Here is a 72,089-nt window from a genome sequence, read left to right on the forward strand (position 1 = left end):
CTATTGTCTTAGGAATTCCATGCAGTCTTACTATTTCTTGAACATAAATGTCTGTGTATTGATCTGTTGTATAAGAAGTCTTGACAGGCGGGAAATGAGCTGACTTGGTTAATCTATCTATTACTACCCAAGCCGAGTCGTGCTGCATATTCGTTCGTGGCAAACCCGTCACAAAATCCATGGCGATGTCATCCCATTTCCATTCTGGAATGCTAAGTGGCTTCAATAAGCCTGCAGGCTGCTGATGTTCTGCTTTCACTTGCTGGCATACTAAACATTTAGACACATATTCCGCTATATCTTTCTTCATTCCTGGCCACCAATACATTGCCTTAATGTCATGAGTCATCTCGGTCGACCCTGGGTGAACTGAGTATGGGGGTATTGTATGCTTCTTCTAAAATCTTCATCTTAATCCCTTGATCATTCGGCACACATACCCAATCCTTCTATCTCAATAACCCCTGTTCTGATATTGAGAAATTTTTGGCCTTGCCTTCTTTAACTGCATCCATATGTACTACTAATGTGTCATCATGCCCTTGCCCAATCCGTATTTCTTCTAATAGACTTGACTGGATAGACAAGTTAGCCAGCTTATCGATGACTACTTCTATTCCAGCACTGATCAACTCCTGTTGTAGGGGCTTTTCTAATCCTGCTAATGCCGCTAGACTTCCATAGATGTTCCTACTTAGCGCATCAGCAACTACGTTTGCTTTTCCCGGGTAGTATAGGATTTCGCAGTCATAATCCTTCACTAGTTCTAACCACCTGCGCTGCCTCATGTTGAGCTCCTTTTGCGTGAAGAAATACTTTAAGCTTTTGTGGTCCGTATAAATCTCACACCGTTCTCCATAAAGATAATGGCGCCAGATTTTCAACGCAAAGACCACTGCTGCCAACTCCATATCGTGTGTTGGATAGTGTTGCTCGTACTCCTTCAGCTGCCTTAAGGCGTAGGCTATCGCCTTGTCATTTTGCATCAGAACATAACTCAAACCTTGCTTCGACGCATCGCAGTAGACTACAAACTTGTCGTTGTGTGTTGGTACACAAAGTACTGGTGTTGAGCACAGCTTATCTTTAAGCAACTGGAAGCTCTCTTCACACTTATCAGTCCAGTTGAACCTCTGTTGTTTCTGGGTTAGGTTGGTAAGTGGAGTGGCTATCTTAGAAAAACCCTCTACAAACCTCTGATAATAGCCTGCTAGTCCCAGAAAACTTCTTACCTCTGACGCGTTCTTTGGTCTTGGCCAATCCTTCACAGCCTCTACTTTAGTTGGGTCTACAGCAAGTCCTTCCTTGGATACTATGTGGCCGAGGAATGCTACTTGTGAAAGCCAAAATTCGCACTTTTTGAACTTGGCGTAAAGTTGATGCTCTTTTAGTCACAACAAGATCAATCTTAAATGTTCCTCGTGCTAGTCTTCATCCTTTGAGTACACCAAAATATCATCGACGAACCCTACGACGAATTTGTCCAAGTAATCCTTGAAGACCTTGTTCATTAAATCCATGAATGCGGCTGGTGCGTTGGTAAGACTGAAAGACATAACTAGAAACTCGTAATGCCCATAACGAGTTCTAAAAGCTGTCTTAGGAATATCCTCTTCCCGTACCTTGAGCTGATGATACCCGGACCGTAGATCGGTCTTTGAAAACATGGTTGCTCCTCGAAGTTGATCAAACAAGTCGTTAATCTGGGGTAGCGGGTACTTATTCTTAATCGTCACTTTATTTAGCTCGCGATAATCTATGCACATCTGCATACTTTCGTCCTTCTTCTTCACAAACAGAACCGATGCTCCCCATGGAAAATGGCTCGGTCTAATGAATCCCAAGTCTAAGAGTTCTTGTAGCTGCGTTTTTAACTCCTTGAGTTCGGTAGGTGCCATCTGGTATGGTGCCTTGGAGATAAGCTCAGTGCCCGGTACTAGTTCAATTGTAAAGTCAATTTCCCAAGTCGGCGGTAATCCTGATAAGTCATCAGGAAATACTTCTGGAAATTCTGTTACAATGTGGACGTCTTCAACCTTTAGTGGTGTTTCCTTTACCACATCTGTGACGCTGGCTAATAATGAGTGACGTCCTTTTTCTATCATCCTCTGAGCTTTGAGAGATGAAATAAGCGATGTGTGTTGCCCTGAAACCTTTCCCATAAAGCATAGTCTCTGACCGTCAGGAGTCTCGAACATTACTTGCTTACATCTGCAGCCGATGGTTGCACCATGCCTTGCTAGCCAGTCCATTCCCAGTATCACGTCAAAGTCTTTGATCTCCAGTTCTATCAGATCTGCGTCTATTTATACGTCCTCAATTTTGATCGGTACACCTCGTACTATCCGTGATGATAGGACTATTTCACCCGAAGGCAATTCTGTTACAAACCTAGTTCTAAATCTTTAACAAGGTTTGCCTAATTTTTCTATCATTCCTAACGAGATATACGAGTGAGTGGCTCCCGAATCAAATAATACAGAACATACATTATTGAGGATAGGAATCTGACCTGTTACCACTTTATTGCTAGTGTCAGCTTCTCCTTGGGTTAAGGCAAAGACCCTGGTAGGAACCATCTTGTTGTCCATTTTCTCCTGTGTCTTGAGCTGGGGACATTCTCTCTTCCGGTGTCCTTCCTGACCACAATTGTAGCATCCCTTGGTATTTGCATGGCACTCACTAGGATGTTTCTTTTGGCACTTAGCACATTGCTGGTATTCTACATAACTCGACCTATTACCTCCATTGTTCGTCCGTGCCCTTTTATCGTTATCGGACTGCTTATTGTCAGGATGTCGTCTCTTCTGACCATTATTGTTACTGGACTGATGGTTGTTGTTTCAACCATTCTGAGGTTGACTTTGCTGTTTAGGCTTAGGCTTACTGGCCTCCTCTTTACTAACATTCGCCTGAAGCCTTTCTACTTCTATAGCCGTTGCTAGAACATCGGCATAAGTAGTATTTCCCGAGTTCGCTAGCTTAACCCCTAACTCAATCTTTGGTCTAAGTCCTCTGACGAACTTGGTAGCCCTCAAAAAGTTAGTTGGAACCATCTCTAGTGCAAATTTGGCTAGTCGGTCGAATTGCCGAGCATACTCTGCTACTGATAAGTTCCCTTGCTTCAGACCAGCAAACTCCTCAACTTTTGTAGCGATGATAGCTAAGTTGTAGTACTTTTTGTGGAACAGTTCCAAAAATCTGTTCCAAGTCATGGTGGCGACATCGTGAGTCTGCTGAACTAAGTCCCACCATATTCTAGCATCCTTCTTGAGCAAAGACAAAACTCAGGATATGCGGTCCGCGTTTCCGAGATTCATGTGCGCTAGGATCGGCTCTACATTTCTGAGCCATTCTTCTGCCTCGAAGGGGTTTGTTGTCCCTTCAAAGTTTAGAGTGTGTTGCTTATAAAACCGCTCGTAGATTGGCTCCATGTGCTGAGTTGGGTGTGGCGCATAGTTCGCCATTGGCCATCCCCCATAAGTACCTACTTGATGGGGTGCTGTAGCCATTTGCTGAGGCTATGGTTGCGGCTGAGGCTGAGCCTGTTGTCGCTGTTGCTGCAGTAATTCCTCAACTTGTTGTCGTAGCTTGGCAATTTCTGCAGTGTTGTCAACCGGCGGCGGCAGCGCACTTCGGTTAGCAGTAGTATTGGTAGCACGCTCTCCCCTTCTGTGAACTGGAGGGGCTTCATTGCTCTCAAGAGCGGCGTTGGAGGCATTGGCATTGTTGCGAGCAGACCTTCTGAGCGACATCTTCAGCAGAGTTCTAACAGTCGAGAAAAACATGTTCGAACTTACCCTAATAGGCTTTAAGGCAAAAACTGAATCTAAGCAAACATAACTCAAACCTATTAATTATGATTTCTTATGAAAAGGTTATATAAGTCTTCTTTATATTTAGGGTGTATTTCTATACTTAGAAAAATAAGCCATCTTTATTATTTTCTAAGTGTGTTTCTAATCATCCTATATGACTTAATTCTCAGGCTCGAAACTCGTTGTTGTTCCAAAGTTAACCATATTAAAGGAGGGCTAGGATCAGTAAAATCGTTCCCACTACTATGGCCCCCTAACTCTTAATATGGAACCCGGTCCATTGATTTGTATCCACCCTCACCGAACTTGGTCATTATTTATTGAATTTATTATTTATTATGATTGTAAAAAAAAAAATCAAACTCATACATGTCATCAAAATAACAATAATATTTATTTGGAAAAAGGTTTTCACTAAATACAATCATAAAAGCAAATAAAATAAATAAGAAACTAATCTATTCTAAAAATCGGGGTCTTCTACATCTGATCCTTCATCTAACATATCATCATCTATCTCCTCATAATCATCATTTTCGTGAGCCTCAAAATTTCCTCTAGGAAGATTCGTAAAGATTCTATTTTTTTGTTCTTTTGTGAATTGGAATTCCATCTTAGAGGTAAATCTAAGTATGAGAAAATAATATCTCATAGCTACTGGTAATTCATCTTCATCATCTATTGTCTCCAATATTTCTTCTAAAGTTGCAATGACGAAAGGGAAAATCTTTAAAAAGTCTAATCACTAAAACATATTGCTCCGTTGCTCTCATCATGATTTGTTTAGTTGTTTGGAGGTGACCTATCTCATTGTGGAATAAAAGTAATCTCTGAGTGATTCTTTCTAGCACTCCTACTGTATTTCTTGGTTCTCTAATTCTTTTCAAGGCCTTAATTGGACACCTTAGGTCCAGCCACACTTACCCCTTTATTGTATCTGAAATGTTAGGTCATACAAAACATAAACTAGGTCATAAACTAAACTACCTAATTTTCCTTACCGAATTCGGGATATTGGAAACAAGTGCGGGATCGGGAACTCCTAAAACCATAAGTTCTCTAGAGAAAAGAAGATGAAAAGAAGATGAAGATAAGATTTAAACCATTAGAATAAAGACTTACCAAAAACCTTAAGTTTCAAAGAAATTGAGCACCTAACCAAAAGTCATTATAACGAGTTAGGATTGAACTAAAAGAAAAGAATAAGAAGAATGGAAATGGATTAAACCTGAAGATTAAGAGTTCCTTCGATAGCTTAGAGCTTCGATCTATACCTCAAACACAAAAATCACACAATAGCTTACTTCCCAAGTGTTTAGAAAATCATAGATTTGAAAGCTTAAACCCCAAAACCCTAGTGTTTCTCTCTAGAACGAAAATAGCAGCTTGGAGGCTCTGAAAAGTGTTTGAAAGATGATGAAAATGGCTGACTGAAATGTCCTATTTATAGAGTTAAAGGAGTGAAACTAACTCCCATTAATTTGAATTAATAAATGAATAAAATATGGAATTTTCTGCTCAACAAATGCCCAGAACTCAGTCAAAATCGTTTAAGAACAAGTCCAAGTTGTTGAGGGTTGTTTCTAGCTTCGAATTCCACAGAGTTTAAAAAATGACCACAAGAGTTGATATATCGCCCCCTATAGGCGATATATCGCCTGTACTATATTGCTGAGGGTCCATGATTTCATTCATGCAAAGTCGACGTGTTTTTCTGTAAAAGCATAGACGATATATCGACCCCTATAGCTGCGGTAAACCAGCTTATGCTAATGTACTAAACCACATTTTTGCACACTTAAAAGTTGTTTAAACCACTTTAACTGAGAAATACGAGATTCTAGCATTTGAGGGAAGGTTCTAGACTTCCTAGGTTTATCCTTGATTATTTTTATTCATCTAAAATCCTTAGTAAACACACATGTGACAAATGTCACATTCCTAATTATTCTATCTAAACCTTAGGTTATAATAAATAATATTTCTAGAACCATCTACCATTAATCAAACCTTATGATAAAATTAATATTTCTAAACTATAGGCTAAACTTTATAAAATTCATAACTATCTCTACGAGTTTCCAACAACTTCCCGACTTTGAACCAATATCCACGAAAACTAAAATACTACAACGTAAGCCAATACTATCTAACTAAGTAAAATTATGAGGTGCTACAGAAAGCATGGCATATAGTACGTTGGCATAGCTTGGATTACCACTTTAAGAATAATTTCCTTTCCTCCATGAGGAATGTACTTAATTAAACATATTCAAAAAATGTTGATTAATAAAAGTAAATTAGCTAATCTTTAAACTATCTTTACCTGCATGAGAAAAAAGCTTAGATTTCCAAGCATGTAAATGCATCCATATTTTATCTTTTATTGGGTTGAACAAAGCTCTCTTGTTTCTACCTCCCATCATAGGTAGACCCAAATAAGTCTCTATGGCTTTTGTCCTTTGCATTTTTAGAGAGGACATATAGAGATTTATAATCTCTACTGAGGTATTTGGGGATAAATATACTAAGGACTTGTTATAATTGATCATTTGTAAAAATTAAATGCCTTTTATGTAGACTCATTGCGACCTTTAAAATTTTGATATTATATAATAATTAAAATTAGATATCATTAGAAGTTAAATTTTATGAAAGAAAATAGAATACATGTCCTGAACATCCTGAGTAAAGAGAAAAAAACATTCTAAATAGCTTGTAAGGATCTTTCAGATACCTGAACAATGATGAGACTGTCATCCACAAAAAAATAAAAGATGAGTAATGGATGGAGCATTGTTAGCAATTTTCAGTCCCACAATATCCTGCCTTCTTTTTGCTTATCTAATCAAAGCTGAAAAGCCTTCTGTACAGATCAAAAATAGATATGGTGAAAGAGGATCTCCTTGTCTCAATCCTCTAGATGGAATAACTTCCCCAAACATTGAACCATTAATCTGAAATGAATATCGAACTGAAGTAACGCATTTCATTAAATTTTTTACCCATTGAATCATGAATCCCAACTTAAGTAACATTTTCTCAACAAAGTTCCATTCAACCCGGTCATAAGCCTTGCTCATATCAAGCTTCATCGCTGCATAGCATTTTCTCCCCATCTTCTTTAGTTTTAAGTTGTGGATACATTAATAAGCAATAATTGCATTATTTTATAAGTCTTCCTAGGACAAAAACACTTTTGGTAATACTTATGATTGATGTGAGAAAAGGATTTAATCTATCGATTAAGGTATTTGAGATGAATTTATAGATGACGTTACATAGAATAATTGGTCAAAAATCACTTATAGATACAAGTTCTTTCACTTTTGGGATCAGGGCGACGATAGTGGAATTAATGATGGACCAATCCTCCTTTCACTCACACAATCCATAATTGTTTTTTATACCAACATACCTACAATATCCCAGTGTTCTTGGTATAATAAATCACCCATACCATCTGGACCTAGACTTTTGTAAGTAGGCGTAGGGAAAACAACTTATGTAATTTCTTCAAACGAATAAGGCTTTTCTAATGCCTCATTCAGTTCTTCAGTAACTTGTGATTCAACCCCCAACAATAATTCATCACTATGTATTTTTGAAGGGGATGAATAGGTGAATAGAGAGTTATAAAATTTTAATGTAACTTCACTAATATCTTTATCACTTGTGCACCACGCCTTATCATCATTAAAGGGACCTATATTATTCATTTGTAAGAAATCAGTACAAATTATATATCTTACACTCACCAAGATGAACTTTATAGTTTGATTATGCTATTCTTTCTTAAAAAATTCTATGATTTAACATATTATGCATTATTCTTCACTATGTTAATACTTTTCAAACTTCTGAGTATAAATTCATTTTTATATATACCTTTAGTTTTATATTTATTCAAAATAAGATCTATATTTATAATATATTTTAGTCGATTATACTTGCTCTTTTAATACCCCTAGCCTTCAAAGTCTGTTAAATGTGCACTTGTAAGTGTACATGTAGAATCTAGTATATTTAGACAATTTTACATATATCACACCATCTTTTTTATAGAATTAGATTTTATGCCTTATAAAACTTTTTTATAATTTGGCCTAGTAATATGTTTATTTTATGGCTATTTTTATTAAAAAAACTGTATTTTATAACTAAGAAAATTAAAAGTCAATTACCAAGTTGAAAAAATTGTTTCAAACTAAAAATTAGAGGTTAAAGTAAAAAAAAAAAAAAAAAACCTTTTATAGCATTGTTCCTATGTCGTTGCTTTGCCCTTTGATGAAAGAATTTTGTGTTTCTATCCCCTGCTTGTAACCATTGAATTCTACATCGTTGTTGCCAAAAGACTTCCTCTTTACAAAGTAGATCATCTAGCTTCCTTTCCAATTGTCGTATCATCGAATGATCATTTATATGATCTTGTGAATTATGAAGATAAATAACTTGAGAATGTGTTTCTTTTATTTTCCTAGCTAAAGATCCAAAAAAGTTTTGATGCCACGAGAAAAGATTAGTGGCACATATTTGAATATTATTGATATTTAAAAGAAGGGAAGACGAGGAAGTAGACTGCCACCCGTTTTTTATGATCTCCTTACATTCTGGATCTTTGGCCCAGATATTTTCACACTTGAATCGAGGTCTTTTTCTATATTTTGAACTCTCATTTTCTATATTGTTTTGGAGAGTTATGAGGAGAGCTCTATGGTTCGATTGGTAAAAGTCTAGGTGTGTAAGAGTTTCAATAGGAAATATACTTATCCTTTCTTCATTGACCATGGCCCAATCCAGTCTCTTTTGTATAGTACCTTTAGTTGTATTTTTACTCCAAGTAAATTGATTACCATAGTGACTTAATGGTTTCAATGCACATACCTCTAGGGCACTTCAGAAAGCCTCGATTTGTGCTTCACTTCGTATTCTTCCACCCTTTTTATCTGTTTGACTTAAGATTCTATTGAAATATCCCATACTAACCAAGGTCCACTTGCCACAATTCTCAAATGTTGTAGTAGTTCCCACGTAAGATGTCTGTTAGACACTTCAGGTTCGCCATAAAAACCACAAAAGTGCCAAGAAAATGGATGATTATCGAATTGAATGAAACAACTGATATGATTTGATGACCATGATTGTATCTAAACTATTACTTTATCCTTCCAAAATAGCATAAGCTATCCTCCCAATCCATTCCTAGGATCCTCGAAATTGTTTGTGTAGACAAGATATTTACCTAAGGTTTCTGCCTTATCATTTGTAAGTTCTGTCTCATTAAAAATAAAACACCAAGTCGTTGATTTTTTGTGAGGAATCTTACTAAAGTGTAGTATTTTGAAAACATAGAATATATGAGTTCCTTAGTGTTCTGGGGTTGGTACTTTCCTACTGCAGTTATAGAATGAACACATTGAATCTTCTCAATATACAAAACCTTGCACGCATAACTCTTTAACCTTAAATTTACTATCGCATCAAATTCTCCACACATCACATTGTAATCATTCTTATTTAATTGGAGTGTTATCAACAAACCGATTTCATCCCTCTTTTTCGTAAGATTTCCTCTCCTGTAGGTGTCAATGGTGTTGTCACTGCATATGCTTCCCGACGACGAGTAAAGAACCACTGTCCCATTGTGCTTAGGATAAAATCGATCATAGCAATAATTGGATACTTTCTTGCCTTTCGCATCAAATTATTCACTCCCAACTATGTTAACAGTCATAACTTCATACCGGTTACCACCAAAGTGCGCCTAGACCAACTTATATAACTTGGCTTCATATTCAAGATACTTAGCGATACGTGGATATGTTTTGCAAATTTGGTCGAAGTGTTTATAAAACTCTTCAATACGGTATGCTATTGCATCTTTCTTGTACAATTTAGTCGAAGCAGCACTTTTATAACAATGTTTTATATTATGCTTTACGTGCCAATAACAAGCCCCATGAGAAGCCATAACATAAACGAGACACACTGCATGCTCGATACTTTGATATCTATCAAAAATAAAACATATGTATGGGCTATTAGGTATCAAATCCTTCACTTCTCCAAGAACCATGATCATGAAACATTATTCTCACTATCAAAAAAACCCCATGCAATGTGGTAAGTATGATATTCACTATCTTGTGTAGTTTCTAATAATAATACACCCTTATGCCTAGTTTTGATCCGAGTCACATCTATACCAATTACTTTCCTCATGTAGATGAACCCTCTAATAGTCACTCCTAAAGCCATAAAAATGCACTTGAATGTATTTTCTTAATCAAGTTCAATGTGAGTAATTGTATCCAGATTTACTTGGATCAACATGTGACAATACGAAGGGAGCAAGGAAAAATTTTCTTTCTTCGTTCCTCTAGTCAAATTTTGAGCATATTTTTTTCCTTTCCAAGCTTTCTAGCAACTAACTTGAACTTTTATTTCCTCGTGCATGAATCTTGTGAGGCTTCTTGGGTTGAGTGGGTCCTTACTATTCTTGAAGTGTCCTTGTACACGAGCCCAAGAACGCGACTGTATGATTGTCTTTGATTGACATTTCAGCTCATCAATGAGCAACAGTGAGGATTATGGTATTGTCGAATGACAAAGAAATGTGAATCTTTCATCTTTGTAGCACGCACTCGCCATGGGCAATTTTCACTAATACATCGAACCTTCTTTAATGACTTTGTTGATTTTGTTGTTCTCACTTTAAATCTTCTATTAATGGTGATGATGCTGAGATAGTATTTCAATTCATCCTTACTCGCAAAGTGTCAACCTATTTTCAAATCAGACCCATCATGTCTCCCACTATTTTGACTTGCTTCTTTGTTCAATTTTGTAATATTTCCCACAACCATGTCAAACTATCGATAAGGGATAATCTTACCTTCATTGACCACATTGTCACCTCTCTCAGTTACATCATTATTTTCTTCAACTACTTATCACATTCCTCCAGTACATTGTCACTTCCCTCACATACTATATCATTTGGTGTTAGATTGGAGCCCATGATGTCTTCACCGTTCTGTTCTGGATCTTCATTCGGAACATAACAGGTATCATTCTGAATTTGTTCTATTATTTGAACCCAAAATAGTCATCATAAAAGCTTTCACTATCAAATACATCATCACCAACGAACCCACCACCCTCACTAACAAGCTTCGTCTTTCCTTTATCATTATTCTGTTTGGTGTGCACGTAGAAATGAATCACATCTTTATCTTTGTAGAATATCATAAGATCCTCAACATCAGAATCACTACAAACCTGACTTGGTGCCATCTTGTTGAATGATTCACCAACCAACTTATAAGTTATTCCAATTTCATACATAATTTTAATCAATGCCTATTTTTTCATAAACTTTATCCACTAATTGATGAAACATGATACTCTTATCAACCAAGAAGCCCTTATTACAACCAATACCAAGCCATTCCCAGATAAGAGTGTCTATAAGCTTCCACTCACCATTATAATCCATGCAAATAAATACGTAATCCATACATGTCATAAAGTTCAATATTTGAATTAACAAGTATAAAATAAGCATACATGTCAACTAGCTTATAGTCATTTTAAAGCCAATCAAGTGAATTTTAAAAACTTACAAAAGACCTTAAAAGACCACATGAATCAAATAGTCTTTCATTTCAATTTGGTCATAACTGAATAATTGTACTAAGAGACCCTGAAGACCCTTTTGGGTCGCATAGGGTCTCTCAGTGTAATTTGGTCATCACTGAAAATTGTACTAAAAGACCTAAAGAGATTCTAAAATTTATTGTTCGTCTTCACCTCAAACAAAACCTATTTTCACCCTAAATTTTTTATTTTTTTTGGCAAAAAACTTTAAATTTATGCTAAATATAGTTATATAATTATAAATCATAAATACCCAATAGTTAAACACAAGATTCAAGTACATTACTAACCTTTTTATAGTTGAAATGGAGATGTTGAGTGAGTGAGGAGAAGTTGAGGAGAGGATCGAAGTGTAGGCTGGGTAATTTACGAGTTCCTGCATAAGTCTTTCTCTCTCTATGATTTCTTTTATCTTTTCAATCTCCATTTCTAGTGATTCACTCTCCATATTAAAAAACATTAAAAATGATTAACTTGATGTTAATTAAGTTTCATTAAATTAATTTTAAAAAATATCATTTTGCTAATAAAAGTTTTTGAAAAATTAATTTGCTAATAAAAGTATTCATAAAGGTTGTTTTTTACTAAAGACTTGCTGCAAACATAAACTTGCCAAGAATTTGGTCTTTTTTATTGCTTATTCGTGTTTGTGCTTCGGCTCTAGAATTTTAAAATTAGTTAGTTGAAACTAGGAAAAAGAAATGTTATAGTTATATGGGACATTATAAGTCATGAATAATTTATAGTATTTTGTATCTAATTTTGCGTTAGTGAACATTGGTGAAGGAGAGGAAGAAGATTATTTTTTTTTCTTTTCTTTTATGAGTAGAGAATGGGGAAGAGGAAGACAGGGTCGTCTCAAGCTTACAAGAGGCCTAGGATGAAAATTTAAAATTGGGCTTTTTATTAAAAGAAAAAATCAAATAAGCTTTTAAACATAAATATATCATTGAACATAACTAAAAAAAATTCAAATGTTATATATTTTAAATATAATTACAACAAAAACAACATAAACCAAAAAAAAAGCAACATTTAAATGTGTATCCATTCATCCAACAAGCTTTTCTACTCTAAATTTTCCACAATAAACAATGTTCAAGCCATAAAACCTAATGAGAACATCAATTCAAACACAATGATTAAAATAGAAGAGATAACAACAAATAAATGATTTTAAAATGTATCTTTTTTGCTTTTTGAGATGCAAACTTGCTAACCAAATCATCCTAATGAAGTTTATCAAGAAAATTGTTTTCGATTGACAACATAGCTAACCCACTCAATCGTTCTTGCAACATAGTTGATCTTAAATATGATTTTATCATTTTCAACTTTGAAAAACTTTTCTCTATAGAAGCAATAGAGATTGGAATGGTTAGTAATATTCTATAAGCAATGAATGCATTTGCAAAATAATCAATATTTTTTATAAAATCAAGTATTTCAATTGAGTTGCTGTTTCCTTTTGGAAAAATTTACCTCAACACATCTAATTCTGAAAACAAATCAAACCAAAATTCATTATTTTTTGAAACATCCTCAAGATTTAAGCAGTGATCTTTTAAACTATCTTCATCAAATACTTTTAGTTTCTTCACACTGAATAAAAAACCAAAAATATTTGCATACACTTGAAATTGTTCAAATCTATTTTTAAGAGAACAAATAATTTGGCCAGCCATGTAAATAAAATAATCAATCTGAAATGATTCTTTACGGGATTTAATTATATCATCATCTACATTTTCATAAAAATTTTGTTTCCTACAAATTGCATTTTTCAGAAAATTTAGGATCTATTTCCATCTCACTTGCAATTTCTTTAGATGAATCATAGCAGATACAAATCCATTTTCCCTATAATTTTCAAAATAAGAAAGGAGGTCGTTTGAGTATTTTTTGCCTTGTCAATGACCATGTTTTTACTTTGTAAATATGTACTAACTGAATTGACGGCAAATCAAATTTCATACCAAATAGTCATGCCCAACAAAAATTCAAAATTCTCTAATTCATAATTTACTAGACTTTTAGCTTCACTCTTTATTTTAAGAATCCTCACTTGTTTCTGCAAGTTCAAGCAAAGAATCTCTTATTGTTGGAGTTTGAAGTTTAATTGCCTTAACACATTCAATGCAACTCTCCCAACGAGTATTAGACAATGATTTCAAAGTCAAACTAGGTATGTTATTTTTTTAATATTGTCCATCGTTTGGGTGAAGAAGAGAATAATGAATATATTGTTGGGGTTTTATGCCCTAATTAAAACCCAATTTCTTTGTAATCTCATTTATTATCAATAAAAGAATAGAAATCATTTTTTTTTACTTAATCAATCACTTTGCTCACATGTTTTATTTTCATGATTATCTGTTTAATATAAACTTCTATTAAATCCCAAGCATATAGCTAATCGTATTTATAGTGACGTAATCATAGTGGAATATAAATATGATTATATGTTCAAAATAAGTTAGTCCTAAGATTAGTCAGTGCACAGGATTTACACTGACTTGCCAATCTACGATATGATCTACTTACACATTGTAGTGTTATGTTCTTTCTAGAACATTAGCAAAGTAGATAAGATCGGATGTATTTGTTACATTGGACTGGACTGATATTGACAGTTGATAGGATAAGTAAACATACCGTTATTATCTATTCTAGTCATATCATATAGTTGACCATAGGTCAATTCAATGTCAATTCTAAGTGGTTAGTATTCTAACTGATTCTATTATTTGAGTTCTTTGACTTGTTCTTTACCAGCTTACCCTACGGACTAGCCCATACTTACATCTTGGGAACTCGGTAGTATAATTGAGTGGAAGTGTTAATCATAGATATGAACATCTATAGCTTCTGATGAAGTAGTGAAACGATGGTTTCCTTTTAGTTTGGTTCAAGGTATTAAATGATTGAGATCTCATTTCAGTAATTAAACTAGTTTATTGAAATATCATTTACAAGGAACTAAGTGTTTTAAGGATAAAATACAATGAGGGGTACAACGATATTTTAGTCCTATCTCATTGTAGATCGTCTATAGAGGATTGAGTGACAATTATGGTTGTAACAATGGATAATTAATAACGTATCTATATTTGTTATAGAGCGTTCTATGAATTCAAGAGTGCAATTCCGGGTCTTTAGTGGAGTCACGAGGAATTAATAAGTTAGTAAATTTATTTGTTAGATTTATGATAACTTATTGGAGCTTGATTTCATAGGCCCATGGTCCCCATTGTACCTTGGATAAAATCATGTAGATAGTCTCAATTAATTGATTTAATTATCAATTAGAATTATCAAAGTTAACCAAGTCAATTTTGGATAGTTTCATATAGTTATGTAATTTTGAGAAGAAAAGAGAAATTAGGGAAGTTTTATTAATTAAGATAAATTGGTATCTAAATTAATAAATAAGTTTAAATCAAGGTTCAAATTATAAATAATTAATTTGATAAAGGATTTAAATAATTATTTAATTAATTAAATCAATCAATAGAAAATAATGCGGACCTTCATTTTAAGTCTAGTTGGCTTATAATCAAATGGGAAATTTCACGGGCCTAAAGCCCATGATAATTTTGACCTAGGGCTGTTAATTGGCTATTATTTTATTTATTTTTTAATTAAATTAAATGGCCTAATTGAGTCTATAAAAGGAGTGCTAACTGAGAGATGATAAACATAAGTTCTAATAAGTTTATAAGTTCAGAAGTCAGATTTTCTGATAGGTTTTAGATTCTCTCTAAACACAAGTCATTTTCTAAGCCTCTTTGTTATTTTCTATTCTTCTCTCTTTATCATCTCATGTGTTGAGAATTTTCCACTCTAGTCTAGGTGATTCTAAGGATACTTTGGAAGACTGTGAAGATTATAGAAGATTGGTTCAGTTTCTTGATAATACTTTGCGAAAGAAATGATACAAGGGTTAGAGATACTGAAGGAATGACTCATTCATTCCGCTGCGTATACTGTAAGTATTCTTATCATTGTTTCTCTTTGAATTCAATTTTAGAAACATGTTCTAGGTTATCTCATATTAATTCGTTTAATATTAGATCTACATGAAAATAAATAAAGATCATGTATAAAAGTTTCCTAAAAACTCGCCTCAGAGCCTTTGGTAATCTTTATTTTCATGCATGGACATGTTAAAAATTGGATTATTTGATGTGTCTGAATGATTGGATGGATTTTCATGTTTTTATGAAGGATATTGATTTTATGTGATTATTAGTAATTTTTAGGTTATTTTGTTGTGTTTTCTATGTCACTAATTTTTATATATGCTTTATTTTGTGTAAAACATGTTAAAAATTAATTAGAAAATGATTTTGGTTTGAAAAAATTGCTCAAAAAAAATTTTGGAAAAATTTTCCTCTTGCTGCTATGCGCGCGCACACCAGCCAGCCGCACGTGATGAACAGTACCGTCCGATTTTTTTAAAAAAATTAAAGAAAAATAAAAATTGTGAAAATAAATTATTTATAATCAAAGCCAAAAATATTATATTTGTTTTTGTATTTAAAAATGTTTTTTTTAATAAGATATTTTTGTTAGTTGAGATTTAAATAATTAGATATTTTCTACAAAGATTCAAATTCAAATTTAAAAATAGACTTACAACTTAATTTTAAGTCTTTTAATATATTGAAATATTAGAATTAAGATATCAAATATTTAAGATATTTTCTTTTAAATTCTTGATATTTTTATTAAATCTTTATTTGAAAATATAAATATATTTTTATTCTATAATTTTTAACATTTAAATTATTTGAAATTTGAATATTGTTAGTTAGATATTTTTATGGATATTTGAATTTGATTAACTGTTTTGAGATATTTTATGATTGTTATAACTATTAATATTTTTTTTTTGTTAAAATATTTGCTTATAGTTGTAACAACACAAGATATTTTTTGAAAAACAGTTAAGATATTGATTTTAAAATTTAAAATTGGTTAAATTTTGAAAAATATCTTTTTAATAAATAGGATTTAAATTAACTTTGGTTAATTGTTGATAAATCCTATTTAAATTAAATTAATATTTTTTTTCAAATTAACCTAAAACCAAGTTGATTGTTGGTAAATGAAATTTAAATTAACTATTGTTAATTGTTGATAAATTTCATTTAAATTGACTTATTTTTTTGTAAAAATTTAATTAATTTGAATTTTTGATAAATTCTAGATAATTAATTGTGATATTTTTGCAAATGAAATAAATTGTGGTATTTTTGCATAAATTCATAGAATTGCTCATATAGTAACATGATTAGGCCCATCCAATTATAACATGTATGTTTGCACTATATGTAGTATTTTTGCAATTGGGCTTAGATGCATATAGTGGCTCATATGTTTGTTAGATATATGGATTTTTCCAAATAAAATATTCATAAAATGATAAGTTTTATTTGGGCCCATTAGAAAATGTAAAGTTTAAATTCCTCTCTTGTGGGTGATTCCACTTGTGAATGCCCATTTATTTTGCATGACTATAGTGGGCCTAATCAATTAATAACAATTAATAAAATGAAGGTTTAAATTCTTGTCTTTTGGACTTTGTATGGAAGATTAGGGGCCTTTGTAGTGGGAACGACATACTGGACTCAGCCCTCCTCCATACAATCCCAATTGTTAAGGCTCATTTACCTGAGTTGGATTCAATTGTATATGTTCATTATATTAGTTAAACCTCAATATTGATTAGCAACAAATTAATTGAATTTGTTTCAAAGTGACACTTTAGAATTAATAGGAAATTATAAGACTTTGGTTTTAAAAATTCTAATCTTACAATATTTTGGAGAACCAGTCATTAATTTTCGCAAAATAATAAAAATACTATTTTTTAATTTTGTAATGAGCTTATTTTAAGATTTTTTTTCAATCTCCATCGTTGGTTTAACATAGTCAATAACTTAATGGGGCCTCGAGGCGCTTTGATTCGTTCCCCTACAAAAGGTGTTCATTAGTTATTTTGACAAGGTTAGATCTCTAAAGATAGATAATTATAGGTCAGATTCTACTAGACTCACCCCTACGGTGACTACTAGGACTAAATCTATGATTATCGAAACCGTGGGTCTAGCTCATAAAATATGAGATTTTGTTTTCTTATTTTGATCGAATAATAGGTTGATAATAGTGGTGTCCATTATTAAATGAGTTTATAACTCTATTTAACTAGTGGTATTTTTTACTCTCGCCAACTGGGACAATGATATCATAGATTAGTTAAAAACCTAAAGAAATAGAGATATGATTGTTTTTTTTGTATTTTTTCTCATATCTTACATATTTTTGGTATATGTTGTGCTATTTCTTGAAATTTGTGTGAATAGAAGTTTCATTGAGAAAATGTGATTGATTTCTATTTTATTGATAATTTGAAGTTTTAAGTTAAGTAGTGTATGTTTCTACTCCCATCCTTTCTCAACTTTCGACGGAGAAACTCACTAGAGAAAACTTCCTTAATCAAAAGCAGAATATCAACATAGATTTGATTGGTGACAACTCCAAATTCGTCATGATTGAGGAATCCCCAGAACGAGCATCGTGTCCGCACATTCATGATGACACCATCTCCGCACATACGTGATGACACCGTAAATGCTAGAATGGCATCGTGTCTGCATGTTCGTGATCAACTCAACTATGGTCTGACACAGCTCATGAACGAGCTTCAGATTTTTGAGCCTATCATGGGTGGACCTAGTAAAGGAGGAGAAAATAAGACTATTGTTGTTGCTGCTGATCCAGCTAAGGCTGAAGCTGACCAAGCTTCATCTTCGAAAGCTGGAAACAAGAGGAAAGGTGGATAAAACAACAACCCCAAGCTTGCAAAGGCTGGAAATATGAGTGCACAACCAAGTGCACAGATGCCTAAGGGGAAGAACAAGAAAAACAAGAAAGGTAAAGATAAGTAATTTCACTGCAAAGAAAAGGGGCATTGGAATCGAGATTGCCCCAAGTTTCTAGCAACGAAAAATAAAGGTAATGATTATAGTTCATTTATCTTAGAAACATGTGTTTTAGTGAATGATAAATCTGTTTGGATTATTGATTCTGGATCTACCAACCATGTTTGCAACTCTTTACAGCTTCTTGAATCGTGGGAGGAAGTGGATGAAGGCAGCTTAAAGCTTAGAGTTGGGAATGGAGCGTTCGTTAAGGTCCAGGCTTGAGGAAGAGCTCGTCTGAAGTTCGGAAATAAATACTTAATTTTAAAAGATGTATTTTTTATTCCAGATTTTAATAGAAATTTAATTTTAGTTTCCATGTTGCAATTAGAACAATTTGTTATGACCTTCACAAGTTCTAATATATATATTTCCTTCAATGGATCACAATTGTGTATTGCATGTTTGGAAAACGGGCTTTATATTTTGCAACCTAACAAACCCCTCACTCTTAACAATGATTTATTCAAAGTAGCTAAACCTAGGACCAATAAACGTCAAAAGACCAATAACGATAATATGACGTATTTATGGCACTTGAGACTAGGTCACATTGGCTATGATAGGATTCAAAGACTTACAAAGGACGGAGGTTTGAGGGAACTCACCTTAGGTGAATTACCTGTCTGTGAATCTTGTCTAGAAGGCAAACTAACCAAGTGTTTATTCTCTGCAAAGGGTGATAAGGCCAAAGAACCACTTGGACTTGTGTCATTCAGATGTTTGTGGACCTTTGAATGTACAAGCCAGGGGTGGTTTTGAGTATTTCGTCACTTTCATTAACGATTACTCTATATACTCATGTCTTTACCCAATGCATAGCAAATCAGAAACATTTTCAAAGTTTCAGGAATTCCTAGCAATTGCTCATAACCAATTAGGTAAAACGTTAAAAATCTTGCGATCTGATAGGGGTGGAGAATATTTGGATATGCAATTCCAAGATCATTTAACTGGACTTGGGATTTTATCACAACTTACTGCCCCAGGTACTCCGCAACAAAATGGTGTAGCGGAACGCCGGAACAGAACTTTATTAGAAATGGTTAGATGCATGCTTAGTTACTCAACTCTACCAACTTCGTTATGAGAACATGCAATTAAAACCGCGAACGATATTCTCAATGTCGTGCCGTCTAAAACAATCCCTAAAACACCTTTAGAACGCTGGAATCGTCGTAAATCTAGTTTACGCCATTATAGAATCTGGGGGTGTCCCGTTCACGTCCTGAGGAAAAAGGAGGGAAAGCTATAACTGCGAACTGAAGTTTGCATGTTTGTTGGCTATCCTAAAGGTACCCGGGGTTGAATTTTCTATAGTCATTTAGAAAAGAAAGTGTTTACTTCTACGAATGCTACTTTTCAGAAAAATGACTATGTCCAAAACTTCAAACCTCGCAGCAAAGCAGTTTTAAAGGAGATGGTTAAAGAATTGACTCCAACCAATGTCCATCGTCATCAACGCAAGTTGAAGATGAAATTCCCACTCTTCATGTCCAACTGACACAAGTCGATTTAAATGAAGAAAGTACCACTGTTCCTGAGCAAACAGTCATGTAGCCTCGTCGTAGTGGGAGGGTTTCTAGGAACCCAATTCACTATGGTTTGGATGGTGAAACCAATATGGTTGTTGGTGACACTAGTGATGATGATCTGTTGTCTTTCAAACAGGCAATGGCTAGCCCTGAAAAGGAACTATGGCTCGAAGCCATGAAACAGGAAATGGAGTCCATATACTCAAATTTTGTCTGGGATCTTGTGGAAGCACCTGGTGACTTTAGGGCCATTGGGTGCAAGTGGATCTACAAGAAGAAATGAGGTGTTGATGGAAATATCGAGACTTATAAAGCTTGATTAGTGGCAAAGGGTTATACTCAAAGAGAAGGCGTGGACTATGAGGAAACTTTTAGTCCTATAGCCATGCTCAAATCCATTCACATCCTCTTATCCATGGCAGCCTCTCTCAACTATGAGATCTGGCAAATGGACATCAAGACAACTTTTCTTAATGGAAAGCTTGACGAAGTCATTTATATGGATCAACTAGAAGGATTTAAAGTAGCTGGACAAGAAGGAAAAGTTTGCAAGTTGAATAGGTCCATTTATGGACTTAAGCAAGCTTCTCGTTCCTGGAATCTTAGGTTTGATGAAATAATCAAAACGTATGGCTTTGAACAAAATATTGATGAGCCATGTGTTTACCAACTGAAGGCAAATCTAATAGTGGTATTCTTGGTTCTTTATGTAGATGATATCTTACTCATTGGAAACAATGTTAAGAAATTATCAAAAGCGAAGAATTGGCTGAGCACTCAATTCCAAATGAAGGATTTGGGTGAAGCAAGTTATGTTCTAGGTATCCAAATCATTAGGGATAGAAAGAACAAACTCTTAGCTCTATCTCAAGCAGTTTACATAGATAAAGTGCTTGAACGTTTCTCAATGAAAAATTCCAAGAAAGGACGTTTACCGTCCCATCATGGAATTCATCTTTCAAAGAAGCAATCTCCCCAGGCTCCTGAAGAGGAAGATGCAATGAGAAAAGTTCCTTACGCATCTGCAGTTGGAAGTCTGATGTATGCCATGTTGTGTACTAGACTAAATATCTGCTATGCAGTGGGAGTAGTGAGCAGGTATTAGTCAAACCCAGGACCGGAACATTGGATAGCAGTTAAGCATATCCTAAAGTATTTAAGGCGGACTAGGGATTATATGTTAGTCTACAAGGGTGGTGTTTTGAACCCTGTAGGCTACACCGATTCAGATTTTCAGACTAATGTCGATGACAGGAAGTCTACTTCTGGAATGGTGTTTACTCTTGGGGGTGGAGCTGTGATTTGGAGAAGCATAAAGCAGTTTGCAATCTCAGATTCCACCATGGAGGCTGAGTACATAGCCGCGTCAGAAGCAGCTAAGGAAATGGTCTGGCTAAAGAAGTTATATTCGGAACCTGGTATTATTCCATAAATGGATAAACCGCTTGTGTTGTTTTGTGACAATATAGGAGCGATAGGAGTAAGAATATAGAAAGGAAGTATCATATTATTCGAGAATATGTGACCAGGGGAGATGTGGAGGTTATGAAGATTGCAACTGAAGACAATCTTGCATATCCGTTTACAAAGACACTACCAGACGCTACATTTGATAAGCATATCAAGGAAATGGGATTAGTAGAATCATCTAAATGTGATTGTTCATTAGTTTCTTTACTTGAGTTACTTTCATCATTTTTGTTAGTGATAACAAACTTTTCTAAAGCTCCTCTTTGAGAATCAATTAAACTTTCTACTCTCCTTTTTTTCTTAAGCTTTTCATAACCCGATGGATATTTTCTACTAGACATGCTTCAATTTTAAGTACAAAAAATCACAATGAATTCTGTTGACGCGGTTTTTCACCAACAGTGTATTGAAGAAATAATAAGGTTGAATTAGTGCTTAATGATAAACCGAAATATGAAATGAATTCAAAAGAACACAAATCTTTTTATGTGGTTCAGTGGTTAAAATCCACCTAGTCCACGAGTCTATATTATTGTTGTTTCTCTCTTTATTTTGGCAGAGTTTCAATGTTACCGAATAATCCTCCCCTCCCCTGTCCAATATTCTCAGTATTTATAGCGAAATTCCTTGGACAAGTTTTGGTAACCGCGTGAGTCAATCACAGATTTACATATTTATTACATTTAATACAAACAATTCTCTTTTATACTGGGATATGATTTGATCATAAAACAAATGATCTCCTAATATCTGGGACATTAAATATGACAGGCTGGTCATAAATAATCGTATAAAAGTACCCGAGTCTTTGGGGATTTGCGAGTACGCAATATATCCGAATTATCACGAGCTAGATATTGTTAGGAAAAAATAGATTGCCTCAATGGAAATAGGTAAGAATATTACAACTCTAGGCAATATATTACAAATAAATATTAATTGATTAAATAAAGTTACAACTCTATAACTGAAAATTACAAATAAACAAAGAAAATGAAGAAGATGATGAAGAAGAAGAGAATAGTGAAAATACAACTCTAAGCAAAAGATTACAAGTAAAGCAAATTTGTTTGAAACAAAATAGAAGATTACAACTCTTAAACAAAATATAAAAGTAAATAGAACAAGAGAATAAAAAGAAAAGCAATAGAATAAAATGAAGAACAGAAACACAAGTAAACTCTCACTTACACAACCTAAGTGAAGAGGGTTGGGGATCACCAACTTGAACAAGGTTTAAAACATTTGTCCAAAAGCTTATTTCCCCCTAACTTAAGCACTAAGGGATCTCTCTCAGATTTTGGAAATGCTTTCTTGAATTATCAAACATCAAGGTGTTTCTAGCCAAGTGCTCTTATGGAGAGAAATGTTGTGTGTTTCAAGTGAGCTATATGCTCCTATTTATAGAGTTTAGAGACACCCTTTGAATTTAAAATTCCACCAACCCCCATGGCTGTTACCAATGTTTAATTGGATTAATATGGAATTAAAAATGAGATTTGGGAGTTATTTGGGTTTTTTGAGCCGTTCAACAAAGATTGAAAATACTGAAAAAATGGTCAGTTTTGGCATGTGGCTGCGGCCACTACTCTCTGTCCCACTAGCCGCGGCCACTGACCATTTTCATCACAAAATTTTTGTGTTGTTTTTCCAAACGGTTCCAAACCCTCCCAAATGATTTTGTAACCCCAAAAACATATTATTGGGGTTAAAATCATATCTCTAACAGCCATTTCTCAAATGGCTTTATGAAACTCATCTCAATATTGTGTAGCACCAAATTTGCACAATAAAGGGTAATATTTGGAAGTTACAAATTTGTAACACCAAATATGTTACATTATTTGGATATATCTCATATATCTAAATATTGTAACTCTCTATGATATGTTACAATATGTGACACTTTTTGTCACATTTATTTAATCTAAAACATTATATTATAATATAATATAATATTACATTATATTATAAAATAATATAACATTCCCCCACTAGATTAAATAGTTATCTATTGTAACACTTATTTAATCAATAATTATATTTTAAAATATAATGTATCCCCCACTTGATTAAATAAGAACTCTCTCTTATAGGAGTCATTGCATTAGTGCATAAAGCAAAGTGTTTTTCAACTTGAACTTTACTATAGTGTAATTATCACAAAATTTGTCGAAAATTTGGTTACACTAGGCATTGAACCATCTTTTCATGATAACAAATCGATGATAACACACACACCTTTGCGATGTTCACTTGAGACCTCTATGTCTCGCTTTGCACCGTTAATGGCCATGTGCACTTTCCATTCATGGACGCTCTTGAGAATACTTCCAATTCTCATGAGAGGCGGCACCACCCCTAGGTCCATATAGGTAGAATTCTTACAGTATTTTGTTACCAAAAATACTTGTCTTCACAAGACTGAATTCTATTAAAAAAATCTTTCGGTTTTAACCCTCAACTTGGTAACACACAAGTACTCAATATCTCAGATGGGACTTGTTTTGAGTACAACTAATATTCACTAGTTGAATAACTAGTGTTAACATAGGTTACCATCAATCGTGAATTTCTTTAGGGAGTTTAAGTCCCATCCCTCGAGATGATGCAACCACTAAATCCCTCGTTAGTGGCTTAGTAAAAGGATCTGCCAGATGTTCACTTGTTCTCAGATAGGATGTTGAGATGACTCCTCTTTGAATCAATTCTCTTACATATCCATGTCTTAGACTAATATGTCTAGACTTCCCATTATACACTCCGCTGTATGCTCTAGCCAATGTTGCTTGGCTATCACAATGTATTGATATAGTAGATACATTCTCTTTGATTAGGGGAATCTCTATCAACAGATCCCTTAACCATTCGGCCTCTTTGCCGGTAGCAGCTAGAGCTATGAACTCTGCTTCCATAGTGGAATGAGATATACAGGTTTGTTTCTTGGAACCCCAAGAAATTGCACCTCCACCAAGTGTAAATACCCAACCAATTGTGGACAAGTTGTCCCCAAGATTGGATATCCAACTTGCATCTGTATATCCTTCTAAAATTGAAGGAAATTTGGAGTAGTGAAGGCTTAGTCCTTTGGTTTTCTTGAGATAACATAGGACTCTTCCAATTTCCTTCTAGTGATCCACACTTGGATTACTTGTAAACCTACTAAGTTTACTTACCGTAAATGCTATATCAGGTCTAGTACATTGGGCAGCGTACATTAGACTCCCTATAGCACTAGCGTACTCCAATTGAGCCACCGCACTTCCTTCATTCTTCTCTAGTTTTACACTATGATCAAATGGAGTATTGGCATCTTTAACCTTGAGATGGTTAAATTTGTTCAATACTTTCTCAACATAGTGGGCTTGCCCTAACGCAAAACCCCCACTATATTTCTTTACTTTGAAACAAAGTATGGTGTCAACTTCTCCAAGATCTTTCATCTTGAAGGTTGATGATAGAAACCTCTTCGTTTCTTCTATCCCTTTCATGCTATTACTTAGAATAAGCATGTCATCCACATATAAGCAAACAATGATCATATATCCCTTACAAGTTTTGGAATACAAACACTTGTCTCCATTGTTATGTCTAAACCCATTAGACATGATGGCTTGATCAAATTTCTCATGCCATTGCTTAGGAGCTTGTTTCAATCCATATAAGGATTTTACAAGTCTACATACTTTATGTTCATATTTTGGAAGGACAAACCCTTCAGGTTGTTCCATATAGACTTCCTCATTGAGGTCACCATTAAGGAATGTCGTTTTGACACCCATTTGATGAACATACAAGTTGTGTATAGAAGCTAAAGCGAACAAAATTCTTATAGAAGTTGTTCTTGCAACAGGCGCATAAGTATCGAAATAATCGATACCCTCTTTTTGCCTAAACTCTTTAGCTACTAATCTAGCTTTAAAGGTTTGGATAGTGCCGTCAGTGGTATTTTCTCCTAAATACCCACTTACACCCAATTGGCTTAGACCCTAGTGGGAGGTATACCAATTCCCAAGTGTTATTGGAAAGAATGGAATCCATCTCATCATTGATGGCTTCTTTCCAAAATGCACTATCTCTCGATTGCATAGCTTCTCTATAAGTCTTAAGACCATCCTCAACGAGAAGTACAATAGGAATTTTCCTAATAACTTCCTCTCTATTTCCTTCTACCATGTAGAATGAAATTCGTTGAAAATCTATCTCATCCACTACTAGACTTTTATGATTTTTAAGCCTTTGACTTCTTCTAGGTTAAAAGGGTTGCTTTACATCCTTTTGAGAATTCTCCTCTTGAGAATCAACTTTTGATGTAGAAGTGTTATCCCCAAAAATTGGGGTTCGATGACGTGGCAATAGAAGTGACAAATGGCAAGGAATGACTAGGTAATCTGGCTTAGGAGTGACCCGGTAGACCAGTGAAGATTTTTGACTGACCAGCCAAGTGTCATGACCGACCACTCATGACCTTGGCCGACTAGTCATGTGCTTGTCCGCCCAGTCAGGTGCTTGTCCGACCAGTCAGGGGCTTGTCCGACCAGTCATGTCCTTGGCCAACCAGACATGTGCTTGTCCGCCCAGTCAGGTGCTTGTCCGACCAGTGAAGGTTTGACCGACCAGTGAGAGATTTTGGACCTTCAGTTCTCCTCCTGAGTGTGATGTGGGCCAACTAAACAGAACATGCTACGCAAAAGATCCCAGTAACAGTTTCACCAAGAATTAGTCGTGCCTACGCGGGAATCTCTCAGATTCTCCCACAAAAGTAGTGTATTGTTGTATTTTGAATATTGTTATTAATTAAATATTGTGAGAATAACAAAATATCCCGATTATGTGGGACTTCATTTGTACGATCCAGAGCCTATAATACAAGGCTCATGGCATCATAAAAGGGGATTCGATTCTAATTTTCTGAGAGAATATTTGTATCTGGAGAGAAATATTGTATTCATTTCATCTGCACTAAAGAAACTCAGTTGACTCAGGTTCATCTGATCTTGAGTGTAGATCTATAATCATAACTCTAAGTAGACTAGGCTATTACCAACACATTGGGGCTGAACCATTATAAAAATTGTATGTGTCGTATATTTCTCTTGAAGGTTTTTTGTCGTTTTGACTTCTATACGTCGTTGGCCAAAAACGCGGTCAACATTTTGGTGCTTTCATTGAGAGCCTGAAGAGAAAGACAGACAATTCCTATAGCATTATGGCGCCTAAGAACACCAATGCGGCCTCCAAGAAGCCAGGTTCCTCTAGAGAGCCTGCTAGATCAAAAGGTCCTGGTCCTCAAGACCATGAGACTGATCCTAGAGTCATGCTCGAGGACGTGATTCCAGAGGTTGAACAACTCCAGGAAGCCATGGGGGCTTTCCAGGAGGAAATGGCACAATTCAATTCCAGACAGGAGTCGTTCGCTGAAGAAATGGCTAGGCAGAAGGCTGCATTTGAGCAGCAAAGATGGGAGATGGACACTAGGAGCGAAGAAATCAGACGACAACAAGAGGAGGCCGATAGGGGACATCGTGAAGAAGCACTTGCTCTAGAAGCGGCTACCCAATTGGCCCAAGCCAATGCTCAAGCCGCGGCACAAGCAGCCACCCAGGGAGCAAGAAATAATAATGCTGGTCGAAGGACCACTAACAGAGCCAATTCTCGGGGACCGGACAGAAGCAGGAGTAACCCCCCTGGTCAGGAAGATGATGGGGACCGATCCAGAACTGCCTCAACGCAAAGGGAGCACTCTAGAACCCCTTCCAAGAGCCACCAATCAGAAACTTCTAGATCAGGGAGTCACCGATCGGGCAGTAAAAAGACTCCACCTAGGCAAGATCAGACCAAGACTCCTCGAGATAAGAGGACTTCACAATTCAAAGATGGGCATGGTCGTGATGAGGCTACTGATAGTCATCACACCGATCAGTCAAAGGAAAAGGAGGGCAACGACCAACAAGGAGGAAAAGACTGCCCAGGGCGTACCGAAAGGCCTCCACTGCACCTCGGCCAGTAGCGTAGTGGGAGAGCGCAAGTCCCGCATAGTAAGCCCTCTGAAAAATCAAAAAGTGCGGTGTTCGATCGGGCAGGAGAGCATGCTTACTGGAAGGATCTGAGGGACGTTATCACCAACAAGAGAAGGACCATCTCAGTCGAAGGGCAAAATCTGAACCGCCCTGCCAGTCAAGTAGAAATACTTGACAACAATGCACCAAATGGTAATGCCCGACCAGGCAGTCAAGACCTTGGACCTTCATCAGTTGCACCAGCCATCCAAGCCCAGCTTGACGTGCTAACAGCTGCAGTGCAAGGTTTGTCAAAACGACCTTCCAGGATAGATGAGATAGACCACCGGAGTGGCAGCCCATTTTGTGCCCGGATTAGGGCAGCCCATCCGCTGGCAAAATATAAAGCACCGGTTCTGCCAGTATATACAGAAAACGCAGATCCCATCAGACATGTTGGGAAATTTGAGGACCAGATGGAATTGCTCGGAGTAAGTGATGATTATCGGTGTAGAGTTTTCCCGACTACATTGTCGGATACTGCCCAAGAATGGTATTGGAAGTTTAAGCCAAACTTTATTACTGCTTGGGAAGCATTCAGGAAGGAGTTTTGTAGACAATTCAACACTACCCGGACTCCACCAGTTTATGCCAACCACTTGGCAGATATCAAACAAGGAAAAGATGAGTCTCTAAAGAATTATATACAGAGATTCATGAGAGAAGCCAATAGAGCAACTGCTATAGGAGACGAGGGGAAGATGGTTGCCATATCCGTTGGGATAACTTATCAGAGCCCTTTGTGGGACAGTATACATAGAAATCCAATTTCAACACTTCAACAATTTCTTGACCGAGCAGACAAGTATATGAAATTGGATGATGCAATCGAGAAAGAGGAGAATGGCATAAACAATCCGAGCGAATCAACTGACCCTCCTAAGGATGGTGGAAAGAAATGTGGAAATAACGGGTCTGACCACCATGAGGAAAAGAAAGCAAAGTTGATTTCAAATGGAAAGCCAACCAAGTATGAGCCTCAGTTCACTAACTACACCACTCTCTCGGCCAGCCGAGCGGAAATATATCTTGCTAGTCATGAAGAGGTTCCCTACAAGAAACCTCCACCCATCAAGAAAGAGATGAGGAAGAGAGATATGAATAAGTTTTGTCGTTTCCATGGAGATTATGATCACAACACGAATGAATGCAATCACCTCAAGGATGAGACAGAATTTCTTCTCTGGTCGGGCAAGTTGAGGAAGTATCGGGCAGAGACACCCCAAGGAGAAGGAGGCAGCAGCAATCCTGGGTTCAAATGACAAAGATCTCCACCCTTGCAGCCCGGACCTGTGGACTTCACCTTAGACACTATATGTGGAGGACCACACTTGGCTGAGGATAGCAATGAAGCAAGGGATAGGTATGCTGAGCGGGAGTGCTAGGATCAGGAGCCACTGGAACGGAGAGCGTCTGTGAATATATTATTTCTAAATACTGCTTTCAGAGTGGTAGTTTAACTTCAAGTTGTTTAACTTGCTATTTAAATTTGATTTATGAGCTGGTTATTTGCTGACCAGTCAGCTATTTTTGAACAATTTTTGTTGTTTAAGACTCGTTATTAGACACGTTTTGTCCTTTTTAATTTACGGGTAATAAAAGAGACTACGCGCAGCGTGGTCGATTCTTGCTACAAATGTGCATGTGTGTTAATTATTCGGACAGTGTTCAACTGGTCGATACATTCAAGCATTGTTCAGCTGCTCGAATATTTTCAATATATTCTGTGTTTCACAAGCAATTAACTGCTCAGACAAATTCGGGCAAGTAGCAAGTGACTAGGATCTTTCAACCCTCGATCGATTGGGGGGCACATGGGGTATGCTGGTATATAATTTAACACATGCAATAAGAGCACGAGTAAACATATTTGCTTTTAAGCTAACTTGTTTGACAAAGCTTAAGTAACTTGGAATTTTTCAAAATTTCAAGTTAGAAGCAAATATTCATGTGACAATAAATATTATGCTCATAAAATGTTAGAGCAATAAGAGTGTGAGAAAGTATACTTAGTATGGACTTATGAAATGTCTAGAATTTCAAAGTTAGAAAACTAAGTACTCATACGAAAATATAAGGCATACATCAGAGTGACTTACTATTCACAAAAAACTTATAACTTTTTAAGTCTAAAAAGACTTAGAATGTTTCGAGTTAACAAAGAAAAGTGAAGTATAAATGCATGAACCATAAAGATTTTGTGCAAACCCGAGGACATAAGGGCATACATCCGAGTGGTTAGGCTGTGGTGTCCGAGCAGCCAGGCGCGGGGCAAAGCGGCTATGGTGTCCAGGTGGCTAGGTGTGCATCCGAGTGGTTGCACCACATGTCCGAGCGGTTGCACCACATGTCCGAGAGGCTGGCACGCCCGAGCGGTTCGGGTGCATGCCCGAGCGGCTGGAGGAGCTGCGTGTCTGAGCAGTGGGGCTGCGACCGATTGGGTGTGGGCTGTGTCCGACCAGCTGGGGTTGCGTCCGAGCGGGGTAGGCTGTGTCCGACCAGCTGGAGCTGCGTCCGAGCGGGTGTGGCTGTGTCCGAGCGACTGAGGCTGGCATGTGTGCATCCGAGGGGATGCGCATCCGAGGAGATGCACACCCGAGCGGTTGGGGTGCATGACTGAGCAGTTGGGTTGCATGGCCGAGTGGCTGAAGGTTGGTGTCCGAGTGGCTCGAGGAGGACGCCTAGGGGATGGGTGTCCGAAGAGTTGGCCATCCAAGGAGATGTGCACCCGAAGGGCTGGGTGTCCTAATTGCTGGGCATCCAAGGAGCAAGGGAACCTATATTTTTTTTTTACTTTGAACTATGCAAACAAAATCAAAAAGTTGAATTTCAAGGGTTCAACAAACTTCAAGATAACATCAATAATTATCCTATACCCGTGAGCCCGAAAAAGCAATGGAAATAGGAAACTGATAACAATCGTTTTTATGGACAGGAAAGTTAAGTCGTGGATTTACTACAAAAGTGAAGGTTACTGACCGGATGGAAGCTTTTGGATGACCTCAAAAACATTTTTCTAGAAGAAAAGTTTATCATACGAGTAAATCGTATAATAAAATTGGGGGGCAAATGTTATCCCCAAAAATTGGGGTTCGATGACATGGCAATAGAAGTGACAAATGGCAAGAAATGGCTGGGTAATCTGGCTTAGGAGTGACCCGGTAGACCAGTGAAGATTTTTGACTGACCAGTCAAGTGTCATGACCGACCAGTCATGACCTTGGCCGACCAGTCATGTGCTTGTATACCCAATTAGGTGCTTGTCTGACCAGTCAGGTGCTTGTCCGACCAGTCATGTCTTTGGCCAACCAGACATGTGCTTGTCCGCCCAGTCAGGTGCTTGTCCGACCAGTCATGTCCATGGCCAACTAGACATGTGCTTGTTTGCCCAGTCAGGTGCTTGTCCGACCAGTCACTTGTCTTAGCCGACTAATGAAGGATTGGCCGACCAGTGAGGGATTTTGGTCCTTCAGTTCTCCTCTTGAGTGTGATGTGGGCCGACTAAATAGAACATGCTACGCAAAAGATCCCAGTAACAGTTTCACCAAGAATTAGTCGTGCCTACGCGGGAATCTCTCAGATTCTCCCACAAAAGTAGTGTATTGTTGTATTTTGAATATTGTTCTTAATTAAATATAGTGAGAATAACAAAATATCCCGATTATGGGGGACTTCATTCGTACGATCCTGAGCCTATAAATACAAGGCTCATGGCATCATAAAAGGGGATTCGATTCTAATTTTCTGAGAGAATATTTGTATCTGGAGAGAAATATTGTATTCATTTCATCTGCACTAAAGAAACTCAGTTGACTCAGGTTCATCTGATCTTGAGTGTAGATCTATAATCATAACTCTAAGTAGACTAGGCTATTACCAACACATTGGGGCTGAACCACTATAAAAATTGTCTGTGTTGTATTTTTCTCTTGAAGGTTTTTTGTCATTTTGACGTCTATACGTCGTTGGCCAAAAACGCGGTCAACAAGAAGCTTGAGAATTGTTCTCACGTAACAAATTCTCCTTTAGAGATGTTGAAGCTTGAGAATTGTTGTCACATAACATATTCTCAAAAAATTCAACTTCTCTAGATTCAATCACAATATTAGTCTCTAAGTCTAATAGCCTATAAGCTTTACTATTGTTGGCATAACCAACAAAAGCACACTTTATGGCTCTTGAACCTAACTTTGCTCTATTAGGTTCGTTTTTCTGGCGATATGCAAGACATCCCCACACTTTGAAGTACCCTATGTTGGGTTTTCTACCTTTCCATAACTCATATGGAGATATCTCATTTTTCTTCATCGGTATTCGATTAAGAATGTGACAAGCGGTTAAAAGCACTTCACCCCATAAGTTGAAGTTCAACTTAGAAAACACCAACATAGAATTTATCATCTCTAGATAAGTCTTATTTTTCCTTTCGGCAACACCATTGTGTTGTAGTGTATAAGGTGCAGTGCACTCATGAATTATACCATTTTCTTCACAAAATGTATTGAATTCATTAGAGAAGTACTCTCCTCCTCTATCACTTCTTAGCACCTTAATCTTTTTATTTAGTTGATTTTCAACTTCTAATTTATACAATTTAAAAGCATCAAAAGTTTCATCTTTATGCTTTAAAAGAAACACATAGGTATACCTACTAAAATCATCTACAAAAGTAAGAAAATACCTTTTACCACCTCTAGTTAAAACATCATTTAATTCACAAAGATCACTATGGATTAAATCTAGTAAATTAGATGATCTTTCTACAGTAGGAAATGGTTTCTTAATCATTTTTTCCTTAACACATGTTTCACATTTACCATAGTTTTTAATATTGTATGCAATCATACCACATTTAACTACTCTTTTCATGGTTGAAAAACCTATACGCGATAGTCTAAGATGACACAAAAATAAAGAATCATACTCAATAATATAGGCAGAATTAGCATTTTTATTGATAACATTGAAAGTTACATCATTGGTGCACAATTTAACCATACCCTCACAAGAGTACCCCTTTCCCAAAAATACATTTGATTTGGTATGTATAAGTTTACCGGACTCAAAAATGGCTTTATTGCCGGGCTTGCCAAGCAAATCACCACTTACCAAGTTTCTACTCATTTCGAGAACATAAAGGACATTCACAAATGTAACTTTCTTGCCGGAGGTGAAAAAGACTTCAATGGTACCTTTGCCAAGTACCTTGGATTTGCCCTCATTTCCCATTTGAATCTCATGGTTACCCTTTGACTCTTCAAAGGTATTGAACAATGATTTTTCATAGGTGACATGGACGGTGGCACATGTATCATACCACCACCCTTTCACCTTGCCTTGGACTGCATTCACCTCACTAAGGGTAGCAACTATGTTTTCCTCTTAAGTTGTGTTCACCTTAGGTCCTTGTTGGTCCTTTCTATGCCTACACTCTTTAGCATAGTGACCCTTTTTCCCACACACAAAGCAAGGACCTTTCTCGCCCTTAAACTTGTTTGGGTTGGTTTTTGGACCCAAAGGTTTCTCGTTACCCTTTTTCCCTTTGTTTTTTGGATGTTTTGGTTGTGACCGCATTTGCTTTGGAAGTCTCTCCATTAAACCCTTCCATAAGTTTATCTCTACATATCAATTCCTCTTCGATTCAAATATGCTTTTGGATTTCCTCCAAAGAATAATCCTCATATTTATGAAGGATTCTTTTCCTATAGCTCTTCCAAGTTGGTGGTAATTTAGCCACTATAGCACCAACTTGAAAGGCCTCGGGAAGCTCAATCTTTAAAATTTTCAGTTTGTTAACAATTATTTGCAATTCATGAATTTGAGGAAGAATAGGTTTATCACCAAAAAATTTGAAATCAAAGTATTGAGATATCAAAATAAATTTGGTACCTTCCTCTTCCGCCTTGAACTTTTTCTCAAGTGCATCCCATATCTCCTTGGCTGATTTGGTCTCAGTGTAGAGGTCATACAGCCTATCGGAAAGGGCGTTGAGGATATGACCCCTACAAAGAAGATTGTCCTCCTCCCTCTTCCTTCTTTTCTCCACCTCCTAGGGAGTGTCCTTGTCGGATGGCGTTGGGAGAGGTTCTAGAGTGGATTCTAGAATGTAGACGATTTTGAGAGTGGTCAAAAGGAATCTGACCTTGTCTTGCCACCTAGTGAAATTGGACCCATCAAACCTATCCAACCTCACTAGGTCTTGATTCATGATTTTGATGGTCTCACCTTCCATTGAATCAAACAAGGGATAAGCTTTTTAATGTTAGGAAAAAATAGATTGCCTCAATGGAAATAGGTAAGAATATTACAACTCTAGGCAATATATTACAAATAAATATTGATTGATTAAATAAAGTTACAACTCTATAACTAAAAATTACAAATAAACAAAGAAAAGGAAGAAGATGATGAAGAACAAGAGAATAGTGAGAATACAACTCTAAGCAAAAGATTACAAGTAAAGCAAAGGTGCTTTAAACAAAATAGAAGATTACAACTCTTAAACAAAATATACAAGTAAATAGAACAAGAGAAAAAAAAAGAAAAGAAATAGAATAAAATGAAGAGCAGAAACACAAGTAAACTCTCACTTACACAACCTAAGTGAAGAGGGTTGGGGATCACCAACTTGAACAAGGTTTAAAACCTTTGTCCAAAAGCTTATTTCCCCCTAACTCAAGCACTAAGGGATCTCTCTCAGATTTGGAAATGCTTTCTGGAATTATCAAGCCTCAAGGTGTTTCTAGCCAAGTGCTCTAATGGATAGAAATGTTGTGTCTTTCAAGTGAGCTATATGCTCCTATTTATAGAGTTTGGAGACACCCTTTGAATTTCAAATTCCACCAACCCCCATGGCTGTTACCAATGTTTAATTGGATTATTATGGAATTAAAAATGAGATTTGGGAGTTATTTGGGTTTTTGTAGCCGTTCAAGAAAGATTGAAAAAACTGAAAAAATAGTCAGTTTTGGCCTCTGGCCGTGGCCACTACTCTTTGTCCCACTAGCCGCGGCCACTAACCATTTTCAGCAAAAAAAATTGTGTTGTTTTTCCAAACTGTTCCAAACCCTCCCTAATGATTTTGTAACCCCCAAAACATATTATTGGGGTTAAAATCATATCTCTAACAGCCATTTCTCAAATGGCTTGATGAAATTCATCTCAATATTGTGTAACACCAAATTTACACAATGAAGGGTAATATTTGGAAGTTACAAATTTGTAACGCCAAATATGTTACATTATTTGGATATATCTCATATATCTAAATATTGTAATTCTCTATTATATGTTACAATATGTGACACTCTTTGTCACATTTATTTAATCTAAAACATTATTTTATAATATAATATTACATTATATTATAAAATAATATAACAGATATCTCTCTGAGCTCGTACTTCGATAGCCATTTGAATATCATGAGCTCATGCTTTCACAACCTTCATATATGTAGCTCGGGTTAAACCCAGTACTCCTAACATCACCCGTGCCCAGGTGAAACCGAAATTGCTTACGTGGATGAAAAACAGACATCATTTCCTTGGTTATTTCTCCGCATATTTATTTGCCAGCTGTACCCGAGCTGAGTGAAGGACTCATGCTGAAATTAGGGTACAACATTTGCCCCCCAAGTTCCTGCTCGTGGTTCATGACGTCACCTTCTGACCTACACAGTAGGGACTTTTAGACTTCTGCTGCATTAAACCATGCCTGCCCACTACTCGAGTACTTGACACATGGGATACCACAATTGGCGTCTGTTCGAGTTTCGAGGCTTATAATAATTGTCTTGTCACCTTTTTGCCGTCATTTTGTCTTTTTAGCCATGGCCTTTGGATCTTGTACTAACCAAATCAGATGGCCCAAGTTTATTTATGTCGTTTATGTATAAATAGGGTAAGCAATTTTCGATTTTCACCACCTTTCATTTGAAATTTGTCCATAGTTTCTCTCATCTGTATCTCCAAATCCTTCTTCTTTCTAAGAAAAAACCCAAAAACCATTCGTTGCACTTAGTTACTCAGGAGTCTTCTAGGAGCTTTCCCTCGCAAAATCTACCTCTTTTCATCGAAGAACATACTGTAAGTACTCTGTCTTTTGGTTTTTAAGAAATTTTTATTTTACTGGTCTTCTTTTTTTTTTTTACCATGCTCATCCGCACTTCACCGTAGTCAACATTAGGTTATTTGCCAAATGTTCTTAACAAATAGCCTTCAACTTAGATTCAAATCAGTAGGCCCTAAAATATCTTTAGTACTACGGCATTCATAAAACTGGGTAATTTCAGGGTAAAGTTGGGTAATTCATGGCGAATTTAGAAAATACTCATTCGGGATATAGAAGATGAAAAGTTTTTAGGGTCCAAACCAGGTTGCTTAGGGGTCACACTTCTTGGGTGGTTTTGCACTAAACCGCCTCACAAGGAAAGTAGTGGCCTGATATTCTGACACACGGATCCCTAAATATCAGGGGTCTATTAGGAGATCGAGGTTCATAGCTTAGGGTAGCGCGTGGCATCACGCGATGCGACTGAGGCTAACTCAGCTCGTGTATCAAAAATAAAACATTCTCTCTTCGTACTTCCACGTCGTAACCTTTAAATCCTTCTAGGTCACCTACTAATTAGGTCGTTCTGTTCGTTAGGCGATCTAATGGCTCCCAAGAAGAATGCACCCAGCTCGTCCTCTCAACAAAAGAAGAAGGGGAAGGTGGTCGCCCTTGAGTCTCCCACTCCCCACTTCGGCCCAGTGGTGGAAAAGGAGGTAGTGGTTGACCCAAACGCCTACTTCGAGGCGGAAAGAATCATCTCCAAGATCACGACCCAGGGGAGGGTAAACAAGATTATGCTGAGCCACAACATCGAGGTCAGGACTGAAATCCTCATCGCTCGACCTACCTTTGAAGGGGAAAGGAGATGCTCCCCTCTCCAGGACGATTTTGCGGCCTAGAGTGACGAACACTTGAAGGCGGGTGCCTTCCTTCCCTTGGACCAATACTTCATAGATTTTCTAAATTTCATGAAGTTGGCTCCATTTCTACTCCCCCCGAATTCTTATAGGCTTTTGGCGGGGTTGAAATACATGTTTCTGAAGCACAAGTGAGAGGTCCCCACTCGGCAGATATTTTATACTTCTTCTGCCTTAAGGCCAGCCCAAAGCAAAGAGGTCGAGGTGACGGGTTCTACTACCTCACCATATTCTCAAATTCTGCCCCTGTTCATCGAGCTCCCAAGCCACCCTAACGACTATAAAGACTTGTTCTTTATGTTGAACGGGTTCCGAAACTGTGAACACATATACTTCAACCATCCTCGTAAGTTCTTTATTCTCTGACCTCAGCTCGTAACATTTATTCTTTCTAAGATATTTCCCTTGCACTTGTATTAACTGAGTTTATTTCTCATGCAGCCATATTCGCGAGGACGGCGAAGTCCGTGACCCTTGGGGGTCAGTACGAGAAATTATTTGGGCTGCCCCCCTGCAAGAAGGATTACTGCTAGATCGTGAATGACGTCATGATGCTGGTGTGTAAGTTGATTGGTGAAGGCCAAATGTTGGCCTTAAGGATCTGGACTACTCTCTCAGTAGTCCACAAGCTCCCGCCCTCTCAAGAAGAGGCCTTGTCAGCCATCAGAGGCGAGGATGAGGAAGAGGATGAGGTGCCTCTTGTGTGAAAGAGGCGGGTTCCCCAGGCTGTTCAGGAACCCAATTTAGAGCAAGTTGCGTCAGGGGCAGCAGCCGGCCCCTCCGGCCAAGGTAACCCATATCCTTATAGTTAACTAGATAGGGCTATTGCTGATTTTAGGTTAGTTAGATTTAACCCAAATCAGCTCATCCATCGTCATCCTCACAACCCAGACCGTAATATCACCCTGCTCCAGTGTGTAGATCACTTGGTTGTGCACCATGACAATAGCTACCATAAGGGCACTATTGTTGTAGATAATACCCTAAATTTTAGGTCCGCCATCTTTGAGGAGTATGGAACCAACCGTAGGTCATGGCCTTCCCTGCTCCAGGGCACCTTTGCCCCTGGATTTAAGCAGTACGTAGATGATTCCAGCCCCACAGTAGAACTGAAACCTGATGTAACACCCTGGTTACCCCAGAACAGTTACGGTGAACCGGAAATTTGACTCATTGCCTGAGTCCTTTGGTTAAAAACGTGTTCTAGGTGTTATTAACAGGTTAAGGTGAAAACCAATAAAAAGGAAAGGATATGTTTTATTGATACATAAAACTGTTCATGGGCCCACAAGAACATTTACAATTTATTTACAACTCAAAAAGGTCACTACTGTTCCAAAATTATAAACCCGCCGACCTAAGCGGCAAAATAGGGTAAACCCCCTAGTTCCTCTAAGAACCCCTTGGCCGTGGTGGTCAAGCGGCCGCATATGTACACATCACCACCTAAGCTCTCCACTCAAGGGTAGGTGAGCTTTTCTTTTCCTTTACCTGCACCACATAGCACCCATGAGCCAAAGCCCAGCAAGAAAACATAACATTATATGTAAACACCATCAAATGATTATCATTATAATCACACTTGAGCACAAAGCTTTCAAACAAATGAGTGAATATCACTTGAGGTCCTGATAAACCATACTGAATGACTGACAAACAGGTCACTAATTCAAATGGAAGAGTGGCTGCTAAGTAAGCCACTAGCCTTCAACAGGTTCTGGTAAACCATACTGAGTGATTGACAAGCAAGTCACTAATTCAAGTGGAAGAGTGGCTGCTAAGTAAGCCACTAGCCTTCAAGCGCTTATATTATTCATCGACCCTGAGGTCGGTCCGGCATTAATGCTCTTTGAGTCATTCAATGCAGAAAGTCGATTAGATCTAATCTTTGTTGGCTTGCATTGAACATGCTAAGGCCGTCCTGACTAATGAGTCAGTGCAATGTGACCTGTGCCCAGTACCACTGCCGAACCTGACTAATAAGTCACAGCTTCACAGTTGATACTAGCACCTTTGCCAAATCTGACTAATGAGTCAGTACCATGCACAAGTGAGCAACATTTGCTAAGTATTTCACATTCAATTCATGTCCACATTTATACAACCAACATGCCTCATGAATAGCCATGCATGTCACGTTTGGGGTGCAGTTTTCTTACCTATGGTTCGAGCTAGAATGAATAAAGAACGACCCCTGAGAACGATCAACCTTTTGGTCCTTTAGCGGTTACCTGGTCATAACCAATTATGGGATTCCATCAATAAAATGAATAACACAAGGTTCCCAAACCAAAACCTAGCCTCCGAGACATCAAACACTACTCAACCGGGTAGTAGGTCCGACCCCGAGGCCTAAGGCTTGAATCCCTAAGCCAAAAAGCCATTTCTTGCCAAAAAGCCACTAAGGGTCGTGGCCCTCCCCAGCTGTGCCGCGGCACGCCCCTCAAACAGAGGCGGCCTTACCCTGTCAAGCACCATGGGCCGCAGCTCACCATTGCCATGCTGCGGCTCATTACGCAAAACAGCCCAGAAACCAGCACGCACCAGCTCGACTTCCCCTGCATTTTCCCTTGAAACCAGCCCTTCAAACCAATCCAAAACACCAACCTAACACTCAATTTAACCCCTAAACTTCATCTATAACTCACCCTCATCAAAACCTAAGTAAAACATCAACCTAACTCCCATTAATTCCAACTATCCACCAAAGAACTACCAGCTGAAAACTTAAACCAAAACAGAGTAAAACCAGAAACCAATGGCTAAAACTTACCTCAAACCTGGAATTAAACCCTCTCCAACGGCTGAACCAAGTCTACAAACTCAGCCCCTTGATTTCCCAGCTTGAAACCTCACTTTGAGCTCAAAAACTCCAAAGAGAAAATGGAGGAGAATGATGTACGGGAAGGAGAAGTAAAGCTCTATTTTTGTTCTGTTTTCTACAGCCATCTAAAACCTCATATACATCCAAACCAAATGACCTAAATGCCCCTAGGTTATTTAAGGCTTCTAAAATCATTTCAAGGGGAAAATTGGTACTTTCCACTTATCCCGTTAATCATAATTAACGCTTCCCAATTCCCGCTAATCTCAAAATTCTCAAACACCAATAATTCACATCCCGTTACCCTTTAATGCCCGGTAACATTCTAATCATTAAAACCAACCCGAGACTCACCCCGAGCCCCGAGCTTAAGCCTGTTATGACCAAACCGATAATTAACATACCATGATCGTCTCATGCCAAATGGCTCGAACAAACCCACATTATAATGTGGTCTCAAAATATATCACCAACATGCGTACAAATAAACAATTTACCCTCAACGAGCCAAATTACCATCACACCCCTGTAATTATAAATATGGACATACATGCATGCATTTAACATCATATTATAATATAATCCACATATACATGCATTTTATCAATTAATGGCATAATTAAACAGGTATGGCCCTCTCGGCCTACTATTCCCGTCACTAAACCATAATGGAGAATTCGGGGCATTACACCTGAACCTCCTAGGATCCAAGAGATACTAGTCGTAGACTCTCATTCTCCTCAAGTAATCCCAAGGTCGGAGGTCATGATAATAGACTCCTCCCCTAACCCGGAGGGTAGGATCTTTATTTATTTTCTTTGTGTATGATTTTTACTTTACTTGTGACCTAATCCCCTTTTGTTCTTTTCAGGCAAAGAGATGGAACAAACCGGAGCTCCTGACCTCTGCACCGTTTTCCAGGCCAGGAAAACCGGCTCGGGCCCTGTCGTGAAGAGGCCCAGACTTACCAAGAAGACCCCTCTGGCAGCAAAAAATGCTTCAAAGTCCCCTGCTAAGGGGAAAGGCATGAGCTCGATAGCTCTAGTGTCTTCCGTCACTCAGAGGAGGATTCCTCCTCCTTCTCCTCCACCTCGGTTCGCTCCTTCTCAGGACAAGTAATTCAAGCTGATCCTCCAGCTCCTTCTATCCCAGCTGTGACCGTCCACATACCAGTTGATCCCCAGGATCTGGAGAGGATCCCTGAAGCCTTTCGGGGAATCCTCTACGAGACGGCGAGCCACATGGTGGGGCACGCTTACTGTAACGACCCAAATTTCCTAATAAGGTTTAGGACCTTGATTAGGAGGCCGAGAGGGCCATAACTGATTTTTTGTGCCATTAAATGATTATATGCATGTTTATGTGGATCATATTATTATATGATGATAAAAGCATGCATATGGGTATATATTTTGTTATGAGGACATTTTGGTAATTTGGCCCGTTGAGGGCGTAATTGTATATTTGTGTGCATATTGGTAAGCTATTGTTGAGGCCACATTATAATGTGGATTTGTTCGAGCTGTTCGGTATGAGACGATCTTTGAGTATAAGTTAGCAGTTTGGTCATAATGGGAGTAAGTTCGGGGCTCGGGGTGAGTCCCGGGGTAATTTGGTGATTAGAGTGTTGCCGAAAGTTAAGGGGTAACGGGATATGAATTATTGATATTTGAAGATATTGAGAATAGCGGGAATTGGAGGGTGTTAATTATGGTTAACGAGATAGGTGCGAAAGGACGATTTTGCCCTTGGTGGCTATTAAGGATTTTATTTCGAATTGAGGGCATTTAGATCTTTTTACCCTAAAGGATATATATCCATACTTAAACTAGAAAACTGTAGAAGGCTATAGAAAAACAGAGCAGCTCTTCCTTCATCAACCGTTCATCATTTCTTCTCTTTTTCTTCTTCAATTTTGAAGCTTCTTTTGAGGAATTTAGTTGGGGAATCAAGTGTTAAGGATCTAGGGTATTGTTCCATCATTGAAGAGGAGTTCATATCGAGCTTAAGGTAAGATTCTAACCATTAGAACTCTGGTTTTCTGCTCTGTTTTATTATTGGGTTAAGTTGAGATTTTGGGTTTGAAAGTTGAGTATTCAATGGGGTTTTTGGCAAAGCTTGGTTAGGTTATGATGCCTAGGACTAGTATATATGGTATTTGGGTTCAATTGGGGGTTTAAATGGTGTTTGGAAGCTTTTGAATCAGGTTGGAAATGGAGGATTCGAAGGAGGAAGAACCAAGGCCATGTTTGCCTGGTCCTAGCGCTATAGCCCCCAAAGGGTAGCACTACAGCGCTAGCCAGGGCAAAATGTCCCTGTTGTAGCGCTGGGGTGCTAGGGGGGTAGTGTTGTAGCGCTACCCTATTTTCTCAGATGCATATTTTGGGTGTTTTTAAGGGTTTTTGGCTCGGGGTTTCAATCCTTAAGGCTCGAGATCGAATCTACTCACCGTTTGGGTACAATTTGGGATTGCGAGAGTGAGGTTTAGGTTAAGACCCATTTATTGATATCTTCATTAATTGGATTCCATATTTGGTTATGACTAGGTGAACACTAAGGGATCAAAGGATCAATCGTCCTCAAGGGTCGTTCGTAACGTATTTCTCGTTCGAACAAGAGGTAAGAAAACTGCACCCGGTTATATGGTTAGGTTGGGACTAAGTGTTCCCTATATTTGTATGCATTGTTATGTGATTGTGATGAACCATGTGAATATGATGGAACTAAGAGCTCCCTATATTTGTATATGATGTCATGAGATGGTATTATGCCATGGGGACATATGATAAATGGCCTAAGAGTGCCGGAATCAATATTTGCGCACAGGGCACGGCTCAACCACTGGTAGCTGAGGACAGCTTATTAATCACTGAGCTCGAGTAAGCTGGCCGGAGTCAGTGGGTATAACACTGGGGGCGGCCTAAGTGAGCCAAAGACAGTGGGTTAAATAGAGGGTGCAGCCTAAGGGCGCCGACCCTGAATATTGTGTAATGGTTGTGATAAACTGGTGGTTATGAATGTGATTATTGTTGTTAATTTGATGAATGTGATATGCTAATTATCTAGATGACAAGTTGTTGATTTGTCAATTGTTATCACTGAATAGGTGAATGTCATGAATCGCTGAACACTTGGTCATGCCTTGTGGAATATTTGGTTATTGATATTGATCATTCTATGATATTCTAGTTTTCTTGTCGGGCCTCGGCTCACGGGTGCTACGTGGTGCAGGTAAAGGCAAGGGTATGTTGGATCAACCATGAGTTGGAGAGCTTTGGGGGCGAGGTGTACATTGTCAGCTACTCGGCCGTCACGGTCGAGGGTTTGTACAGGGACAAAAACCTAAAATGTGTATTTTTCCATTAGAGTGGCCTGATTATTTATAACTTCTGGAATTTTTGTAAATATGTCATCTAAACCCTGTTTTGAGATTCCATGTATTAAACTGTCATTTTTAATGAAATTTATGAACAAAACCTTTTAATTCTACTCTGTTGATGACATTAGATTCACATTTTTTTTAAAATGACTTGGTTAGCAGGTCATGCACTATTTTAAACACACAGTGTAACGGTCTTGGTTACCCAGGGCGTTACACTTACAAAGCCAGCTCGAGGGACTTGAGGATGATTGAGGGATGGATCCCGGAGAACATCATAGAGTCAGCCTTGGGGATGAACCTCATAGTAAGTTATCCTTCCTTGGTGACATCTTTCTTTTTATCATGTCAAAGAAAATATCTAACTTGCCTTGTTATTTTGCAGTCTCCCCTAGGTCAAAATCGTAGCATAGCCTGGGCTAGGGATAGAAATGACGAGCTCCAGGCCAAAATCAATGTCGCCAAGACTACCCTGACCGCTGCCCAAGAAGGTGAGCAGGGCGCCAAAGCTATTTTCGCCCTCGCCTCTTCCCAAGAAAGCGAGCAGGCTACAAAGATTGCCTTGGCAGCTCTCCCGGCTCAGACTGCACAACTCCAGGCTGAGGTTGATGAAGCCAAAGCAAAATAGCTAGAGGTTGAGGGTCCAATTAAAGAAGAGAAGACGGCCTCACTGTCATCGATGGAAGACATGTTGTACCATTGCTAGGCCTTTAACCAAGATAGCAACTTTTCTTTCATGGCTCCCACGCTGTGGGATCCGTACCTTGAAAAATTCAAGGCTCGGATCTTGCAAGAGCCGTCAGAAACGGGGGATGCTTCTGCAGCGGGCAAGCAAGAAGGCGAGGAGGTCACGTCCTCAGAGCACCTTGGAAGGGCTCAATGACAATCTCTTTTCTTCTATTTTTTATATTTCTTTATAAACAATTGCCCTTGGGCTCAGTTCGAGGTTTTTTCTCCTCGGGACAAATTTATTTTCAATTTATATATCTAACTTTTTTATCTATTCATCTTTCCTTTATTATCTATCATGTTTATGACTCCTTAGACTTGTACATTCGAGATTTTAGTAATCGATTTTTAGATCGGATAGATATTTTGAGCTCGGCTATATCCAAACTTTACATGTTGATTTATATCATACCTGTTAAGAATCAGGCCTTGGACTCAGTTATATTCGAGATTTTAAATACTTTAAACTTAGTTTGTGTTAGGTTTATTGGTAACTCGAGCTTTAAAAAACCCTTGACTTAAAAAAATTTCCCAACTTTCAAAGTTTGGTACCTGGTTGTATCCAGGGTTTTAAATGATTAAAACTGAGTTTATGCTAGGTTTATTGACATCTCGAGCTCTTAGAAAAGCCATTGAATATTCAAATTTCCTAACTTCTAAGTTTTGTACCTGGTTGTATCTAGGGTTTTAAGTAATTAAAACTCATTCAGTGATCTTATTCTGATCCACCTCGGGTTATATGCCCCCCAAGTAACCAGAATGTAAAGACTTTCTTGGTTGCTTTTACAAACATGAATACACAAGCTAATACAACCTTAATAAGAAAAATTATTTAAAACCACTTTAACAAGAAAAATAATTTAATAACCCATCTATTATTTAATTAAATGGCTTTTATATTTAAGCCTTACATGGATGGTCGTACTATTAATAATACTTTTTTAAATGCATGGCGTTCCAAGTCCGTGGGACTATCTCCCCATTCAGTCGAGCTATCTTGAAGGTCCCTTCACGCAAAACTTCCACGATCTGATATGGTCCTTCCCAGTTCAGGCCTAAAACGTCGTCCTTGGGATCCTTATTTGCCAGAAAGACCCTTCGAAGAACCGGGTCACCTAATCCAAAACTTCGTCTCTTGATCTTAGAATTAAAGTAACAAGTGATTTTTTGTTGATAATGGGCGAGCTGTAACTGCGAATCCTCTTGTTTTTCATTGATCAAGTCGAGAGATGTGTTAAGGAATTCATCATTCCATTCCTGGCTAAATGTCTTTTGCCTGTGAGTGGTCACCATAGCTTTGACTGGAAGGACGACCTCGCTTCCAAAAGTTAAGGAGAAAGGAGTGTGCCCCGTGGAGTTTCTGTGAGAAGTTTGGTATGCCCAGAGTACTTGCGGGAGCTGTTCGGGCCATACTCCTTTGGCCTCATCTAACCTCTTCTTAAAGCTCGCCTTTAGGGTTTTGTTCACAGCCTCGACCTGCCCGTTGGCCTGTGGATATGCTACTGAGGAGAAACTCTTAATAATACCTTACTTTTCATAGAAGTTAGTGAAGAGATCACTGTCGAATTGGGTCCCATTGTCCGACACGATCTTTTTAGGAAGCCCAAACCGACATATAATATTCTTCACCACAAAGTCCATGACTCTCTTTGAAGTGATGATTGCCAAAGGCTCGGCTTCTACCCACTTCGTGAAATAGTCGATTACCACTACCGCATAACGAACTCATCCCTTTCCCATAGGTAAGGATCCTATTAGGTCGATCCCCCAAACTGCAAATGGCCATGGGGATGAGATCATCGTTAGCTCGACTGGAGCAGCTCAGGAAACTGTGGTGAAGCACTGGCATTTGTCACATTTCTGAACATATGAGATGGAGTATTTCGTTAAAGTGGGCCAAAAATAGCCCTACCTCAATATTTTCAATGTTAGGTTTTGCCCCCCAGCATGATCTCTACAAAATCCTCCATGCACTTCTTGCAGAATGGTTTCAGCCTCGTCAAGTAGAACACACTGTAGGAGAGGCAATGAATGACCACGCTGATATAATGTACTATACACTATCACACACGTCGGAACTTGATAGAGTATTTTTCTTGCGTCCTTTCTTTCCTCAGGTAGCCTTCCCGTTGTAAGGTATTCCATTATGGGGGTCATCCAGGTCGGCCTTGTGTCGATCATCTTGACCTCTACCATTTTTTCTATCATGCTCAGACTCTCCAAGAATTCCACTGGCACTACGTTCAAAGTCTCAGCTTCCTTGGTGGTGGCAAGCCTTGCCAAAGCGTCAACATTAGAGTTCTGCCCGTGAGGTATCTGTTCAATAGTACTGTACTCGAATTTGGATAGCTCCCCCTTCACCTTAGCCAGGAAAGTAGCCATCTTGGTACCTCGAGCTTGATACTCCCCCAACACCTGATTGACCATGAGCTGGGAATCGCTATAACACTGTATGACCTTTGCTTTGAGCTCCTTTGCCACTCTCAATCCAGCTAGCAAGGCCTCATATTTGGCTTCATTGTTAGATGATTCGAATCTGAATCTCAGAGTTGTATGGAATCGATACTCTTTTGGAGAGTTTAATATGATCCCAGCTTTTAATTTGTTCTCGTTTGATGACCCATCTACGAATATTTTCCACAACTCTTGCACTGGTTCCTTCAAAAGATCCTCTTGAAATCCAGTGCATGCAGCCACAAAATCAGTAAGGGCCTAACTTTTGATTGAGGTCTATGGCACGTACAATATCTCGAACTGGCTGAATTCAACCGCCCATTTTAAAAGACGTCCCGACATTTCAGGTTTTTGCAATACTTGCCTTAAAGGTTGGTCGGTCATCACGTGGATTGAATGGGACTGGAAATATGGTCTGATCTTCCTGGAAGCCAATATCAAACAGAATGCCATCTTTTCTATCAGTGGATATCGTGATTCAGCTCCGAGAAGTCTCTTGCTTATATAATACACCCGTTTTTGAGCATGGTCTTCTTCTCGAACTAACACGGCACTGCCTGCATTTTCTATCACAGCCAAATAAAAGAACAGAGGCTCTCCAGACATAGGCTTAGACAATACTGGGGGCTCGGCTAAGTGTGTTTTTAGGTCGAGGAATTTCTGCTCACACTCCTCAGTCCATTCAAATTTCTTGTTTCCTCTAAGCAAGTTGTAGAATGGCAAGCACTTGTCAATGGATTTTGAAATAAAATGGTTCAGGGCTGCCACCTTTCCCGTCAGACTTTGAACTTCCTTACGCGACCTAGGCGAGGGAATTTCTAACAATGATCTGATTTTATCAGTATTTTCCTCTATCCCCCTCGTATTGACTATGAATCCCAGAAATTTTCCTGATGCTACTCCGAAAGTACACTTCTAGGGATTCAACATGCCATACCTCCTTAAGATCTCAAAACATTCTTTCAGATCGGATATATGGTTATCGACAGTCTTGGATTTGACAAGCATATCATCGACATACACTTCCATATTTTTCCCAATCTGATCTGCAAACATTCTATTGACTAATCCCTGATATGTAGCTCCTGCATTTTTCAGCCCGAAGGGGATGACTTTATAACAATACACGTTAGTCGGGGTCATGAAGCTAGTATGTTCTTGTCCAAGTTTAGAGTGTCCATGATTACACTCGGGTTTATTCCCACCATGTCTTCGTGTGACCAGGCAAAGATGTCCAGGTTCTCTTGTAAGAAATTGATCAACTCCTTCTTCCTTTTATCATCAAGATTTTTTCAATCTTAACAAATCTTGAAGCATCTTTGGGGTCTATTCTTACTTCCTCGAGCTCCTCAATGGCCTGGAGCTCTGACCTGTCCTCGTCCATTCGTGGGTCAATGTCATCATGTGGGACAACGTCACTATCTTTTGCTTCTTGAGGTTCTTCTGTCCCACAAGTGTCTTCCACTTCCTGTGACTCCTCAGCTCCGTCACTTATGGCCATAATTTGCTGCCCGGGTTGTGATTTTCCCTTCATAGAAATGCTATAGCATTCCCTGGCAGCGAGTTGATCGCCTCTGATGGTGCATATCCCCGCAATTGAGGGGAACTTGATTGCTAGGTGGCGGATAGAGGTTATGGCCTCAAATGCCATCAACGCAGGTCATCCCATAATTGCATTGTATGCAGCTAGACAGTCAATCACAACGAACTCGAGTAACTTGGAGATAGTTAGAGAATCCTCTCCCAATGTTACCACTAACTCGATCATCCCGATGGCTGCTAATCCTTCGCCAGAAAAATCGTACAGAATCATTGAGGTCGCCTTCAGCTCTGTTATAGACAACCCCATATAACCCGAGGTGGATTTAAAAAGTAGATTCATTGAACTCCCGTTATCTACTAGTGTCCTCCATACTCTTCGATTGGCGAGCTAAATGGTTATGACCAAAGGATCATTATGTGGGAATTGAACATGACTAGCATCCTCTTCTGTAAATATGATTGGTTGTTTTTCCAATCGCTGTTGTTTTGATAATCGTTGTTCCGGGATGAACTCCACTCCGTTATGGGATTTTAGTTCGTTAATGTACCTCTTCTGGGCACCTCTGCTCGTGCCTACCAGATGGGGTCCTCCCGAAATGGTGGCTATATCTCCCCTTATTACCGAAGGAGGGGCGTCTTGATTCACTTGGACTCCAGCTTGATTCATTGGAGCTTCAGGAGCTGACGGAGGATTTTGTCCAGCAGGCTGACTAGGGACCACTCAGTTTCGGGCGTACAGGGCCAAAGGCCCTGCCCTGATTAGGGTCTCGATCTCATCCTTCAGCTGTCTATAGTCATCAGTGTTGTGACCAATATCATTGTGTACCGGCAGAACTTTGAAGGATCTCTCTTCGTTCTTTGGCTTTTCAGTGGTTCTGGCTTCTTCCATGGAAGGCGAGTAGAGTTGGCTAAGAAGATGCGCTCCCTAGTATCCGTGAGGTTAGTATAGGTTGCACAAACAGGTTTGAATTTCTCCTCAGACTTATTTTTCTTTGTCCCGCTTTGGTCGCCCTCACCATTTCCCTTCCTCTTATTATTTCCCCCTTGGTTATTCTGGGTAACAGTTTGAGCCGTAGCTGCAACATCCGTTACCGCTCCAACGGGCTGGGTAGGGATTTGGCTGGTTACTACGACAGAAGCTCGGGCTTCTTCCAGGTTAACCCATCTTTGAGCTCGTGACAAAAAATCGTCCACACTATTAACTCCTTTTCTCTGTAATTCTTGCCATAAGTCACCTCCAACAAGAATTCATGTCCTCATTGCCATGAGTTTGGAGCTATCGTCGACATCTCTAGCTCATGCAGTGACATTGGCAAACCTACTTAGATATGCCTTCAATGATTCACCAAGTTGTTTCTTCACATTAGCTAATGAATCAGCCTTGATCCGAGCTGTTTGGGAAGCCTTGAATGCTCTCTTGAAATCAGCAGAAAACTTCTTCCAGAAGCTAATGGAATGCCTCTTGTATTGTTTAAACCACTGTCTGGCTGGCCCAACCAGAGTTGAGGGGAATAAAATGCACCTCAGATCGGTTCCGACGTTGTAGGCCATCATCATGGTGTTAAACATTCCAAGGTGGTCAGACGGATCCCCATCTCCATCAAACTTTGACAAGTGTGGCATTCTGAAGCCCACTGGATATGCAGTCGCTGCAATATTTAGGGTGAAAAGCTTGAGCTCATCCTCTGAGTCACAATCGTCTTTGTCTTTTTCAGATAGAAGCTTCTTCATTTGCTCCTCCATTTGAGCTAGCCTCTCAAGGGTTTGGTCCCTAGTCCCTAGGTTATTTTGGGGCTGTTCAACAGCTCCCATCATATCATACATGTTTGACGAGTTGTTGTCCCTCCAAGCTCGAGCTTGGTTTTGTGGGGCATTCCCGTTATCACGTACTTCAGAAGGACCTCCCTCTTGACGATTATAACTAACACCCTCATCTCAGGCTGAATTTCTTCTCTGCGAATTCAGGCGATCTCGAAGATTAGGCTGTGGATCGTATCGAGGACTTTGTGTCGAACTTAGATGATTTCTTAGATCTCCCTTGGACCTACCACTTCGACGACTTTCAGTCCAATAACTTCCATTTGCGAAGCTTACAGCTCACGGTTGAGGCCGAGGATCTGGATTTTTGACGCTTGTCCGTGGGACATAGGTATGGGCAGACGGAGGAGGATTTCTTCTGCTGTCTCCATAAGCAGGAATGTCCCGTGTAGGAAGAGGTGGCTTCGGATGTCTTATGGGTGACGGGGGATGCCTAACTGGCGAGGCAATCCTTGTCCCATCAGGGCGAACTAAATTAGCCTGCCTCTGTTCTACCCCATTATTTCTAGCTCTCTGCGCCTGACGATCCGATCCTGATGCAAGAAGGTTGGCTGGAACATTCTGTCTCTATGAACCTATTCCAGCCCCTCCTCATTGGTTGCCATGGGTATTCTCAGGCGTGTGTGACGGAGGCACCAAAATTTGGACCGCGATTCTAACCGATCGACTGATGTGTCGATGACCCCTAGGAGGGCCACTGGGTTAAGCATTTTGGCGATCTCGCGCTGTAGGCACAGAACTTGGGGTGGCAGTTCTGACTGACCGACTTAGTTTGGATCGATTATTCCTGTGGGACTTATGAGACCCACTTTTCCTCTTTCTGACATTAACATCGGTTGCAAGAGGGGGTAACCGAGCCAAAACCTCCTCAATTTGCCTGTTTGCCTTAGCAAGATGGCTTCTTTACTGTATATTTTCCAACTCAACCACAGTTAAATAGTCTGGGTTTGGATTTGATGGCAATGACGACGAACTCCCAATATCTTCGTGGCTCACCGGTTGCTTTCTCAGACGTTGCTGAACTTTAGGGCCATGCTCATTTGAAACAGCGGTATGATGGGCCTCCTGCCCACCAGGATGTTCTATCTCATTGTCGTGCATTGAGTGATGAAAGAACTAATTTCACCCTCTCAATGAAAGCACCAAACTGTTGACGCAATTTTTCGCCAACTGTTGACGCGGCTTTTCACCCCCTTGTGGGCGCTATAGCGCTACCTCCAGCCTGAAATGCCCCTGAACCTTTCTCCTTCATTCCCAACTTGATTCCAATGCTTCCAAACATCAAATTAAGTCCCAAATTAACCCAAAAACCATCCCCACATCTCCTAGGCATCACAATCTAAGAAACCCTAGCCAAAAACCTCATTGAATTCTCATTATTCAACTCAAAAACCAGCTGAAACTCAAATGGAAATACAGAGCAATAACTAATGTTTTTTTATGGCTAGAAACTCACCTTAATCTTAGAATCACACCCTCTTCAATGGTAGAGCATAACCCTAGCTTATCACAGCTTGGTTCCTTGGCTTGGTTTCTCAAAAAGAGCTTGAAAATTCAAAGAGAAATGGAAGAGAAAACTATCGGGAGAGAAAGAGGAAGTGATGCGCTGTTTTTGATAAGCTTCTACAGCCTTAATGGCTGATATAAATCCTTAAGGGTGAAAAGACCTAAATGCCCTCAAGTCTAAATAAAAGCCTTAACAGCCACCAAGGGCAAAACCGTCATTTCCCGCCTATTTCGTTAATTATAATTAACACCCTCCAATTCCCGTTATTCTCCAAAATTCTCAAACACCAATAATCTATATCCCGTTACCCTTTAATTCCTGGCAACGCTCTAATCATTAAAATCACCCCGAGACTCACCCCGAGCTCCGAACTTAATCCCGTTATGACTAAACCGCTACTTTGCATTTCATGATCGTCTCATGCCGAAAGGCTTGAACAAATCCACATATAATGTGGTACCATTCATAACTCACCCACATGCACGAAAATACACAATTACGCCCTCAACGGGCAAATTACCAAAATGCCCTTATAATTAAAAATAAACTCATATATATGCATTTATCATCATATTATAATATAATTCACATAAACATGCATATAATCATATAATATCATAATAATCGTATAAAAGTACTCGAGTCTTTGGGGATTCGCGAGTACGCAATATATTTGAATTATCACGAGCTGGATGTCTCTCCGAGCTCGTACTTCAGTAGCCATTTGAATATCATGAGCTCGTGCTTTCACAACCTTCATATCTATAGCTCGGGTTAAACCCAGGACGCCTAACATCACTCGTGCCCGGGTGAAACTGGAATTGCTTACGTGGATGATAAACAGACGTCATTTCCTTAGTTATTTCTCTGCATATTTATTTGCCAGCTGTACCCGAACTGAGTGAATGACTCGTGCTGAAATTAGAGTACAACAAATTCAATGAAAAATATATAAAACTTAAACTATTGAACAATTAACAATAATAAGTGTATGAAAGAAGGATATAACCTTGATTTATATCAAGCAAAAGCAAGTGTTCAACACTCTTCAAAATATTATCAAATATGAATCTTTTCTTTGAACTTTGAAATTTTCCTCTTTGAAGAGATCCTACTAAAAAAAATCAATACTTCAAATTAAGATATAAATATATATATATATATATTTCAACAACAATATTAAAATTTATCACATAAAAACAATAAAAACAAAAGAAAGAGTTGAATGTGTATGTGTACCTCTATATATGTTTTCACTATTTCTTTGTAGTCAAAGTCAAAATCACAAAACTAATAGTAGATTTTAAAGCATATAAGGTATAGAGAATGAGAAAATTGTATATTTTGTAATGTGTATAAAGAATGGGATAGCTGAAAGGAATATATATATATATATGGTAATTGATTATTAAAAAAATTGTAGTTAATTAGTGTGTTGCAACGGTTGAAACATTAGTTTTATTAAAAAGAAAATTATTGGCTCAATGGGCCTTTAGTTTCTATTTCTTGAGCACAGCAGGCAATAACTTCTTGAGAGTCTTCACCCTTGGTACTCTAAGATCAAATAATAGTGTGTCTTTTGGTTTATTAAAATAAAAAAATTGAGGGGCCTTGGGCAATGGCCTAAGCCGCCCCACCCTTCAACCGGCCATAGATGAAGAAGAAGGTGAGGGAGAGAAATAGAGAGAGATATTGAGACAAAAAAAAGTTTTGATTTTTTTATTAATTATATATTTTTTATTATTTTAATTTTTTTTTAATTCTTTTTCTTATTTTTAAAATCAATTAATAATTATTGATGTAGACCAATAGTAAAGTGACACGTGTCATCCTAATAAGCCTTTAGTGTTAATGGAGCTGGTAGTAATAGATGTAAAAAAAAATATAACATTGGATATTTTCACTGCCAAAAAAAAGTTTGAGTTATACAAGTGTATAAGCACAAAAACATTAGGTATTTATGCCACAAATACTCATTTTTAAAATAGATTTTAAAAATATTTAAAGGTTAAAAATAATTTGGACTAATTAGAGGCTGACACATGTCTCCTATAATAAATTTTAATTGTTTACTTAATAATAAGGAGTTAAGTGCAAGAAAATTAATTACTACATACGTAGTTTAGTCGCCAATATTCCTTAATTTTTAAAAAATAAAATAAAATTGAAGTCTGAAACTCTACTTATAAATTTATTAGTTTATTAAATATTTCTTTACAATTTAATTATTTCCCATTTCTCTCTCATTTATTAGAGAAAAGGACATAGATTTTAATTGAGTCTTTATAAAATACGACATGTAGTTACTAACAAGAACTTACTCAAGTGTTTAGTAACCAATTATGTTTTTTCTTGGTTACAAACAATAAGTAGTTGATTTATATAGTTACTGAATTCTTTAAAAGTAATTTATGGGGTTACTCGATAATCTATAATTCATACTTAGTAATTGTAGTTATTGAAATCTACATTCGAAAATGATGTGTATAAAGAGAATCGATCTGTAAAACAAAGAAAAAAAGACTATAAAAGCCTTGAGACACCGGGATAGTGCTAGCCAAAGAAATTCTGATGGTCAAGTCAATAAATTTATTAAACAAAGTGCAATGAAATGAAACAAATGCTATATAAAGCACCTATCTTCGTCGTAGAGTTGCGACAAAGGAATTAGTTTTTGTCGTTTGAATTATTGAATGGAAAAGTAAGTAATAGAGCATAATTGAATATAGACAAAAAATACTAGAAATGTGTGATCTAGTGTGTATGTAATGCCCTCGGTAACCAAGACCGTTACACTGTGTGTTTAAAATAGTGTCATACTTTCTAATCAAGCCGTTTAAACATAAATGTGTTTCTAAGATCAACTGACAGGTTAGGGTTAAAAGATTTTGATCGTAAAATGGTTGACTTTTATTAAAATAAGAGTTTGAAACATGGGATCCCAAAAATAGTGTTTACATGGCAGATACAACCCTCAAAAGTTAATACAACAGTAGCCAATCTAAATGGCAAAATACAAGTTTGAGTTCTAGTCCCTGTAATCTCCTCGACCGTGGCGGTCGAGCAGCTGTCGTTGTACACTCCGCCCCAAAGCTCTCCAACTCGTGGCTGGTCCAGCTTTCCCTTGCCCTTACCTGCACCACATAGCACCCAGGAGCCAGGGCTCAGCAAGAACACTTTAATCAACAAGCATAGATAACAAGAGTAAGTGCATAGTAAACTTTAGACCAACTAGTTCAACCAACAACAAAGTACAAGCAATAAGTTAGGCAGTAGTAAACATATACTTCCAAACGTATAATTCAATCTTTGATACAAATATTTAGGTGTCGGCTCCCTTAGGCCGAGCCCTCTGGTTATTTAGCTAATCCCGGCTCGCTTAGGCCGAGCTACGTTCAATACGCTTAACATCAGCCCTAGCTACCTTAGGTCGTACTTTCACATCACACATAACAGATATGTAGGTTACATAACACATATGTTTACTTACAGGGAATCTCAGTCCCATCCACAATTTGGTGCAATTTCCTTACCTCGAGTTCTGAGTGGAGGATGTGAAGTTGTAATGCCCCAAATTTCCTAATAAGGTTTAGGACCTTGATTAGGAGGCCGGGAGGGCCATAATTGATTTATTGTGTTATTAAATGATAATATGCATGTGTTAGGTGTATTAAATATGCATGTGAACTCATTTTTGAGTAATTTGGTGATTTTCACGTGTTGGCCATTTCGGGCATATATGTGATATGTGTGTGGTGCTTTATTATTGTTTGGTTATGCTAGGATTACTCAGCACACGACGATCCTAGTGTTAACCCAAGATATGTTTCCAAGAGGGGGGGTGAATTTGAAATTTAAACTAATTTCAAAAATTTAAAACTTAATATGCCAAATTATGCAATAAATCAAATTTATCAAGTAAAAGCAAATAATATGGCAATCAAATAGATAAGCAAATAATCAAACTTTTAATGTAAAGAGTTTAAGGTTAAGAAATTGCAAACTCTCGAATTTTACAAGGTTCGGTAGAACTAAGCCACCTACGTCCTTGGTCTTCAAAGCTATGGACCTAGCTTTGAGTTCAACTATCGAGCCAAGTTAGCGGGCTTGACTAACCCTTACAACCGAGAATTTTTCACCAAGGTATTTCCAAACCTCTTACAATAGTTTTCCACCACCAAGGACTATCAACCTCTTTTTCGGATTGTCGAAGTGTCAATCTCACTCTAACCGGGTTGTTTACAAAACCGGTGCCAACCTCACCTCAATCTCAATATGGGAATTTGTTTGATATTACAAGCAAAAATCACTCTAGAAGTATGATAATACAATGAGAAACCTAGAGTGATTAGCAAGCACACTTAGAAGAAATAAATACAAATTTTGGCTCAAGTGTGTGAAAATGTGTTTGGATGAGTTAAACTTTGAGAGCTCTTTGAAATCAATGGATTTGGTTTGGTATATGTAATAAATGCTCAGCCAACCTCCAACTTTGAGTGAAAAACGAGTTTATATAGAGTTTGGGAAAAAACTAGCCGTTTATAGCCGTTAGGGATTAATTTTCGAAGCTGTCTGCCGCGAACCGGAAGTCCGGATGGGGAACCGGAATTCCGGTCTGGAAGCAACCGGAATTCCGGTTGCCAATCCGGAATTCCGGATGGCAAACAGAGAGCAAAAGTCCGAATTGTGCCATTTTCCCGTTTTTCAATTCTTCATAACTTTTAGCTCGTTTATCCGATTTCAAAAATTCCAATTGTGTTACGACCGTATCGGGATGTATTTTCTTAAAAGTGAATTTAGGATATTTATTTCTCATTTTAAAAAATCACCATTTTTAGTACGTGAATGAGCCAAATTTTATACTTATGACTTAAAGTAAACTTGCAATCACTTTACAAGACTAAGAAATGAAATTAAACCTTTATCTTGAGTTTCTTTGAGTCTTGAAATCCATTTCGGGTCATTTCCGAAAATTTTGGTAAAATTACCATTTTTCCCTTGGTCATAAGCTTGACTTTGAAATGTTAATTCACTTTGGTTTTTGCTACAAAATCAACAAATAATTAGTAACAAATAATAATCAAATATTTGTTAATCATCAAAACAAGGAGACTTAAGAGTTTGGGTCAACACCTAGGAGGTAAGCTAGTGGGAAAGTCACAACGGGATTTAAGCTTGACTTGGAATAAGTCAAGGGGTATTTAGAGCATTACTGGGTTATTGGGTAATGGGAATTAATATTTGGTGATAAATTGGGAGTTAGTAAGATCAGGGGGAAATTCTGGAGGTTTTGACTATTTTGTCCCCAGGAGTGTTTTCAGGACCCCGAGCATTAGGATTTGGTTGAGGTAACTTAAGCTTGAAGTAACCTTTTAAAAAAATTAAAAGAACATTTTGTACGTTCTCTCTCCCTCTAAGTTCCATTTTCGTCTCCCGGTCGTATTTTTGAAGATAACTTGAGTTCTAGGACTCGGATTCAAGTGAGGATTGAGGCATAGCGATCCTGGGGAAGATTAGAAGCTTCTTAGCCGAAGGATTTAGTTGGAAACAACTCAATTGGAGGTAATTCAAGTTTTAAGTTTTTAAAGTTTTTAAGCTTGAATTGGACTTTGTGTTTTGATGAGTTTTTTATTGAATTGAAGCTTGGGTTTTATGGGTTTTGGATCATGGGGATGTTTGGGAACTTTGATTTTTGGATTTGGGGGTGTTCAGGTATGTTTTTGGGAGGTTTTAAAAGGTTGAAAATGGAGAAAAATGGCTGGCCCGAAGTTGGACTGCGGCCCTGTTCTTGGGCGCTACGGCCCTAGCTCGAAGAAGCAGGTGTAGGGTTTTTGCCTTGCTGGGTGTCACGGGCCGGCTGTTTGGGTACTCAGCCTAGACGAAACGTGCAGCACTTTCAGACTCTTCAAGCTAGCAAGTCAGCCTACAACACACACCTACAGGCAAACAAACTCAGCGGTTAGCCACATACACATCTCGGACATGCAACGGGCGAATCACGAAGTATGAGCAAGCACAAAGCAAGTCATTCCTAGGAACGTCCACACAACACAAAGCACACAACAAGGCAAGTGGCACACAATGGACCAACGAAGGTAACAAACAAGTAACACATAAGCAACAAGGAAGCACACAGGGGCAAGTATGGATAAATGTTATTTCATTAATATATAGCCTTGATAGGGCAAGGGAGTACACAGCTTTGGCCCCTATCTGCTGATGGCCATGGTGCTTCCCTAAGTCACCAGGTCACCTCCCCCTAAGGAGCCTTCTAGGGAAATAAAGTCTTCCCAGGAACATATATGATTTTTGTCTGGGAGACATATGCAATATTACAAAACTGCCACTACCCTATTCCATGAGGTTGCTTGGTGCAAGACTTGACTAATGATCAAGCACCAAGGCATGCTCATTACAAAATGGCCCCATGTGGGTGTGCCAAAGGGGCAGCACGCCACACTGGGCGCCGCAGCCCTTTCTCCTGGAGTGGCTGGGGGCTGCAGCTCAAGGTTCTAGGGCTGCAACCCTTGGTTGGTTTTGAGCCTGTTTTAGTGTTTTGACCCCAGGAACTTGGTTTTAGGCCTCGGGATCATTCCTACTACCCGGATTAGTGGGGTTTGATGTCTTGGAGGCTAGGTTTTAGGGTTTGTTTTAGAACTTGAACTCATTGGATCACTATTTATGGTTGTGACTAGGTTATCGCTAGAGGCTTGGAATCGGGATCGTGCTTGTGGCTCATTTATTGGTAACTTGTGCTTGGACCAAAGGTAAGAAAAATGCACCCCATATGTGACATGCATGGTTATTCTTGATGCATGTTGGATGTTTAAATGTGAATATTGATAGCATATTGAATGCTTAGCTGTACGCCCTGATTTTCCCACGGGCTGATTAGCGGGCTGAGCTGCGACCTAATCATCATTATCTCGTGGACATCCCCAAGACCGGAGCTTCCGTCATAAGGTCGTACCTACTTAGCTCGAGGTAACCCAAGGGTTCGCCAAGATTGCCTAAGACCTGAGTCCGGACTCTGAAGGCCGAAGGTCGAGTTAAGTATCCAGCTCGTGGTACGAGCTGGATAGGGAGGCAATGACCCTTTGTAAAGTCAACACACGCAAGGTAAACGTACATATATCAGAGTGCACGTGTCTGATATGCCCCTGACTTCTCGGACACGCAGCAGGAACGTGCGTATTCAGACACCCACGACTGGGTTGGGCCGTGCGGCCCATTATCTCCTTACCTATTGATTTGACCACACTTATGTGTCAAGTTTAGGAATTAATCATGAATGTCACAGAGTTGATATGATAGGTAAGAAGGTCACGGGATGACCTTCTTACCAACTCCCAGGTGCCTTCTCCTATAAATATGGAGACCCTGGGAATTGATAGAGGTTGGATTATCTATTGTAATAAATATCCAGTAATGATACACCCAGAATAGAGCAATAATATTGACTAGTGGAGTAGAAGAATTTTAACCTTTGAACCACTTAAAAATCGTGTCTTGAGTCATCTTTCCATTTTCTAAGATCATATATCTGTTTCGGTTCATTATTAGCACTAATCCCTTTCTCTTCTTCTCTTAATTACCTGTTGGCGAAGAACCGCGTCAACATTAGCAATCTCGCTCATGTGGATATGGTTATTATTGAGGCATGTTGAATGATTAAGTGTGATGCATATGATGCACGAGAAACATGTGATTAGAGCATGCCATGAATATTGATTATGAGACTGATCAGAGCTTGAGTCTCTGTGTTTGTGCATGATCATAACTGTGCTAGCAACTGTTAAGTAAGCATGTTGAATGCCCTACGTTTGAATATTCGACATATGACATATGCTTGGTAGCATTGCTTACTTGTGCATGGTACTGACTAATTAGTCAGATTTGGCAAAGGTGCCAGTATCAACTATGAAGCTGGGACTTATTAGTCAAGTTCGGCAGTGGTACTGGGCACTAGTCACACGGTGCTGACTTATAAGTCAGGATGGCTTTAGCATGTTCAACGCAAGCCAATAAAGATTAGATCTAATCGACATTCTGCATTAGATGACTCAACAAGAGCATTAATGCTAGACCGACCTCAAGTTCGATGAAAAGTAAAAGCGCTTGTGTGACTTACCCATCAATCACTCATCTGTTTAAGCTAGTGACTACCCATCAATTACTCATCTGTTTAAGTTAGTGACTACCCATCAGTCGCTCATCTGTTTAAGTTAGTGACTACCCATCAGTCACTCATCTGTTTAAGCTAGTGACTACCCATCAGTCACTCATCCGATTAGAGACATTCTAGGAAAGCCCAGGTAACGGTTTCGTTACACGGCTATGGGCACCGAGCCCCATAATGACTTGCTTGTCAGTCACTCAGTATGGTTAATAGAACCTCAAAGTTATATTCACTCATCTGTTCAGATCTATGAGCTCTGTATGATCATTCTGATCATCATTTGCATGGATTTGGGTACTGAGTCCCGTAGTGACTTGCTTGTTGGTCACTCAGTATGGTTTACCAGAACCTCAAGTGTTGAAACATTCATCTGATTAGGATTGACTTGATAGTCATCCAATCAGGAGGGCAGGATTTCTTATCCTCGATTCCTCAGCATTGTTTGAATTTATTTGCATTCTTGAATGAAGCTATCTTTGCTAGGCATGCCAGATATGATTTGATATCATAATATGATTGTTCATGAGCATATTGAGTTTTCTTGCTGGGCTTTGGCTTACGGGTGCTATGTGGTGTAGGTAAAGGCAAAAGAAAGCTGGACCATCCTTGAGTTGGAGAGCTTAGGTGACGACGTGTACATATGCAGCTGCTCGACCGCCACGGCCGAGGTTTGAAGGAAAGGAACTAGGGTTAAACCCTGTTTTGCCGCTTAGATCGGCTAGTTGTAAATATTTTGTTGTAATAAACCTTTAAATTATATTTTTTGGGATCCCAATGTATACAGTAAACGTTCTAGTGAAATGTTATATCAGAACCAAAAATTTTAATCCCTAAACCACTAATCATACTTAGATACACGTTTATGGCCAAATAACTCGATTAGCGAGTTTAGCGCTGTTTGCAATGTGCAACGTAACGATCCCTGGAGTTTAGGGCGTTACAATTTGGTATCAGAGATTGTTAAGGTTTATGGGTTCCTGAAGACAAGCAGGGAATGTGCACTCATCACTGAAGATAGCTTCACCCAGGGAATGGTAACTATTTCTGTAGTTATGTGCTTAACTGCTTAAATAGAATGTAGATGCTTTACTTGCACATTGTATTAGGGAGCATGCGATTCTGATAGAGCCTGGCTCTTGACTAAATAATTATATGCTCCGTGAATATATATATATGAATGTGATCATATGATTACCTACTTCATGAATATATATAATTGTAATATTTGCATGCTGGAGTTGGAGGCATGGTGTGAATGTTGGAAAAGTAGGGATTATGATTGATGCATGAATACCATGGGTATGTTTTTAGCACTACAAGTGGTTTAAGATTGTGGTGTGGTAAGATTGATCTCGTGGGGAAAACTCTTGATATGCTCATAATGATTAATGGGTCAAGTTATTGACTGCAGATTCAAACAGCAGGTTTATAGCCAAGGCAGATAATGAGGCCAGGTGGTGGTTATGCAGAGGCTGGGAGTTTCAGCCAGGGGTTGAGTTCTTCATCTGCCCCTCAGAGTTTTCAACAGATGATCACAGATTTGCAATCAAGATTGTAGAGGCATGAGGAAGAGATCATGTGTCTGAAGCAACAACGGAGTCTGTTGGGGAGCACTTCTTCCTTGGTTATGCCAGGAGTGGCATCAGCTTTGGCTCAGCCTAGGGTTGAGAACAGATGGGGATTTCTCTGTGGAAGATTCCAGGAATATTACCCTCCAGTCTTCGAGGGAGGCCTAGATCCATTCGGAGCTGAGAAATGGATGGCCATGATCAGTTCCATTCTTGACAGTATGGGGCTGGTAGGTTATGATAGGGTGACTTGTGCGACATATGTATTGTGGGATGATGCCCGGACGTGGTGGGAAGTAGTATCCCAGACACGAGACACAACTGTGATGGACTGGAAAGAATTCAGGCAGCTGTTTAATGAGAAGTACTATTGTGGTGTAGCTAAGACTGCTAAAATGAATGAGTTTCTGAGTCTCGTTCAGGGAAAGGCAACAGTAACCGAGTATGTTAATAGATTTGATGGGTTTTCCAAGTTTTCTTTTGACATGGTACCCACAGATGTAGCTCGGAAGGAAAATTTTGTGTAGGGATTGAATCCTGGAATAGCTCAGGGCATTAGAGTTGCCCCAGTGCATGAAATCTCTACCTATGCTCAGGTGGTAGAGAAGGCTCTTGTTGTTGAGAATGTAAGAAATGTGAAGAAGAGTGCTAGTGAGCACGGGGCTCAGATAGTGGTATCTCCACTTATTGGAGCAAGCAAAAAGAAAAGCTGGAAGGCTTATCCAACATGCACTCGGTGCAAGAGGTGTCATCTGGGAGAATGCCGAGCAAAGGCATGTTTTGCATGTGATATGATTGGGCATATCATGAAGAATTTCCCAAGGCTAAAAGAGGATGAGCAAAAGGGGATGGACAGCTCGACTCCAGCTCGAGTGTTTATTCTGAGGCAGTCAGAGTCTGAGACGGAGACTAGTTCCTCAGGGGTGGTAGGTCAGTTTTCTAGTTCTGATTTCTAAGTTATGCTGATTGGTTTTGGTGCCATGTTGTTCCTTTGTTTGTTGCATATATAGAAGCATAAGGATGACATGTAGATCACATGGTCATGTTGTGATGGGAAGATGATACTGTATTGATGACTTAAGAAATAAGTGGGGTTGTGATAAAAAGGGACTCCTCAATGGTTTCGATAAAGCTGGTTATGACTGCCTTTGGTTTGATCTGGGATATGGATAAGTTAAGTAAGTGTGGGGAAATTTTAAATGGCAAGGAAAGAATAGTATTTCTTGGGCTTGAGAGTGGAAAGCCTTGTGGCAGTTGGCACTGTGCATAGATTTGGTATGCTGATGACATCTGTATTGAGAGCTAGAGTTTTATGGCAGAGAGATGCATAAAACTCTTAGCTAGTGTGGTGGATATCACTTAGATTATGCCAGGGAAGTCAGGATAGGCTGGGCTAGTCTGTGAGTTCCTGGATGTGTTTCCAGGGGATTTGCCAGGGTTTCTTTTATGTGAAAAAAAAGATAGAATGGTGATTGGATTAGTGCTAGGGATGGAATCAGATTTAAGCACTATATTGAATAGCTCAGCAGAGTTGTAAGAATTAAAGGTTCAGCTAGTGAGTAAGATGGAATTCTCTAAGGTGGATCTTGGATCTGGTTAGGACCAGTTAGAGATCGGGGAGAAAGTTATTTAAAAGACTGTGTTTGTATCAGATAAGAGCACTGGGAGTGCTAAGTATGTCTTGAGAATTTTTCTAATGCCAAGTGTTTGTGAATCAGATGAACAGAGCATTCAAAGGATTATTTGAATAGGATTTGTGATTGTCTTGGACGATGGTATTGTGGTATTTTCTCTGTGGATATTTGCCAAGGTCAAGGAACGCCTTAGGGGCAGGAGTTTCCTTGGACGGGTAGGATATTACATGTACTTTGGGAAAGAGTTCTGAGTTTTCTTGCAGATCAGAATCAGTTAGTAGGTGGTTATGACACCTCAGTGACACAGAGAAAAAGATTGCTTATGCACCATGTTGGTTAAAGGATCTGACCAGAACTAGAGTAGAGTTTCTGGTGGGCCAGGTGGCCAGTTTTATGTTTGAGATTATTATTTTGGAAAGGATTAAAAAAAAAAGATGACTAAGTGAACCATAGATAGGAAAGATTGAGTGGAAAGTCTTAGCTGGATTAGCTAAGGGTTTTGTAGTATTAGGTATGGGCTTATTGTGGTGTAAGGATCGGACTTGGGATCCGATGGACACTAAGATTAATTGGGAGATTCTGGATGAATCTCATGTTACTCTTTTAATTTCTTCGTTCAAGCACCATGGGAATGTGACAGGATTTGAAAGCTTTATAGTGGTGGCCTGAGATGGAGAGGGATGTAATGGTATGCGTGGTAAAGTTCTTAACCTGTTAATTGGTCAAGTCAGAGTATCGGAAATTTGTGAGGCCATTATAGCCTTTGAGTATTTGATAATGGAAATAAGATAGCATCGCGATGGGTTTCATGGTGGGATTGCCCAGGTTAGTGGGCCAGTATGAGTTGGCATTGTGTCATTGTGGACCAATGTTTTAAGTGAGGTTATTTTTGTCAGCAAGAATGAATAACATAGCTGATCAGTGTTCAGATCTCTATGTGAGAGAGACAGTGCGCCTTCATGAAATTCAATGTTTATCTTATCAGATGAAGACTCTATTGTTACTTCCAGGTCTTGGAAGGGTTAAGGAAGGCGATGAGTATAGAGATGGAATTCAGTACAGTTCATTGTCCTCAAACTGATGTTAATCAGAGAAAGAGTTATCTAGTGTTGAAAAGGGGTGATGAGTTAAGGGCAAGTTGAGTCCTAGAAAAGTATAACAGTTTGAGTCCTAGATAGGACTGGTCAGGTTGACTTTGATTCGATCTTGTCTTTGGCACTGTCAGTTGTGAACAGTGTATTTTGTATTTACATGCTGAGGACATGGGTTAAAAGAAACTCATGAGCTGGGTTATGAGAATCTGGGGATTTGAGGCTAAGTTATCCTGTAAGGAATAGCCAGTTCAAATATGAGACAGAAAGAATAAGATTCTGAGGAACAAGGTGTACCTTGAGTTAAGGTAATGTTACAAAAACAGTGAGGTCGAGGGAGTGACCTGGGAAACTGGAATCAGTTGTGCGGAATTGATATTCTGGCAGTTCAGATAAATTTCGAGGACGAAATTTCTGTAAGGAGGGGATAGTTGTAATGCCCCAAATTTCCTAATAAGGTTTAGGACCTTGATTAGGAGGTCGGGAGGGCCATAATTGATTTATTGTGTTATTAAATGATAATATGCATGTTTAGGTGTATCAAATATGCATGTGAACTCATTTTTGAGTGATTGGGTGATTTTCACATTTTGGCCATTTCGGGCATATTTGGCATAAATGTGATATGTGTGTGGTGCTTTATTATTGTTTGGTTATGCTAAGGTTACTCAGCACAAGACGATCCTAGGAGGTAAGCTAGTGGGAAAGTCACAACGAGATTTAAGCTTGACTTGGAATAAGTCAAGGGGTATTTAGAGCATTACCGGGTTATTGGGTAATGGTAATTAATATTTGGTGATAAATTGGGAGTTAGTAAGATCAGGGAGAAATTCTGGAGATTTTGACTATTTTGTCCTCGGGAGTGTTTTCGGGACCCCGAGCGTTAGGATTTGGTTGAGGCTACTTAAGCTTGAAGTAACCTTTTAAAAGAATAAAAAGAACATTTTGTACGTTCTCTCTCACTCTAAGTTCCATTTTCGTCTCCCCGATCATATTTTCGAAGATAACTTGAGTTCTAGGACTCAGATTCAAGCGAGGATCAAGGCATAGCGATCCTAGGGAAGATTAGAAGCTTATTAGCTGAAGGATTTAGTTGGAAATAACTCAATTTGAGGTAATTCAAGTTTTAAGTTTTAATTTTTTAAAGTTTTTAAGCTTGAATTGGACTTTGTGTTTTGATGAGTTTTTGATTGAATTGAAGCTTGGGTTTTATGGGTTTGGATCATGGGGATGTTTGGGAACTTTGATTTTTGGATTTGGGGGTCTTTAGGTATGTTTTTGGGAGATTTTAAAAGGTTGAAAATGGAGAAAAATGGCTGGCCCGAAGTTAGGCCGCGGCCCTAGCTCGAAGAAGCAGGTGTAGGGTTTTTGCCTTGCTGGGCGCCGCGGCCCTTGCTCCTGGAGTGGCTGGGGGCCGCGGCTCAAGGGTTTAGGGCTGCATCCATTGGTTTGTTTTAAGCCCGTTTGAGTTTTTTAACCCCGGGAACTTGGTTTTAGGCCTCGGGATCATTCCTATTGTAACGCCCTGGTTACCCCAGAACAGTTACGGTGAACGATGGACCGGAAATTTGACCCGCTACCCGAGTCCTTTGGTCAAAAACGTGCTCTAAGTATGATTAACAGGTTAAGGTGGAAAACTAGTAAAAAGGGAATGGATACTTTTATTACAAACTGCTATGCAGAACTAATCAAAACATTTACAAGTTGTTCTCAGTACAAAATGGCCATTACTGTTTCAAATTTACAATCTCGCCGACCTAAGCGGCAAAATAGGGTAAACCCCCTAGTTCCTCTGAGAACGCCTTGGCCGTGGTGGTCAAGCGGCCGCATATGTACACATCACCACCTAAGCTCTCCACTCAAGGCTGGGTGAGCTTTTATTTCCCTTTACCTGCACCACATAGCACCCATGAGCCAAGGCCCAACAAGAAAACACAATAAAGCATGATATAATATCAACAATGATCATAATAATCATTCAGGACCATCAGTCCAAACAAATAGGTGACAGTCGCAACAGTCACAAAAGTGGGTACAGCCCCCTATAGCCATGTGACGATAGGGTCACTCGAGCTTATCTGATTAGTGAACCTTTCATAAGTTTGAACAGGATAGGTGTATGGTGAATAGTCACCAACATAACCTTCCTCATGACCTTAGAGTCATAACCCTGGAACAGCGTTCCCTAGCCGTGTGACAAACAGTCACCGGGGCCATATGCCCTGGCTCTGAATAACTGGTCTTAGACCAGACAAGCGCTTATAAGTTCATCGACCTTAGGGTTGGTCCAGCGTTAATACCCCATATGAGCCATTCAACGCTGATATCGATTAGATCTAATCTTCATTTGTCTCGACGTTCATGACGCTATGCCATTTCTGACTCTTTAGGTCAGTGTCCCTGACTAGTCAGTACACATACAAGTATTCAACATTTGCTAGCATTAAATAGGCAATCCATGTCCACATTTATCAATCAACATGCCTCAATAATAGTCACGCATGTCACATATACACAGGGTGCAGTTTCCTTATCTCAGATTCGAGCTAGAATGATTAAAAGGACGACCCGTGAGAACGATCAACCTTTAGTCCTTTAGCGGTCACCTAATCATAACCAAACATGGGACATCATCAATAATAATGATCAACATAGGTTTCCACACCAATATCTAGCCTCCGGAAGATCAATCCCAACTAATCCAAGTAGTAGGAACACTCCCGGGGTCAAAACGAGCAAACGGGGTGAAAACAGGGCAAGGGCTGCAGCCCTGGCACCTTGGGCCGCGGCCCCCAGAACTTCCTGAGGAAAAGGCCATGGCGCCCTCCATCAAGGGTCGCGGTGCCCAGCAGGCACAAAGAACCCCACCTGCTTCTTCAAGGCAGGGCCGCGGCACCCCAAGAACAGGGTCACGGCCCCCAACTCTGGGCCATTCCCAAACGTATTTTTAACACTCCAAAGCCTCAAAAATCATACCTAAGCATTCCCCAATCATCAAAACAAAGTTCCCAAGCTTCCCAAAGCTCCAAAACCCTCAAAACCCAAGGTTCAAACCAACCAAAAACTCAACAATTTACAAAATCAATTCAAAGCTTAGAAACTCAAAAAACCCAAAACTTAAACTTCGATTACCTTCAATTGGGTTGTTTTCTGTCAAATCCTTCAGTTAAGAAGCTTCTAATCTTTCCTAGGATCGCTATGCCTCGATCCTCGCTTGATTCCGACTCCTAAAACTCGAGATATCTTCAAAAATGCTCAAACGGTAAAACAAACTATCGAAAGGGAGAACGGGAGGTTTTCTAATCGTACGCTCTATCTGACAGCTACTTCAAGCTTAAGTAACCTCAAATAAAACCTAATACTCGGGGTCCCAAAAATACCCCCAGGGACATTATAGTCAAAACCTCCGAAATTTCACCCTGATCTCAAATATTCCCAATTTATCATCAAATAAATATTTCTATTACCCCAAAATTGACCCCGTTATGACAAAATCGCTAATCCATTATATATGATCGTCTCATGCCGAATAGCTCGAATATATCTCCATAATAATGGAATCTCATTCACAAATCAAGTTATGCACCCAAATACACATATTCACCCTCAACGGGCCAAATTATCAAAATAGCATAATTATTCAAATGTGGACCCACATGCACGCATATAGCATCATATCATAATATAATTCACATATACATGCATAATATCATTTAATGGGATAATTAAACAAGTATGGCCCTCCCGGCCTACTAATCTCGCCATTAAACCATATCGGAGAATTCGGGGCATTACACCTACTACCCGGATTAGTGGGGTTTGATGTCTTGGAGGCTAGGTTTGGGTTCCGGGGTTGGTTTTAGAACTTGAACTCATTGGATCACTATTTGTGGTTGTGACTAGGTTATCGCTAGAGGCTTGGAATCGGGATCGTGCTTGTGGCTCGTTTATTGGTAACATGTGCTTGGACCAAAGGTAAGAAAACTGCACCGCATATGTGACATGCATGGTTATTCTTGATGCATGTTGGATGTTTAAATGTGAATATTTATAGCATATTGAATGCTTAGCAATCTTGCTCATGTGGATATGGTTATTATTGAGGCATGCTGAATAATTAAGTGTGATGCATATGATGCACGAGAAACATGTGAATAGGGCATGCCATGAATATTGATTATGAGACTAATCAGAGCTTGAGTCTCTATGTTTGTGCATGATCATAACTGTGCTAGCAACTGTTAAGTAAGCATGTTGAATGCCCTATGTTTGAATATTCGACATATGACATATGCTTGGTAGCATTCCTTACTTGTGCATGGTACTGACTAATTAGTCAGATTTGGCAAAGGTGTCAGTATCAACTGTGAAGCTGGGACTTATTAGTCAAGTTCGGCAGTGGTACTGGGCACTGGTCACACAGTGCTGACTTATAAGTCAGGACTGTCTTAGCGTGTTCAACGCAAGCCAATAAAAATTAGATCTAATCGACATTCTGCATTAGATGACTCAACAAGAGCATTAATGCCAGACCGACCTCAAGTTCGATGAAAACAAAAAGCGCTTGTGTGACTTACCCATCAGTCACTCATCTGTTTAAGTTAGTAACTACCCATCAGTCGCTCATCTGTTTAAGTTAGTGACTACCCATCAGTCACTCATCTGATTAGAGACATTCCAGGAAAGCCCAGGTAACGGTTTCGTTACACGGCTATGGGCACCGAGCCCCATAGTGACTTGCTTGTCAGTCACTCATGGTTAATAGAACCTCAAAGTGATATTCACTCATCTGTTCAGAGCTATGAGCTCTGTATGATCATTCTGATCATCATTTGCATGGCTTTGGGTACTGAGTCCTGTAGTGACTTGCTTGTTGGTCACTCAGTATGGTTTACCAGAACCTCAAGTGTTGAAACACTCATCTGATTAGGATTGACTTGATAGTCATCCAATCAGGAGGGCAAGATTTCTTATCCTCGATTCCCCAGCATTGTTTGAATTTATTTGCATGCTTGAATGAAGCTTTGTTTGCTAGGCATGCCAGATATGATTTGATATCATAATATGACTGTTCATGAGCATATTGAGTTTTCTTGCTGGGCTTCGGCTCACGGGTGCTATGTGGTGCAGGTAAAGGTAAAAAAACGCTGGACCATCCTTGAGTTGGAGAGCTTAGGTGACGACGTGTGCATATGCAGCTGCTCGACCGCCACGGCCGAGGTTTGAAGGAAAGGAACTAGGGTTAAACCCTGTTTTTCCGCTTAGATCGGCTGGTTGTAAATATTTTGTTGTAATAAACCTTTAAATTATATTTTTTGGGATCCCAATGTATACAGTAAACGTTCTAGTGAAACGTTATATCTTAACCAAAAATTTTAATCCCTAAACCGCTAATCATACTTAGATACACATTTATGGCCAAATGACTCGATTAGCGAGTTTAGCACTGTTATCCAGATTTCCAGATAGCGTTCAGATTGATGTCCTCGGGGAAGCAGAATTATCGATGTCTTTCACGGTAGGTGACCAGAGCTCGCGGATAGACAGAAAGGCTTCGCCTCTCCTGTTTAGTATCCGGATTACTCTTCCAAGCAAGCACAACACGGAAACTCGTCGACTCTCCCGGACTCCCGAAGGATACCCCTCGGGGAGGCCCCTTCCAGGAGAGGCTCTTCGAGTGGTCTCCGCGGAAACAGTTCCGTGCCTCGCACAGAACAAAACCGAACGGTCGAGTCCGGGAGAAGGCATATTTGGAATGATATCCGTCTGACACAGGATCCCGCCTGACACGCCCGTCAGGTCAAAGCCGCACACATCCCAGCACGCCTAAGGGTACCTTTTCGCCTACTGTTCCGCTGACAACTTGGAAAAGACGGCTGACTTTGTGTGTTCCCCATACTTTCACGTAAATATACCCACATAGAGTCTTGTAGCCATGCAACTACAGTAATTGTATCCCCTATTTATGGCTGGTGTCATTAAGACTCATGTACGTAGAGAAAAACCCTAATCCGAAACCCTAGCTATAAAGACCCCTTCATTTTACAAGAAGAGGGACGAACAAATCACATAGCAAAAACTCTACTAAAATCTCTCTAGCTTCATCTTCTTCAAGAGAACCCGAGAGAAACACTGTGAGTGTGGGAAGTTCTTGTGCACCAGCCATCTTACTGTAACCTTTTCCAAGTATAATAACATCGACTCGTGGACTAGGGCTTGTTAACGCCTGAACCACGTAAAAACACTGTTTGTTTAGTTACATTTCAGCATTTCTACAGTTCTTATCTTTTTTATTATTCTGTTTATATTCGTTTCCGAAAAACTCGGTAAACATTTTGGTGCTTTCATTGAGAGCTGTAGGAAGTTGTTAGTCAGCTCTTTTTCTGTGTACGTTTTTTGTATTCACTTCGTGCTAAAGAGATGGTGACTACGAGAAAATCCGCTGTTGACAAAAATGCTACGGTCAACCCCGATACCGTGATGGAAGATGTGGTGCAAAGCGAACCCTTGGACTACCAAGGTGAAGACCCGACATCCCGCCAGGATCGGGTCAGTACCGAAGATACAACATACTTAGAAGACGAAGAAGAGTATGTCCAAGACGGTTATTACAAGGACGGCTGCTACTATGAGAAGGACCCAGAACTGGTCCAAGTAGCCGAAGAACTGGAGGTCACCAAAGCCAAGCTTGCTGAGCAGGAGCGCCTCTCCGAAAAAATGCAGCGCATGATGGAGCGCCTCCAAAGCAAGTTCGGAGACCTAGGCGACTCGGACGAGGACGCCTCTGTTTTAGGTGGTGCTGATGCCGCTATACCGGATCCAGCCGCTGCTGGACCATCCAAAGCCGCCCCTAACAAGGGCAAAGAAAAAGTTGGAGAGCCTGTGCGCACTGACGCCCCTGCACCTCCTAAAGGCGTGAATCACAAGGCCGACTGCCCCCCCCCCCCCCCGCGCGCAGAAGGTCTCTGGCGCTCCTAAGCCCAGACGTCCTTCAGCCCCAAGGGGGCACTCCGTGCCTAAAGGGCCCGGTGCTAAGGCACCCAGGCCTAAGGGAAGGAACAACCGCCCCAGTGATTCCGTCAACCAGGACGGTCGGGCTGCGAACTCGCACTCCGAAGATAGCTGGTCCACGGTGGACCTAAGAAGAAGGTTGGAGGCCAAGTATGAAATGGCCAAAGGAGAAAAGGCCCGGCCTCGCGGAGATGACCTCCGAAATCATATTAATGACAAGCTCCGGGGACGTGACCTCCCGGAGAGTGATACGAAGAGGCTCGAGGAACAGATTGCTGCCTTGACCAAGCTGGTCCGGAAGCAAAGTGGGGCCCTGTCAGACTCTGAGGAGGAAGACCCGGAACCATGTATTCGGAGGATCGCGGAAACATCCCTCCCGGATAACTTCAAAATGCCCCACATAGAATTATATGATGGGAGGACAGACCCGCGTACCCACCTAGCTAAATACAATAAAATGATGCAAGTGGCGCGTGTCAGTGAGGACGCCAAATGCATGTGCTTCTCACTCACCCTTACCAGGTCCGCGGAGGACTGGTGGAAAAGATTAGCTCGAGGATCAATCCACAGTTGGAAGGAGCTACAGTCCGCATTCAGGAGGCAGTTTATTGCTGCCCGCGACCACGACATGGAGGTTGGTTCCTTAACCAACATCAAGCAGCAACCCACTGAGAACCTCAAAGATTTCATTCAGAGAATGATGGAAGCTGCTGCAAAGACCAAGGTCAGCGACGACATGAAGCTGATCGCCCTCCAATCGGGCCTTACTGTCGGCTCCCTGCTATGGGGGGAAATGCAGAGGAGACGGGCAGAAACGCTGTCCGAATTCATGTCAAAAGCTCAGGGAATCATCAACCTTGAGGATGCCTACCAGCAGGCTTTTGGAGTTCCCCCAGCTCCAACGCCTTCCGTGACCGCGTCGAGCTTTGCTTCGCAAGCTCCCGCACCAGCCCTCACGCTTCCAGGAGCCCAATTCACTCCAAGTGTGTACGGGCCTTCCGCGTCTGCTCAGACGCCGAGTCAAACCCATTTCTCTGGGTACGGAGCTGTACAAACCGGATGTAGTATCGCTCCTGGCATGCCGCAGCCGCAAGCGGAAGCCCCAGAACAAAATTTGAGCCAATCGCGGAACAAACGAAGCGGAAGAAACTCCAACCGGGGAGACCATTCAAAGAAGCCCCGGAAGGACTATGAGCCCAAGTTCACGGAATATACCAGTTTGATAGACTCGCGAGAGAATGTCTATCGGGCGACCTGTAATATGGTCAACTACAGGAAGCCCCCGAAAGTGTCTCACGGAGGAAGACGTCCGCGAGACTCCAATAAAAGGTGTGAGTTCCACGGAGACGTGGGGCACACCACGAACGAGTGCCTTCAGCTGAAGGATGAGATCGAGTCCCTGGCAAGAGCGGGACACCTCGGTCAGTGGGTGAGGATACCCATTATCTATCCCGGACAGGGGGTAGTTCATGGAGCTGCATATTCCCCGGGACAGAGGGGGACCGCTAGCGCTCCTGGAGCCGGTCACCCCCAAGCTCCCGGGTCTCAGTACCCGGCGCTTCCTGCTCCACCCGCTCCGGCGCCCATTGCCTTGTTGGCTCCAGGACCAGGCAACCCATATCCGCCCGGCCTTGCTCCGCCACCCGTTGACGGACACGTAGCCACCATTTCCAGAGGACCGCACCTTGCCGGAAGTACCCGCAACTCCCAGAAAAGGTACTTGAGGGAGTTAGAACACGCCGAGGAGATGTGCGCCTTGGTTCAATCACCTGCTCAACGTCCCCGAATGATGGATCTTCCCATCACCTTCACGGAGGACGATGCTCGACATGTGCACTTCCCCCACAACGATCC

The sequence above is a fragment of the Humulus lupulus genome, chromosome 1 (genome assembly GCF_963169125.1).
Source record: "Humulus lupulus chromosome 1, drHumLupu1.1, whole genome shotgun sequence".
Classification (NCBI taxonomy): Eukaryota; Viridiplantae; Streptophyta; class Magnoliopsida; order Rosales; family Cannabaceae; genus Humulus; species Humulus lupulus.